We start from the raw sequence: 60,948 nt of genomic DNA, 5'->3' as shown, positions 1-60,948 counted from the left end.
TTATTCAGTACAGTATTGCAATTGATTTGGATATTTTGGCTTTAATATAATTTATGTGAGGTTTCCAAGTTAATTTGTTGTCAATTAATACTCCAAGAAATTTTATTTCAGATACTCTTTCTATTTCTGTGCCATTTATCATGAGCTTTTTTTCTGTGTTGGTTGATTGATTTCCAAATATTATGAATTTTGTTTTACTTAAATTCAATGTGAGTTTATTTTCGTCAAACCAGATCTTCATCCTGCTCAATTCCTTTTCCATACTATCCAGGAGCTGTTCCAAGTTGTCTCCACAGCAGAGTAAGTTAATATCATGGCTGATCATCCCCAATCAGTACCCCATTCCTGCCTTCTCCCCATATCCCCTGACTCCGATTTTTAAGAGCCCTTATTCTTATTTCGATTATGTGATTTCTCAAACAAGTCAAATAACAAATCACAGTAAAATATGTAACAATATGCATTTAAGTACCCAAATTTGTAAACAGAATTAAATATACAATGTTGCTGGCTAAAAAATACTATCAAAGGCTATTGAGCCGTAAACAGTTTATTACTTTCATCTTACTTTTTAAACGTTAATGATATTTTTTAATAACTGTATACAATTCCACATGCAATGCTTACATAATTTATTTCACAATAAAAGCAAATGTAGAAATGTTGACTTTTGCAGCAGTACTAAATGTTGTTCTCATTGGGGAAAAAAGGATCAGACATTGTTTGTAATCTGAATATTTAAAGTACAAGACGTTCTAAACTACATAATATTGAAACAATGCAAAGCATAAAGACAAAAGAATTGTAAATTACAATGATAGAAGGTAAAAAAAGGTAAAAATGTCATCAGACATTGCAATAAACTTTACACATCTTGGACATGGAACCCATATACAGTTGCTCAGCCAGACATTTAAGTAAAAGGTACAGCCACAAAACGGATGTAAACGTCTGAGCTATGAATAAAAGTTAGGGATGTGCAAGGTGTGACGGGAGGAATTGAAAAGTATGTGCGCATAAATAAAATGATCTCACTGTATACTCTGAATGCGGGACAAGGAGAAATGGATTTGTATTAATTTGAAGACCAATTTAAAACATAAAGCTCTGTATATGGTAAAGAGAATGACATATGGAATAGACTTTGACAATAGTGGAGGCAAAGATTGACATCAGAATAAAATTTGGATGCTACAATTCATTGGCTGCAGGAGCACCCTGAGTAATTCAATTATGTTGGAACAAATCATTCACCAAATTACAAACAATAATTGCATTCTTAACTGACATAGAAAAAAAAGTTTTAATTTAACCAAACATGGTCAGTGTGGTAGGGATGGGATAAAGAGGTAAGAAAATAATTTTCTAAATAACTGTACTGCTGTCAAATAGCTTTATTTATAAATATACACATGCAGTGTCTTTAGATATGTCAAAGTGTGCTTTGGTAAAGCACAGAAATGATTAATTTATTTTAAATCAAGACCACAAGGTGAAACATTTCTTTAAAGGAATCTTTTCTTCGTGATAATTCATCATATTGACTTAATCAAAAACATTTAAAACAATCTTTACGCATCTGGTCACTTTGTAATGGAGTGATTCTCTTTCCATTAACATTAGCAATGCAAGGTCCAAAACCACTGATAGGAAACCGCACTGAATTATGTTTACAGTTCATCGTGTTTATAAGTAAATTCTCTGGCAGAGATGTATCCATCTTCATCCTCATCTTCATTTTTAAAGATATCATTTACCATAATCTCCTGATGGGTTTCATTATGATCAATTCCATACTTATCAAATTCACTGCGTAGATATTCTTTCACCTGTAGCAAATATAGTCTAATTAATTGAACAGAAACTTTCAAAGGCATGCAATCTAAATTATAGAATGATCAAATATTAAAAAAGCCAATTTTTTGCAATTTTGGAAAGAGTGAAAAAAATATTTTACATATTTCAAACTGTTTTGTGGGTGAGAGTTTGCATACATTCCTGTGTCAGCTCAAGCTTAAATTAACATGATAGTATATAAAGGAATGCAATAATGGGCACCTGCTCATAAATGGAGACAATAGTGATGTGTCTGTCAGAACCAGAAAGATTAATTAAAAACTGTGGTGGTGATTGTAGTGTGGGGAGAGGGTGTGAATGGTGGCAAGCCTTGGGGCATGGTACAATTGGACCCTTCCTCCCAAGAAAATATAAATGTAATTATTTTTAAATGGTTTTTCTCCCCAAACTAAAAATCCTCTTGCAGAAACAAAAAACTGCAGATGCTGGTTTATACCAGATATACACAAAGTGCTGGAGTAAGTAACTCAGCAGGTCAGGCTGTATCTCTGGAGAAAAAGGATGGGTGACATTTCTCGTCAGGAGGCTTCTTCGAACCTTCAAGAGTCAAGAGAGTTTTATTGTCATTTGTCCCAGAGAGGACAATGAAATTCTTGCTTGCTGCAGCACAACAAAATATGTAAATGTAATATAGAACAGGAGATAAAAGTTCAGTGTGTCTATATACCATCGACCATCTATATATATACACACACACACACACACACACAATAAATAAACAGATAAAGTGCAATAGCAATAATAGACTGTTATTGTTCAGAGATTGTTTGATGTCATGTTTAATAGCCTGATGGCTGTGGGGATGAGGTGTTCCTGAACCTGGATGATCTAGATTTCAAGCTCCTGTACCTTCTTCCTGATGGCAACACAGAGATGAATGTGTGGCCAGGATGGTGTGGGTCTTTGATGATGTCGGCAGCCTTTTTGAGGCAGTGACTGCAATATATCCCTTCGATGGTGGGGAGGTCAAAGCCAATGATGGACTGGGCAGTGGTCACAACTTTCTGCATTTTTTCCCCCGCTCCTGGACGTTCGAGATGCCGAACCAAGCCACAATGCAACCGGTCAGCATGCTCTCTACTGTGGACCTGTAGAAATTTGCGAGAGTCCTCCTTGACATACCGACTCTCCTTAATTTTCTCAGGAAGTAGCGCTGATGTGCATTCTTTATAATTGCATCAGTGTGCTGAGACCAGAAAAGATCTTCGGAAATATGCACGCCCAGGAATGTGAAGGGGATATAAACGGGATTGTGGGTTCCTATCCTACCCCTTCCAAAGTCCACAATCAGTTCCATGGCTTTGCTGGTGTTGAGAGCCAGGTTGTTGTGCTGGCACCATTTGGTCAATTGGTCGATCTCACTTCCATACTGACTCATCACCATCAGTAATTTGTCCCACAACAGTAGTGTCATCGGCGAACTTGATGATGGAGTTCACACTATGTCCGGCTACACAGTCATGAGTATAGAGTGAGTACAGCAGGGGGCTGAGTACGCAGCCTTGAGGTGCCCCCGTGCTGATTGTAATCGAGGATGACACATTTCCATCAATAGGGACAGACTGTGGTCTGTGGATGAGGAAGTTGAGGATCTAGAAATCAATCAACTTCTGGACTCCCAGGATAGACACAGAAAGCCGGAGTAACTCAGCGGGACAGGCAGCACCTCTGGAGGGAAGGAATGGGCTACGTTTCGGGTTGAGACCCTTCTGCGGACTGGTTAAGGATAAGGGAAACATGAGATATAGACAGTGATGTGGAGAGATAAAGAACAATGAATGAAAGATAGGCAAAAAAGTAACAATGATAAAGGACACAGGCCATTGTAAGCTGTTTGTAGGGAGAGTAGGGTGAAAATGAGAAGCTAATGCAACGTATGGGGGAGTGATAGAGAGAGGGAATACCAGGGCTACCTGAAGTGAAATAAATCAATATTCATACCACTGGGCTGTAAGATAGGAGATGCTGTTCCTCCAATTTGCGTTTAGCCTCACTCTGGCAATGGAGGAGACCGAGGACAGAAAGGTCTGTGTGGGAATGGGAAGAAGAATTAAAGTGTCCAGCAACTGGGAGATCAGGTTGGCTCACTCGGGCTGAGCGAAGGTGTTCCGCGAAATGATCATTTGGTCTCGCCGATGTATAAGTGTCCACATCTTAAACAACAGATACAGTAGATGAGGTTGGAGGAGGTGCGAATGAACCTCTGCTTAACCTGAAAGGACTGTAGGGGCCCCTGGACATAGCGACCGGTGTTGCAACTTCTGCGTTTGCAGGGGAAGGTACCTGGAGAGGTGGTGGTTTGGGTCGGATGGGATGAGTTAACCAGGGAGTTGCCGAGGGAATGGTCTCTGCGGAAGGCGGAAAGGGGAAAATGTGGCTAGCGGTGGGATCCCGTTGGAGGTGGCAGAAATTTCGGAGGAGTATGTGTTGCATGCGATGGCTGATGGGGTGGAAGGTAAGGACTAGGGGGACTCTGTCTCTGTTGCGACTAGGGGGAGGTGGAGCTGCAGGGTACCGAGGAGACACGAGTGAGGGCCTCATCTATGATGGGAGAGGGGAACCCCCGTTCCCTAAAGAATGAGAACATCTCAGATGCATGGTTCCCCAGCATATCTTCCATTCATTATTCTTTATCTTTCCACATCACCGTCTATATCTCTTGTTTCCCTTGCCCCTAACCAGTCAGAAGAAGGGTCTCATCCTGAAACGTCACCCATTCCTTCTCTCCAGGGTTGCTACCTGTCCCGCTGAGTTACTCCAGCTTTTTGTGTCATTCTTCGGATTAATCCAGCGTTTGCAATACCTTCTTACACATTTCTGGACTCCCAACATTACTTACCTTTCATTGTTAGGTGGCCAGTTCAGAGAAACAGTGCAGAAACTGGTCCTTTTTTTCGTCTGGTGATGGTTGTTCCGTGAATCAGTTACACATTTAAGTTGTGCTTTGTAAATTTGTCAACGCCGTAGGTGGCTGCTATTTGTTTACATTGGGTATGCAGCAAAGGATTTCACTGTGCCTAGTCACATGTGACAATAAAGTATTCCATCCCAAGTTGATATTGTCCTTGTTCTGAACATGTAATCTGGAGCACAGCCATCTGATTCTAATGAAAATCCTTACTGTCATTCTGGCAGCCCCACTTCCCAAAAGTGCAGAAAGAATGCATAACAGAGTAAGTTTATTATCCCCACTTAACACGCTCCTGCAACATTGAAAGTATATTTATTTCTATTGGAACAGATGGAGTTTCTCTTCTAATTTGTTTAAATTTGACGGCTCCACAGGTCTGTGAAAATGTAAAATGGTATGGAGAGTTTAAGCAATCATATTTAAAAATCTTCCTTGAAGCATGCAAAGGAATTCTGAAGTGAAGGAGCATATTTAAATAATTGACAGGAATCAAAATACACGACAGAAATAAACAAACTGCAGATGCTAGAAATCTAATCTAAAAACAGAAAATGCTGCAAATACACAGCAGGTCAGGATGATTAGACCTGAAACGTTAAATCTCTTCCCACAGATGCTGATTGGCCTGCTAAGTATTCCTAGCATTTTCCGTTTATGAATTATATTAAAGATAAAAATTTACCTCTTGTCTCGATAATTTCCAATCATCATCAAGGTCCATATTTTGGAATGAATCATGAGACCGTGGGCCACTTTTGATCTCCAGAAGCTCAATTTCAAATATCAAAGTGCTTTCAGGTGGTATTTTACCTGTAAAATATAGTATATTTATTAAATTTACTTGTGTTCGGAATGTAATGACACAATTAACTGAAAAACATCATGAGGCATTGTATATTTGTTAATCATTATATAATATAATTGTCTGATGACATGACCACCAAGATATTTAGATAATTCTGCTTTAAAGTACTCATTGCTTTCCTAAGAAACTTTGTATTATAAAACAAAATTGCATTACAAGACAATTGTGTCACTGGGGAAAAGGGAATTGTGAACTAAAGTGTGCAAGGCTCACAATATAGTTATTTTTCCACTACCCATTTATTAAAAATAGAGGTTTCTACAACAGCCAATATATTTTTAGTACTGCAAGCTAAAAATATTGCTGTGAATCATTATTTAATAAGTCAAGTCAATTTTCACCACACACATACAAGATGTATAGTGAAATGAAAGTAGGAATGCTTGCCAGATTGTGCAAAACAACAGAACAGAAGTATTGTTGCACACACTGTCAATAGCAGTTGCTAGTCAATTTCAATGGCCACCTGTGGTGAAAATGGCAGCTATATTCTTAAGAGACAATGTTATCTTATTACTGCTGTGGGGTAAATGATGGAAACCTTTTTTTCACTATACTGTGTAAAAACAGCTTTTTTCAACTCGTCAATCTTCCAACTTTAAAAGGTTCTCTAGTTCCCAATTAAATTTGTGTTATTATCAATTTAGCCCATGCCGTGCAAATATTGCTCACCACTGGCAATATGTCCAACATGCATTATGGAAACACATGTTATAGCAGAATTACCTGTATATGGAATCAAGATTATAAAAAGGGGGATAAATCTTAATGGCAATTGTTTTATTTTAAACAATTGTTAAATCCTTAAATTTATAATATACCACACTTTCATCCAGATTTTGCAGGTTTCATATAAATACGAGGTTGAATCAGACTGAGAATTCAAATTAGGGCAACAACATCGCGTGCACAGTGGATCTTGTCAACATCACCACTTTGATTTCCAAGTATCATCCACTATTGAGATAGATGGCATTATTTTAGCTTATCTCCCTATTTTCTCATGCACTTGTAGCCAGCCTTACCATGAAGTAAAACAATCACAACTGCCAAAATCAGCATGCAAATGTCACTCTGTATGGAGGTTTCAATTCAAAGGCAATGAATATGCATGAGCATGTTAGCTGTTAACCAAACAAAAAGAATATTAAATTGTTAGTAATGTAATTGTCAACACTGTAACAACTGTATATGTTAGCAATCGTTGAGTACATTAGTAGACAAAGGCCACATGCAAGATACTTTGGTTAAAATACAAAATCTATTTGCTTTGATAATTACAGTGCTAGGTTTAGTAACAAATAGATAATCTGTTAAAAGAATGAGAGCTCGAGTAGTCTCAGAAAACATTCCTTTCATTATATTAAACCTGTTGCTGAAGTTTAGAATAGACTGATGTTATTGAACTTTATTCACTGTTCCTTGCATTATAAAGCTACCAAACTCTCATCTCTTGAACTTGCACCAGGTTACCAACTTGAAACTATGATATACTGGATCCAATACAAGACTGCTCAATAGGAAACAACTCTAAGTATAGTTATTGATGCTGTAATATTCACATGTTGAAAGTTTATTAAATAGAAAAATAATCCAAACATTACCATTTTGGTTATGTGAAACCACATTTATCATGTATGGTTATCCTCAAACTTCTGGAATCGTACAAAACATCTCACCTGATTTCACCCAGGCATCTCATGTACACAACATTTCATTATCTTGTAGTTTTGTGGATAGAAGATCAAAACTGCAGAAATAATACAAAATGTCTGGATCATACATAATAAATTCATATACCTCATCTAAACCTAATGCTGGGTACAATACCTCTTCCTTCTTTTCCGAAGGCTAAGGCAGGTGGGATGACAAGTTTCCTCTTCTCTCCAGAACACATTTCACCTAATCCTTTATCCCAACCTGTGAGCGATTCTTTAATCCCAAGTGTGAACCAAACTGGTTGGCCATCGTTGCTAGAATGACTGAAATAATATAAAATATACTTAGCAGCAAAGTGGGGACCACAGATGCAATAAGCAGATACAGTTTTGCTGCAAGAAAAGACAATGCAAAGCAAAGAGATACACAACAATGTAACCTTTTACAATTATGAAGTCATTATACCTTAGATATTAATAGAAAGATATTCCCATAAAGATACTTAATCGAAATGTCAGAACTGTGGAAAAACCAAAGATACTAGAGGAGCTCCTCTAGTATCTTTGGGAAAAACTGACTTCTTAAAACTGTGAAACATTTACAAATTCGGAAGAGTCAAGAACTGGAGCGCTTTTTTTCCAACGTCCCAAAGAACTTTACTGCAACTATGTAGTTTTGATGTGTAGCTCTGTTGTGATATATTGAATATCACAGATGATATTTGTGCACAGCAAGGTTCAATATCGATTAGAGTAATAAAAGCACATATTCAGCACTTTGTAACATTGGGTATAACTTTCCGTCTCTTCTGCAGAACAGTGATATAGGTCTGTGTCCAGCTGTGAGCGAAGACAGCACATAATATAGGCTGACTCAAACATGTACTCATCGGCCAACCTCTCACTGCAATGGTGTTGCCTGCATTTTGCATTTAAGCTGGAGTTTGTTTTGAAACCCACAACCTACTGACTCGTAGGCAAGATTACCACAAACTGAATCTTGACTGACACAGAAGCAGGAACAATTACGTTCATTGAAGAAACAAAAGAAACAACATGACCACATTGAAATCTGACCTTACTCCCATGGTTGAGCAGTTTGGTGACAATCACATCAACATGAACTACTCAAGCTCAAATGTTCCAATTGTCCAAGCATGTCAGTATTTTTGGACGATATTCTTTTGTGAAGTGGAAAAAAACATCTTTTCAATCCCTTTGATTTTAAACAATGTTCCTTTATCCTTGAAAATTTCTCATTTGCTTTTCATTTAGAAGGTCAGAAACTTTACAAAGAGTACAATTTATTGGCTATCATATCTGCCTTTTAGAAGACAAGCAGTGATGCTGGTGTTCTTCTAGCTATGGTACTTTCAGAGTGCAGTTGGAATGACAAGTTCCAGTACTTATGTACAGGGCCCTCCATAATGTCTGGGACAAAGACCCATCATTTATTTATTTGCCTCTGTACTCCACAATTTGAGATTTGTAATAGAAAACCAAAAGAAAAATCACATGTGGTTAAAGTGCACATTGTCAAATTTTAATAAAGGCCATTTTTGTACATTTTGGTTTCACCATGTAAAAATTACAGCAGTGTTTATACATAGTTCCCCCCCATTTCAGGGCACCATAGTGTTTGGGACACAGCAATGTCATGTAAATGAAAGTAGTCATGTTTAGTATTTTGTTGCATATCCTTTACATGCAATGACTGCTTGAAGTCTGCGATTCATGGACATCACCAGTTGTTGGGTGTCTTCTCTGGTGATGGCTGCCAGACCTGTATTGCAGCCATCTTTAGCTCATGCTTGTTTTGGGGGCTAGTCACCTTCAGTTTTCTCTTCAGCATATAAAAGGCATGCTCAATTGGGTTCAGATAGGGTTATTGATTTGCCCACTCAAGAATTGACCATTTTTTAGCTTGGAAAAACTCCTTTGTTGCTTTAGCAGTATGTTTGGGATCATTGTCTTGCTGTAGAGTGAACTGCTGGCCAATGAGTTTTTAAGCATTTGTTTGAACTTGAGCAGATGGGATGTATCTATACACTTCAGAATTCATTATGCTACTACCATCAGCAGTTGTATCATCAATAAAGATAATTGAGCCAGTACCTTCAGCAGCCATACATGCCCAGGCCATAACAGCCCACCATCATGTTTCACAGATGAGGTGGTATGCTATGGATCTTGGGCAGTTCATTCTCTCCTCCATATTTTCCTCTTGCCATCACTCTGATGGAAGTTAATCTTCACCTCATCTGTCCCACAAGACCTTTTTCCAGAACTGTGGTTGCTCTTTTAAGTATTTCTTAGCAAACTGTAACCTGGCCATCCTATTTTTGCAGCTAACCAGTGGTTTGCATCTTGCGATGTAGCCTCTGTATTTCTGTTCATGAAGTCTTCTGCGGACAGTGGTCATTGACAAATCCACACCCGACTCCTGAAGAGTGTTTTTCATCTGTCCATCAGGTGTTTGGGTTTTTTCTTTATTATAGAGAGAATTCTTCTGTCATCAGCGGTGGAGGTCTTCCTTGGCCTGTCAGTCCCTTTGCGATTAGTAAGCTCATTAGTGCTCTCTTTCTTCTTTATGATGTTCCAAACAATTGATTTTGGTAAGACTAAGGTTTGGCTGATGTCTCTCACAGTTTTATTCACGTTTCTCAGTGTCATAATGGCTTATTTTACTTTCATTGGCACAACTTTGGTCCTCATGTTGATAAACAGCAATAAAAGTTTTCAAAGGTGATGGAAGACTAGGGGAAAGTAGGTGCTGAGAGCTCTCTTATACCTGCATTAAGGAGCAATTACAAACACCTCTGAAGCCATGTGTCCCAAACATTATGGTGCCCTGAAATGGGGGGACTATGTATAAACAGCTATGTATAAACACACATGGTGAAACCAAAATGTATAAAAATACCCTTTATTAAAATCTGACAATGTGCACTTTAACCACATGTGATTTTTTTTTTCTATTACAAATCTCAAATTGTGGAGTACAGAGGCAAATAAATAAATGACGGCTCTTTGTCCCAAACATTATGGAGGGCACAGTAGGTAAAATAAACCAACGATTATATAATTTCAAGTCAGGGTAGTACAAGAAGTGGAGGGAAATGTGGTAGCTGTACTTTCTACCCTTGTTCCTTTACGAGGAAGACGCGTAACTGCAGAGAACGTATACATCTCAGACACAGTATAGTAGTGGTGACGAGTGTAACTATTTGGGGTGGTTGAGGCGATTCCAACAAACTTTAGAGAATCGGGATGTTTGTGGAGGAACTCGCCAGTATCCAGTCACTGATCAGCTTGTACAGCCATTTTATGTGTGTGACTCATCGAGTTGAGTTTCTGGTCAATATTAGCTCCAAGGATGTCATTTCCAAGATACGCAGTACTGGCAATATCATTGAACTTGGCTGATTGAATTCTTGATGATGTTCATTGCCATTTTTCAGTTTAGTGTTGATTGTCATCCAGCTCCTGCTGCACACAGACATAGGCTGGTTCATTTTTTGAGGAGCTGAAATGGAATTTAACTACAGAATCATCCGCAGACACCCTGGTCCACACTACATCTATGCATGATTCCCTTGTGAAATAGAAAGTGCCGTATTGAGTGTCATGCAATGGGATGGATGATGTGGCTGTTCAGATTGAATGTTATGAGATGTAGATGAAGATTACAAATTATGAGATGTATGCCTGAGATTTAAAGCGTGTTTGAAGTTTGATGTGGTATAGCGCCTTGAGTATTAGAAAGGCGCTATATAAATCCCATCCATTATTATTATTATATGTTACAGGCCCATACAAAGCTTTTCAAAAAGGGGGGTGGCATGACAGGATTACAAAAAACGTAATGTGAAATAATGTATGTGCTGCACATATCACAAGCATGAAGTCCCTTGATGCCGGGGTCCAGGGCCCACTTAAGGGCCCTGGAAGCTCAGGGGTTTTAGATGCTCTCTGATCCATTCTGAGCCTTAATTTGGAGTATTTTTGCACCAAATTTATGACCAATATTTCAGAAATTAACAGGAATCCGAGGTAGCTTTTTCACACAAAGGGTGCTGGGTGTATTTAACGAGCTGCCAGAAGAGGTAGTTAAGGCTGGGACTATCCTAATGTTTAAGAGACATTTGGACGTACACGGATAGGACAGATTTAGATGGATATGGGCCAAACGCGTTTGAGTGGGACTAGTGTAGATGGGACATGTCGGTCGGTGTGGGCAAGTTGGGCTGAAGGGCCTGTTTTCACACTGCATCATTCTATGACTAAAAAGTGAAGAAGAAAAATGCATGTAGATAAGTAGAGCAGATTTGAAAGAGGAGTGAAATTTAAAGGCAGAGAGAGGTTTATGGGTGGAAAGGAACATAGGAGAGGAGGGAGGAGAGTGGGCTTGGGCAGATGGGTGAAGGGAAAATAGTCACAAAGTGCTGGAGTAACTCAGCGGGTCAGGCAGCATCTGTGGAGAATATGAATAGGCGACGTTTCACAGAATGCTGGAGTAACTCAGCGAGTCAGGCAGCATCTGTGGAGAACATGGATAGGTGACATATCACAGAGTGCTGGAGTAACTCAGTGAGTCAGGCAGCATCTGTGGAGAACATGGATAGGTGACATGTCACAGAGTGCTGGAGTAACTCAGTGGGTCAGGCAGCATCTCTGGAGAAAAGGTATAGATTATAGTTCGGGTCAAGACCGTTCTTCAGTAATATTCATGATGTGCCATGCATAGACATTCCTGAATGTTACCCAAACCATCGTGAGCTACTTTGTTACGGTGCTTGCCCTCTCCTATAACGTCTCCGCTGCCTTGAGTGATGCAGAATAGGACACAAGCTTTGGGACGGTGTGAAACTGTTGCCGTCTGTCCCAGCCTGGTAAAAACCTGGATGGAGTGGATTTGGAGAGGATGTTTCCACTAGTGGGAGTCTAGGACCAATGGCCACAGCCTCAGAATTAAAAGATATTCCTTTAGGAAGGAGATGAGTAGGAATTTCTTAAGTCAGAGGGTGGCAACTGTGGAATTCATTGCCACAGCTAGCTGTAGAGGTCAAGTCACTGGACATTTTTCAGGAGGAGATTGATAGATTCTTGATTGATAGGGGTGTCAGAGGTAATGGGGAGAAGGCAGGAGAATGGGTTTGAGAGGGAAAGATAGAGTCATAGGGTGACAGTGTGGAAACAGGCCCTTCGGCCCAGCATGTCCCATCTGCACTAGTCCCACCTGCCCACGTTTGATCCATATCCCTCCAAACCTGTCCTATCCATGTACCTGTCTAACTGTTTCTTAAATGTTGCGATAGTCCCTGCCACAACTACCTCCTCTGGTAGCTTGTTCCATATACCTACCACCCTTTGTGTGAAAAACATACCCCTCAGATTCCTATTAAATCTTTTGCCCTTCACCTTAAACTTATGTCCTCTGCTCCTCGATTCACTTACTCTGGGCAAAAGACTCAACCATATCTATTCAAATTATGGTTTTATACACCTCTATTAGATCATCCCTCAGCCTCCTGGGCTCCACGAAATAGAGTCCCAGCCTACTCAACCTCTCCCTATAGCTCTGGCCCTCTAGTCCTGGCAACATCCTCATAAATCTTCACTATACCCTTTCCAGTTTGATGACATCTTTCCTATAACATGGTGCCCAGAACTGAACACAATACTCTGAATGCGGCCTCACCAACTTCTTATGCAACTGCAACATGACCTCCCAACTTCTATATTCACCCGACCCGCTGAGTTACTCCAGCACTCTGAAATGCCACAGGACAGGACAAGATTAGCAAGTTTGCTGATGATACAGAAGTGAGTGGTTTTGCAGATAGTGAAGATGGTTGTGAAAGATTGCAGCAGGATCTGGATCAATTAACCAGGTGGGCAGAGGAATGGTTGATGGTTGCATGGTTCCTTGAAGGTCATGTCGCAGGTATATCAAGTGGTCAAAAAGTATTTTGGTACTTTAGTCCTCATCAGTCAGAATATTGAGTATAGAAGTTGGGAGGTCATGTTGCAGTTGTATAAGACGTTGGTGAGACCGCCTTTAGAATATTGTGTTCAGTTCTGGGCACCATGTTATAGGAAATATATCAAACTGAAAAGAGCACAGAGATCCCCATCCTGGATCAGTCCAATCAGGGTTTTGTCATCCACAAACTTGAGAAGCTTGACAGAGGTGTCTGTGGAGGTGCAGTCATTGGGCGTGAAGTGGTGATTGGAGTGGGGTGGGTGTCGAAGGGCCCAGTCTTTGCAGACTGAGGTCAAGCTGTGAGTGCGTGTGATGTGGTTGGGTGGGGTGGAAAAGGTTCCATTCTTTTCATACTGGAGTCTTGCCTTAATAGGTGTGAAGTGGTGAATGGGAAGGAGAGGGTGCAGGGTCCATTCTTTGCAGACTGGGGTCTAGCTGTGTTTGTTGGCGACGGGGTTTCAGGGTTACGTTTCTGATTTTCAAGCCTGCAGTAATACTCATTCAGCTTGTTCATCAGCTGACGATTGTCCAAAGAGTGGGGGGCTTTCCTCTTATAGCTGGTGATTTCTTGCATGCCCTTCCAAACTGAAGAAGCATCACTAGCTCAGAACTTGCTCTTCAACTTCTCAGAGTATCTTTCCTTGGCAGCTCTGATTCCTCTTCTCAGCGCTTTATCGATTAGGCTATCTTTTAACTTTTTAACGATTAGGCTATCGGCTTGACGCATATTTGCCCCCCTCCCCCCGATCTCAAAATGGAAATGTTACATCTGTATATAATGATCCCATTAAAATGTGTATTTATGTCACAAACTATGGAATCATATTTTTCAGTATTGTTATCGAAAAGAAAGCAGTTCCAATTGTTTGATATTATTTGATATTGTTTAATATTATTCATATGGAGAAAATATAATAGCTCTAAAACCTACCTTAATTTTGCAATCTCACTTAAGATAATCCCCCTTTCCCTCTCCCCTCCCCATGACTCTCTCCTCTCCCTTCCCCTCTCTCTCTTCCCCCTCTCACATCTCCCCTCTTTCTTGCGGGGGGGGGCGAAGATGAAGGTGGCGCGGGCCCAGCGGACGGGGGGGGGATGAAGGTGGCGTGGGCCCCGTGGAGGTGGCGGGGACCCAGCGGGTGTCAGTGGGGGTGGCGTGGGCCCAGCGGGGGTGGCGTGAGCCCAGCGGGGATGGCGTAGACCCAGCAGGGGTCAGCGAGGGTGGCGTGGACCCAGCGGGGGTGTCGTGGGCCCAGCAGGGGTGGAGTGAGCCCAGCGGGGATGGCGTAGACCCAGCGGGGGTGGCATGGGCTCAGCGGGGGTGGCGTGGGCTCAGCGGGGATGGCGTGAGTCCAGCGGGGGTGGCATGGGCTCAGCGGGGGTGGCATGAGCTCAGCGGGGGTGGCGTGGGCCCAGCGGGGGTGGTGTGGGGGGTAAGATGGTTTGGGGCCCGGCGGCGGGGGGAGGCAAGGGGAGCGGGCTCCGCCGCAGCGGCGACTGGTGTTGGGGTTACAGCCGTTGGGTTCAGATTCAGCCACTCCCGCCCGGGGACGAGAGAACAGAGAACTGGCCGTTTCCAAAGTGGAAACTTTGATTTTTTATTTTATTTTCGATTTTTTTTTGGTGACATTTTTCTCAAGGAAAAAAAAGGAGGTGCGGTCGCACCCAACGCACCCCCCCTTCAGACGGCCATGTGTTAATGCCAGGTACCACCATAATCAATAGATTTTATTTTGTCTTTTGGACGGCAGTAGAGTGCCAGAGACCTGGATTTAATCCTAACTAGTGTGCTTTCTGTGCGGAGTTTGTACCTTCTCCCTGTGACCACGCAAGTTTTCTTCGGATGCTCCAGTTTCTTCTCGCACTCCAAAAACAGATAGGTTTGTAGGTTAATTGGCTTTGGTAAACATTTTAAACTGTTCCTGTGTGTAGCATAGAGCTATTGTACAGGGTAATCATTGGTCAGCGGGCCAGCATATTTCTGCGCTATATCTCTAAAGTCTGAAGTTAACTGGACAAATATAGTAGAAAGCAGTGTCAGTTACTTATTTGGTGGTATTGAAATCAGTTGATGTCTTCAACTGTGGTATTGTTCCCTTATTCTTGAACTGGACACCTCACTTTCACTTCAGGACAGCCTCCAATCACTGCCTTTTCAATGTACATTTGGAGGACCTAGTGAGGCCTCACCTCCTTGGTTACCCATCTAACCAGAGCAATACAAACAAATCTGTGAAGTTTCATGTTATGTTCTTCCATCTCTCCTTGAAGCTGTCAAGCCCCATGGAACTGCATACAACTCGTGCTTTTGCCACAATACACTCCTCGTTAAACATGTTCTGCCACAATACACTTCTCGTTAAACATGTACAGACTTGTTGTAATCTTCAGTTAACTTCAGATGAAGAGGCAATTTCCTCAGAGTTAGGCACTTTTATCTCTCAGGGATTGTTGATCATCTAAATCATTATCGAGAATGCCACATTAAGTCCAATAAAAAGGTTCATCGCACTTTAAGGGCACCAACGTTCGTGATCTTGTGCTTCACCAGATTTGAATTAATTCAATCATAGATTACTGGTTTATGGTATTCATATGCACCTCGGGTTCATTTATGACACAATTAATGACAAACGATCTAACTTTTTGCTCCTCAAGGACTTACCTGGAATGAAACATGGTCCCATTCTCAAAGTATCCAGAGTAATGTATCAGTAACTTGTCACCGATCTTGGTTTTTCTGTGACAGAGGAAAGGCTTTTGTAACACGTCGATTTTCACTTCAGCTTCTGGGATCAGAGCACTGCTGGCGTAATCCAGCATAAAGGTGAAAATGAGTGCGTGCAAAAGATTGATGCAATTGACCAGCAGAAGCCACATGCTGTCCGTTTAGAAGAATATTTGTTTCTCTTATTGCCTTCTCCTTGACCCAATGCGCGCAGACGTGGCACTGGCAACTTTTCTTCGCTCTGCAACTTTCGAGTGGGGACCGCGCGTTGACGTCACATGACGCCACGCCCCCTCAGCTCAGCTCTCCTCTCCTCCGGTCGACGTCACAAAGGAAAGCTCTTTCAGCCTCCGACGCCGTGACGCAACAAACACGCCGATGTGGCGAACGTCTCCCCAGCGTGAACGCCGATTGGTTCTTGTAACCGGAGGGCGGGCCTTGAGATGCAGATTTACCCCTCCTCTGTCCGCCGCTCTCTCATTGGCTGCGCACGGGAACGGACGCGCGCTGCTGGACGTTGTTCCCTTTGCCGAATGGCTGCTCGGCCCGTCAATCAGTGTGCGTCACGCGCTTCTTGCTTCTGATTCCGCCCGGCGTGTGAATTGTTACATTTGGCTGAAGTGGAACCTGAGCTAGACTGAGCTGCACTGCACTGAGCTGGGATGCGATGCGATGAATGGCAGGGATTGTATGCAGTGATCATGGAAGGGATGCTTTATAAATGGACCAATTATCTCAGTGGTAACTTACTGTTTCATTTCAAACGTGCGACGTGATTTCATCTTTCAATGGTTGGAGGCCAGCGCTCCTGTCATGTCATTTTATGTACTGTAAATTATTGCATTCTTGCACTCAAGGGATAATTTGCTTGTCCGATTGCTGGGCCTTTCAAATAATACACAGTGGAGACAGTTAAGTGGCAGGCCCATTGAAGCAATAACTTAAAATTGTGCGATTATGTAATTTGAATTTGATGTTCTTGAAAGCCCAACCATTATGTACTTAGTGTTTCAATGAGATACAAATAGACTGCTACATAAAACAAAAACAGCCTTTGACCTCCACGGTGACGTATCTGGATCAGTCGGCGAAAAGTAAATATGTCACTGTTGGGGATTTAATTCGGCAATATAAATTGTTGAAGGTACATTTAATTGCGATGTTTATCTCGTCTTTGGAGGTCAAGGAAGGAGCGTTCACGTCGCGGCCCTGTTTCAACCAATCTTTCCACCACCACGCACAAGGAGCACAAGAAGCGCAAGACAGACACCATTGTACAGATGCCGAGAAGTGTGTTCAGCTCTGGCTGAACAACTTCTAATCTTGTGTGTGGACTCGATAAGAAGAAGAAGATCTCGTCTTTATTTCCTGTTTCCTGAAAATGTTGTAGTTCATTTTCGTCAATTCGTCAAAACAAATCCTATTTAACTCGGTCCTTTACATTTCAGAACCAAACACTCATACTTCAAGACACAAAGTGCTGAAGTAACTTTGTACTTTTTTATGCAAACCAGCATCTGCAGTTTCTTGTGGCTTGGTCATTTGAATGATTCTGGAAAGCATCCTCTTATGGGCTGGTTAAGATGTTTTATTTAATGGATGAAATATTTAATGGATGAAACTGCTTCCTAAATTTAGATAATTGATAATTTAAATAAAATATATAGATTTTCACCTTCATTTTTCACCTGCATTTATTTGTGTGCAACTACCAGTCTGACGAAGGGTCTCTCCAGAGATGCTGCCTGTCCCACGGAGTTACTCCAGCTTTTTGTGTCTATCTACTAGTTTGAATAGTTGAACACTATCCAATTCTGGCAATGTTGCTTGTCAAGAGAGGATTCTGTGCAGTTTTGTGCATATGCAATTTCATTTCCAGCAACTACATTCAAATCTAGGTCGAAGGCCATCATTTTTTTAAACAATCAGCTGTAGTTGGCCCAAAAAGTTCCCTGCCATCTGTCTATTCCCTCCACAGATGCTGCCTGACCCACTGAGTTCCTCCATCACCTTATGTTTTGCTCAAGATTCCAGCATCTGTGGTTTCTTGTGATCCAGCAAAAAGTTTCTTGTGACCCCGTAAGGTGGCCGAAAGGAAGCACTGATTTGTTTTTACATTAAGGTTTTACATAACTGTATTTTCACTTTAAGTATCAATTTCAGGTAACCTGCTGACCCTTTCTTTCCCCTTTTGATCTCTCCGGGCCCTCTCATATGAATCATCTCTTCAATCCTTCCCCCTACCTCTTACCCCTGCCCTACCTATTCCATCTGTCAATCACACATGCATTCGTCCTTCCATTTGGTCTGTTTCCATCTGCCCACTGTATCGCCCTTATTTGGTTCCAACTTTCACCCTCCTTTCCTATCAGATTCCATCATCTGTATCTGTCTTCACCAATCACCACACCCCCTGTTGCTATGTCCTTCCCTCCCTTCCCCCACCTGCATCCATCAATCAACCTTTTCTAACCTAAATTGACCTGCATCTGCTGTTCCTTGTTACTTCAGTTTGCCTGTTGCTTCTCATTGACCCTTGCCTCATTACACTGGCTATATCCCCTCTGTCCTTGCAGTCCAGGTGACAGGTCCTAACCTGAAATGTGAATTATCCATCTCCCTCCAGAGATGCTGTCCGACTGGCTGAGTTCCTCCAGCTGACTGATTGTTGAACTCCATGTGATTTAATTGTAAAATAAAGAAAGACTTGCATTTGTACAACATCTTTAATTTCCCTTTCATGATATCCCAAAGTCCTTAATAGCCAAACATAGCTCCACTTCTCTTGAAATAGTCCCTTGGGACCCTTTCCTCTCACCCAGTAGCTTTGTGAAATCTATATGCTGGTCTTGCCAACCTCATTAAGATGCCACTGCATTTCGTTGTCTCTGTACTGTACACTGACAATGACAATTAAAGTTGAATCTGAATCTTTGTTGAATGTGATAGTCTTCAAGTAAACAAGATAACAGAACTTGCTTGTATTCTGAAAGTAGCGTGTTATTGTTTCAATGGATTGAAATCCGAAATTAACTGATCCAAAGTAGACGGTTAACAGCTGAATATTACCCACAATTTCATTTTGACAGAGCCTTGATTTTCAAATTCTTATTCTTGTCTTCAAATTCTGTAATGTCTTTGCCCTTCTCAACCCTGACCTCCTGTGGGCTTGGTCTTTGTTTTCCTCTATTTCTGCCCACGAGAATTCTCAAAAGGACACAAAATACTGGAGTAAGTCAGCAGGTGTGGGCTCTTATACATCAGCGAGACCCAAACTAGGCAATCGTTTCGCTGAACACCTCAGTCTACCTGGGCCTACCTGATCTCCCGGTTGCCAAATGCCTTAATTCGCTTTCCCGTTCCCACACTGACCATTCTGTCCTGGGCCTCTTCTATTGTCATAGTGAGGCCAAATGCAAATTGGAGGAACAGCACCTCGTATTTCGCTTGGGCAGCTTACAACCCAGTGGTATGAATATTGATTTCTCTAACTTCATTTAACCCATGCATCCCCCTCTCTCTCTTTCTCTCTCTCTCTCTCTCTCTCTTTTTTTTAATTGTAAAAGGGTCCATGGCATTATTGGCTAAACAGTCAGAATTTACCTTTGTAATCATGTGTTTATGTTATCGACTTAATATTTTGCTCCAAACATTTGTGCACAGGATGGCAGCCACGATGGTTTGTTCTTGCTGGTGGAATCTTGTCCTATTATGATTCTCAAGAGGACACGTGGAAAGGCTGCAAAGGCTGCATTAAGATGGCAGTGTGTGAAATACAAGGTGAGATGCATGTTGATCTTAATATCTTCAAATGTAATGTTTATTTGGAATAATGAGCATATCCAATGAAAATTAAATGTATATATTATGAGCAAAATTATTAAATAGCTTTCTGCCTGCAAATGGAGATAAAGCTGTTTACATGCATTGAGACAAATAGTTCAATTAATTTCTTCTACTCCTCACCAAAACGAATAAAAGGGAAAGAAGCAAGTGTGGCTTGGATCTAATGTTCTATACCATTCAATTAGTTTGAATTAGCTAATTAGCTAAACGTTTACCTAAAATGAGTTTGAGCTTTCTGATTCGGGTTTATGGGCTTTCAACAGCTTTAGACTATGATCTTTAAAAGTATTCTTGGTAACATTGCATAAGCCTTTAGTAATTAAGCTTAAAATATTTGACAGAATTTTGTTTTGTGGGACGAATCCCTTGAAATGCCATTCAGAATATATTCAGTATTTCATACACATGTAGAGCCATCCTTGTACAACTTTTAAGCAAAGGATGTGTGAAATGTTCATATCTAGTTACACTTTGTACATGAATGCAATTCCAGAAATACTAGAAGCTTGATACTCTCCGGGCAACATCAGGTATATGTTCATAATAATATATATTCAAGAATGTTCTGGTGGGGGGGATGAGCCTGAGGTTATTTTCTATCTCGTTGTTCTTGTGAAGTTAGTGTTGAGCCATATTTTGAGCCACTGCAATCCTATGTATATAAAAATATATATATTTTCCCCACAATTAGTTGGATTGGGGAGTTATAGAGTCATTGTGTTATACAGAATGGAAATGGGCTTTTAGGTCAAAATTGTCCATGCTGACCAAAATGCCTAACCAAAATAGTCCGACTTGCCCATATCCCTACAACCCTTTCCTATCCAAGTCTATTTTAAAAGTCACAATTCTGTCAACCCGACCACATCCTCTGCCAGCTTGTTCCATAAACGCACTGTCATCTGTGTGGAGAAAGTTCATTAACCCTTGGTAGCTTTCGACTCTCCTATCATGTGGTTATTAACCTTATCCACGACCCTCGTTATTTTGTAAACCTTTAAAGGACCACGCATCTGCCTCCTATACTCCAAGGAAAAAGTCCTAGCCTCTCCAGCAGCTCCTAACTTAAACTTTCCAGACCTGCTAATATCGTTGTAAATCTTATTTTGCATTCCAGATTAATGATGTTCTTTTTATAGCAGAGCAACTAGACTGGTAAACAGTACTCCAAATGTGGCCTTATCAATGTCTTGTCACAACCCCTGTACTCAATACCCTGACTGATCAGGGCAAGCATGCCAATAGTCTTCTTCACCACCGTCTCTATTTATATCTGTGGTCCAGTTGAGTTTTTGTCAATGATGACTACAAGAATGTTGATGTGGAGGAGTGTTGATGGCAAAGGCATTGAATGTCAAGGATAGGGGGCTTGACATGGTCATCACCTGACACTTACCAACTAGGAGCGCCGCATTGATGGCAGTCTCTGCCTACAGTCTGCCTGTTTTTCTGTCTTTTATTCAATTTTTAGTCAGTTTTAAAAGTTTGTTTGGGAGATTTCTTTAGCTTTTCTATGTGGGGGAGGGGGGCAGGGTAAGGGGGAAACCGTTTCCCAGTCACTTCCTGGCCAGGACACGACTATTTTCCGAGTCGCGTCCTCGCCCCCCTCCTCGGGGCCTACCATCTGGATTGGAGAGGCCTTTCCTGCCGGGGACCTGGACCAGAGCTTCAGCAGCGGCGGTGCAGCGCTGGATTCATCGCAGAGCGGGCGATTGCTTACCTGGATCGCCGTTGAAGCTCCGCAGTGCTGGGCCTGCTGCTTTAACATCGGAGACGTGGTTCGTAGAGCTTCCAGCGCGTCTGTTGCTGACTTCAACATTGCGTAATCCTGGGGCCCTTTGCCGCGGGCCGCCAGCGTTGAATCTCCGACCAGCGCAGCCTGTGGACTTTGAAAGCCGCGGATTCCGATAGGAGGAGGCCGATTCGGATGTCCAAGCCGCTGAGGATGCTCCAGTCCTGACGTCGGACTTCCATCACCCCGGCGAGCGGGCCTGAAAATCAGTCTGCCCGTAGCGGCGACAGTGGGGGGCTCGGAGCCCCTCCATTACGGGAGGACAACAGAGGAGGATGACTGAATTTTGGAGCCTTCCCTCACAGTGGGAAACTTTGATCCCGCTGTGTGGGGATATCTGTGTTAAAGACTATCGTGTTTTGTGCTCTTTATTATTTGTATGGCTGTGTGGCGACCACACATTTCAACTGTACCGATTGGTAATGTGACAAATAAATGTATCTTGAATCTTCATGAGAAATTGTGAAAAGAGATGCAAGTTATCTTTCGATCGGTGAGAAGGCACCAATGAATCTGTAGAACTAAAACGGTCAAAATTGCTTAATGATCTAAGTTATTAGCACATTACACAAAACAAGAAGTAAAATGTGGTGATTACTGCAATTATTAAGCTATTTTGATCTGCCCTATCAGACTTCCATTTAGTTCCACATGGTAATGGTCAGCTTGTTGTAATGAGGATATTTCCACTAGTGGAAGAGTCTAGGACCATGGGGCACATCCTCAGAATAATAGAATGTACCTTTAGAAAGACGATGAGGAGGAATTAGTTTTGTCAGAGGGTGGTAAATCGCTGGAATTCATTGCCTCAGATGGCTGTGGAGACCATCATCAGGTATTTCTAAGACTGATTCTTGATTAGTAGGGGTGTCTAGGATTATGGGGAGAAGACACGAGAATGGGGTTGAAAAGGAAAGATAGATCACTCATGATTGAATGATGGGGTAGACTTGATGGGCTTAATGGCCTAATTCTGCTCCTATGATTTATGAACATGAAGTTATGACATGCCCAGCAGGCCAAACTACACAGAAAAAACAGCAGCCAGAAGTGGTTCTTGTATTGATGGAAAGAAAGGTTATTTTTTTAAAGTTGGAGAGTTCAATATAAATTTCAGAAAATGTCAATATTTATTTAACTGTTGAAGAGCTTTAACTTTTATTATTTAGAAAATTACAATTACATAATAAATATAATGGTTTTGACATGCTTGTGAATGTCAGAGACATTCAGACATATTTAATAGTTTGGACTGCTGGACACCCAGCTGCCAAACATATTTCTTCAGCATGTAGACACAAAATGCTGGAGTAACTCAGCAGGACAGGCAGCATCTCTGGAGAGAAGGAATGGGTGACATTTCGGGTCTGATGAAGGGTCTCGACCCGAAACGTCACCCATTCCTTCTCCAGAGATGCTGCCTGTCCCGCAGAGTTACTCCAGCGTTTTGTATCTACCTTCGATTTAAACCAGCATCTGCAGTTCTTTACTCCACATTTCTTCAGCATGTTTTTGGGTGGGACTGTCCTGCCACATGATGGGGTTTGATTGCTGAAGTCCTGCTTTTGTGTAAGGCTGATGACGATTCTTGCAAAGAAATATTTCATGGGCAATACAGTTACGATGATTGTGGACTTAGCAAGTAGGTGAGAGAGTGGAGAACTTGAACAGCTTACCATTGTTGGGAAATGTGGGTAAGATGAGACATTCCCTCCATCTGCTGACTAAATCGCTTGTCTGTTTTTTTCTTTCCAAAAGAAAACCTTTTTGAATACATGCATGCATTTACTTTGTAGAAGTATATGTAAAAAGTAACTTGAAGTAAATGTTTTTGAGTTTTCTCTGATATGTTTTTTTGAAAACAATACACTGTTTAATTATTTCTTCCGCTGGTGAGCATTGCGATTATATATCTGTCAACATTTTTTTTGCCCCAGCTCCTTGTGTGGAGGAACAATAATCATCATTACCTTTTGCTTTCAGTGCATTCTGGTGACAGTACAAGAGTCGAGTTGATAATACCAGGAGAGCAACACTTTTATCTGAAGGCAGAGAATGTTGCTGAAAGGCAGAGATGGCTGGTTGCCTTGGGGTCATCCAAGGCGTGCCTAACAGATAGCAGGACCAGGAAAGAGAAAGGTATGTTTATCTCTTCATTTTTAAGATAACAGTATTAACATTGTAAAAATATTACAAGGATACTTTGTATCAAAGCAATTTTCAATGAAGTGTTCTCCGATATGAAGTGCAAGGTAATGCATAAGTCCTAGTCCCCATAGTCCTTACCTTCTACCCCATCAACCGTTGCATGCAACAAATAATCCTCAATAATCCTCCAACGGGATCCCACCACTAGCCACATTTTCCCATCTCCCCCCTTTCCGCCTTCCGCGGAGATCGTTCCCTCTGCAACTCGCTGGTTGATTCATCCCTTCCCACCCTTCCCACCCCCATCCCAGGTACCTTCCCTTCACTCAGCCCACATGAACCAACCTGATCTCCTGGTTGCTGGACACTTTAATTCTCCTTCTCATTCCTACACTGACCTTTCTGTCCTTGGTCTCCTCCATTGTCAGAGTGAGGCTAAACACAAATTGTAGGAGCAGCATCTCATATTTCGCTTGGGCAGCTTACAGCCCAGTGGTATGAATATTGATTTCTCTTACTTCAGGCAATTGATTCCCTATCTCTCTATCACTCCCCCACCCAAGTCACACTAGCTTCTCAGTTTCACCCCACAAACAGCTTACAATGGCCTGGTTCCTTTATCATCGTTACTTTTTTGCATATCTTTCATTCATTGTCCTATATCTCTCCACATCACTGTCTATATCTCTCGTTTCTCTTATCCCTAACCAGTCTGAAGGAGGGTCTCGAGCTGAAACATCATCCCTTCCTTCTCTCCAGAGATGCTGTCTGTCCCGCTGAGTTACTCCAGCTTTTTGTATCTATATTTGGTTTAACCTGTCATCTGCAGTTACTTCTTATACATAATGTATAAGACCTGCTTCCTCTCAAATACTCCTTTGATCCTTGCTGATCAGATGTCCAGCACAGAGCTCCATCTTGTTGTTCTTGTGAAGTTGACTGTGAGGCATTTTTTGAGCCACTGCAATCCTATGTATATAAAAAATGTATTCCCACAATTAGTTGGATTGGAGAGTTATATCGTCATTGAGTTATACACCATGGAAACAGGCCTTTTGGCCCAACTTGTCAATGTTGATCTCATTGAAACCTACCGAATAGTGAAAAGCCTACATAGAGTGGATGTAATAGGATGGATGTTTTAGGTCAGTGACACTTCATCAGGACTAGAGGTGTGAAAGTTCCCTTACGTAGGGTGGGACAGTGGTGCAGTGGTAGTGTTGGTGCTTTACAGCACCAGAGACCTGGATTCATTCCTAACATTTGCCGCTTTTATATGGAGTTTGTACATTCTCCTGTTTCTCTGGGAGCTCCGGTTTCCTCCCATGGTCCAAACACGTGCAGCTTTTTAGGTTAATTAGCTTCTGTAAATTGTCCCTAATGTCTACATTAGAACTAGTGTACGGGTGATTGTGGTTGGTGCGGACTCGGTGGGCCAAAGGACCTGTTTCCATGGTGTACCTCGGAACTGAACTATTCAATATTTGAAGCTAAATTGTGTTTTTTGTAACATTCTCTGTAATCTACTTTACATTTGGCTTATGTATTCTGTTTGAAATGAGCGTTTATTTTGAGTGTTTTGTGGAAAGTTGTGTGGAAAGCAACATTTTTTCCTTCTCTTAAAGAAATCAACGAAAACACAGAATGCCTGAAACAGAAGGTGTCCGAACTGAGATTGTTTTGTGATCTTCTTCTCCACCAAGTAAATAACCTCAAAGAGAGCACACAATTTGATCAGCCTGGCTCCACTAATTTTGAGGTATATGTTTACGGTGTCCCATTATATTGTTTACATCTCTTTAGATGTGCTTCGTACTCTTTAATCCATTTCTACAAAGTGCTCCACCAGTGATGGAGGATAAAGTCATGTTCAGCCTTGACAATTTTCCAGAAAATCACTAAAGGAAAAGTCTTTAATATCAATTCATCACCTGGACAAACTGTCTAGGAGAGAATATAGTAGGAGAACTTGATTAACTGCATTTTATTTTAATATGAAGCCACTAGTTATTTTGACCTTCCAAGAAAGGCCACTGTTTATCATAGACGATGGAAATGGGCAGAATTTACAGAAGGTCCTCCTATTTGCGATCATCAAGAACATAAAACAGTACAGCACAGGAACAGGCCCTTCAACCCAAAATGCCTATGCCAAACATGATGGCCAGATCAACTTATCTGCACATAATCCATTTCCCTCCTTTCACGCAGATAATAGTGTTGAACTCTCTTACGTTCACACCACCCCCACCCACATTACTTTCCATCTAATTTGGTGTTAAGAATGTATCAACTTTCTGTTATTTGCCATTTTTAACATTAATGGAATATGCCAAAATGTTTCACAACCAGGGAATATTTTCAAGTATAATACCCATTGTATATTGGAGAAATGTAGCAGCCATTTTATGTAAATGTCAATTCATCCTTTTTGTGAAAAGATTAATTTGTACAATTTGCTGCAGATTATTTATTTTTAATTGAATAATGCTGTCTAATCTTTTATTTCTGCTTCTCAGGAAGGCATTTTAACGTTCATTTGATAGCTCAATGTGTTGCACTATCATGTCAGCAGTATATGGAGGAGTAGGAGAATGTCTGAACATTAACATAGTCTTTGTCTCAACAATCCTGTGAATACAATTCGTAGTTATATAAACACATTTATCTTGTCATCATTTCTAATTAGAAAGTAAAACCTTTTGTCCAAGAGAAATTGATAATTTGTTGCTGTGTCGCCTGGCTAGCAGGGCTTTAGCCAATGACTTGCTGATACAAACTGTAGTTAAGCCCAAGCTACCAAGTGCTACTGAACTGCTGTTGTCCATGTCCCTTCATGTGCTGTTGAGGGCAAGAGAGAATCGACAGATGGCGCAGGAGTGGTGATGGATTTGGTGTATTTTCAGGGCCAGTGAAGGATGGGGGGGGGGGGGGGGGAGATCCTGAAGGTTGTGGTAGAGGGAGGGGGTTTGAGGTAGAAGGAGGAAGTACAGAGGTGAAGGTTGAAGGAGGGGATTGAGAGAGGGAGATGGGTGAGCAGAGGGAAACTGAGTGGAGGGGTGAGGGAGTGAACATTAAATACTGAAATAGACTTTTACTTTCCAACAACAAACAAAAATGATAAGTGTTTATCTGCAGCAAAGAACGCATTTACATGGCACCTCATACTCCTATTGGAGGTACATTTAAATTTATTTAAAGATGGACACATCAACTGGGTTGGGTCCTATCACTGAGGGGCAGTCTAAAAGTGCACAGAAATGTGAGCTACAGTTACACCAAAACCTCTTTGGGGGAAAAAAGAGGCCATGACAATAGGCAGAGCTTAATGAATAGGACAGTTTGGATTTCCACACAATGGACAATGAAAGCTAAGTTACTTGAGTTTGCATTTCAGACATGAAAGAGACCATTGATGCTTTGATTTTCTGGCATGTGATATTGACCTTGAGGTTTCAATGACCAGGATTCATATATTTACCTTTTATCCGGCAATGAAAAACATTGTTTTGCTTCGCTATGTTCCAACTACTGAGAAATAACATCCAACTTTGAGGGGAAATAAACATTTTATCATAGTGCTGGACACTTTGTTACAAAGGGCAATTCCTGATCATGTGATATTATGGAAATTCCCAATAATAAAGGCAATAAGGGGAAAAAAGATAAAACATGAAGGTAAGCTGGACAATAATATCAAAGAGAATACCAACAGTTTCTTTAGATATACAAAGACCGCTAAAAAATGACGCTGATGAAGTAGACGTAATATGGAATTAAAAAAAGTAAATGAATTGAACACTTTTTGACGTCAGACTTCATAGTTTCATCCTAGCTCATTCAAGTACCTGTCCAGATAGATAGTACATGTTTATTATTCCTCTCTCCATTATGTCATCTGACAGCTCATTCCAGATACCAGCAACTCTTTGTATGGAAACATTTACCCCTCAGATTCCATTTAAACTTTCTTTCAATGTAATCCTATTCCCTCTAGTTTTAGACAATCCTACCATGGGGAAACAGACATTGGCTATGTTTATAGCTGTGATTCTCAAAGCTAAATATGCCTCTCTCATTTTGCCTCTCACCCTTCTTTGTTCCAAGAAAAGAAGACCTACCATATCCAATTTCTCCTTGTAATTCAATTTCTCCAATCTAGAAAACATCTTTCACCCTTTTCTAGATCCTCTCTAACTTAATCATGTCCTTGTTATGTTGTGCAACCTAGAACAGCAGAGTGCAACTTGAAAAATGTACATTTTTGTAACCTGTTATGACTTCCTAACTCTTGTATTCAATGCCTTGGCTGATGAAGGCGAGCACTACATGGGCCTTCCTCACCACCCTGTCTGCTTGTGTTCCCTGCCTGTTTTCAGGAACGATATACTTGTACCCCAATATCTCTTTGTTCAACAACACTCTGTAGGGTCCACTCATCCATGTTTGCCTTGCCAAGGTTCAACTTCTCAAAATTGCATAATTCTGCACTTGTCTTAGTTAAATTCCATCTATAATTCCCTTGTCCACTTTCCCAGTGGGTCTAATCCTGTTGTGAACGTAGGGGGCCTTCTTCATCATCCACAATACCAACAATTTTGGTTTAATCTGCAAATTAACTAATCATATCACCTATATTCTCATCCAAATCACTAATGTGTATGACATGTAATAAACAAAAAGCATTAGTTTTATTTAAAAATGGGTGTGCTTGCTGTAACTCCATAGAGGAGCTGCAGTGAAGATTCACTGGACTGAATAGATTGGAACTGTATTCTCCAGACTTTGGAGGAATGAGTGAAGATTCTGAAAAAACTCAACAGGACATGGTTTCAGAATAAGGAGTAAGCTGTTTAAGACTGAAATTAGGAGAAATGTCTTCATTTACAGTTTCGTGAACCTTTGGGATTTTCTACCCTGGATGGCTGGAGCTTCAGTAATGTTCATTCAAAACATTCATCAATAAGTGCTACGAGATAATGCTATGCTGGTAAATTAGCCACGACCTTGACGAATGGCAGAGTAGGACTGAAGAGCCAGGTAGCCTCTTGCTCCTATTTCTATGTGGGCCCGATTGAGGCACAGGCCAAACTTTATTTGAGAATAGTGTCTGTTTTATTAGTTTGATGCCTTTTCCGAATGGTTTTGGAATTAATAGTCTATTAGAATTTTTCTTTAGGTCGAATTTTCTGGTCCACTTAGTTTGCCTGGTAAATGTGCTGCAAGGTCACTGAATGGCTACTCTGTGAATTTTATCAAAACAATATCACATCTTGTTTCATTAGTTACTGTAAAATGTCAGGATTGTGGTTTATCAGTTCCCCTGCCTGATAATGTTGAAGAGATATGAGGGGGGCCTTTTCTATCCAGAGAGTGGTGAGCTCCTGGAATACACTGCCTGATAGAGTGGTGGGAGCTGAGACACTGATAGCATATAAGAAGTGCCTGGATGAGCATATGACTAAAGTGGGCAAAGTAGACTGTCGGCTAAGTGATGGAAGGTGGGATTAATACAGACGAGGGTCCACGAATCAACATGGATGTGGTGCGCTGAATGCATGCAGACTCTAACTATGAAAATATCGTCCATCTAAACTGATGTACGTGCTATTATTTGATATGATATGATTTTCTAGGGGGATTGACATTGATTGAAGAGGCAAGGAAGCTGAATGCTTTATATGATTTTTCTGCAGTTCTGTTTTTGACATGAGAAGAAATCCTATAATATCATTAATCATGGTTGGTAGACACATCTGGCCTGCTAACCCAACAGTTTGTCATCCATGTCAATCCCTCCTTCAATATCTGGGCCATCTATTACAAAACTCTGTAACGTTGTACTTTTTATTTCTGTTAATTGCATTCTTTTTGAAGATCGACATGGCAACAGTTCTAAGATCTACATGCAATACCTTTATGAAGACACTGGAAGAATGCATGCAAATTGCAAATGCTTCGTTCAGGCCTGAACTATTGCAGCCTACACCACCAGATTCCCCGCATGTGGCTATCATAAAACTAAACAGGGTATGTTTGTTTATAGCAAACAATTTTGTTAAATTGCTATGATGATTTCAGCATACAGTTGGACCTTTCTCAAATGAACAGATGGTCTATATATCTGTCTCCCTTGTTTTGCCAGGTTCAGATGAAGTACATGTCATATTGCACAAATAGTGAACAATTTATTAATTCAATCACAATGTGTTAGGTAATTGGTATTCATTTTTCTCAAAGTTGTGTGTGAATCAATGTATTTCTATTACCTCATTTCTTTATATTAATTTATTGCCTATATACTACTAGTGAGGCAGAAAAAGACAAACATAAAAGAGAAACCTAATAATCCAGAGAGAGAGGAAACAATGAGCCATCTTACAATTTAATGGCCTCTGGTTTCTCAATGGGAGGTTTGCAACATCAAATGTTCTTCTTGGCACTAGTAAGGGAATCCTGCTCGCCTTCTTAACGCCCAGGAAACCTTAACACATCTTCTTTTGACGTTTATTATAAAGTTATGTGTATACAGAATTTAAGTGTATACAGAAATTATGAAGTAAACACTTCCTATAATATAATTCTTCACTTGCCTCTCATAAATCAAGCTGCAATTTTCAAAAAATTAAAGGAGCAAAAAAGATAATTATATTGTTACAACCTCAGCATAGGAGCACCGCAAGCCTGTGTACTCTCCCCTCTCCTTTACTCTCTCTACACCAAAGACTACACCTCCACAGACTCCTCTGTCAAGCTACTCAAGTTTGCGGACAACACAACCCTGATTGGACTGATCCAGGATGGGGAGGAATCTACCTACATACAGGAAGTGATACAGCTGGTGTCCTGGTGCCATCGCAACAACATGGAGCTCAATGGTCTTAAGACAGTGGAATTGATTGTAGACTTTAGGAGAGCTCCCCCTTCCCTCCCCCTACTGACCATCAACAACACCACAGTCATATCTAGTTCCTTGGAACCATCATCTCCAGGGACCTTAAATGTGAGGCCACCATCGCTCTAGAGTCAAAAAGGCCCATCAGAGGATGTACTTCCTGCGGCAGCTGAGAAAACACAATCTACCACAGGCAATGATGGTTCAGTTTTATACTGCCATCATAGTCTGTCCTCAACATCTCCATCATGGTCTTGTTTGGCTCAGCCCCCCCCCCCCCCCCCCCCCCCCCCATTGACGATCTACACTGCAAGGGCCAGGAAGTAACAAGCCAGGAAGCGAGCGGGTAAGATCTCTGACTCCTCTCATCCTGGCCACAAACTCTTTGAAGCACTTCCCTCTGTCAAAGCTGCCACAGCCAGACATAAAAACAGATTTATTTTTTTCCATGAGCGGTAGCTCTACTCATCAGCCAAAAACCTGTAGCCTCCTGTGCTCTGCTATTTTATTTAATTCTTCACATGTTTAAATTATAATGCTTTATTTTTAATTGTCTACTGTATATCGTGTTGGTACTTGTGAGCAAAGCACCAAGGCAAATTCCTTGTATGTATACATACTTGGCAAATAAAATCTATTGCATTGAATTCAATTCAATTCAATTATGGCAGGAGTTGAAAAATTGATCAGAATTAATATTTATCGGCCCCATCTTTGGTATAGAAATCTGTCACATATTTGTTGGACTTTTATCATTTAACCAATGTGGAAATTTCAAGCATAAAAAAGTTATTACTGATGTACTTAAATTTGGGTTGAATCAATAATGTTGATAATATACAGGTTGAACAATTGTATTTTGGCACCCTCGCTTCCAGAGCCTTTCTGGATTATCTATTTTTCCTGTGTATCTAAAGCACTATGGAGTGCCAGCAACTTAAATAAAACACATATGAAATGTGAACTGAATGTGAATGGAATGACCTGCCGACCCATCCCTGGCTCGCAGTGTACAGTTCCAGCTGCTGACCCCACTCCTGACTCGCAAGGTGCGCCAACGAGCTCTTCACCCATCGCATGGTCCGGTGACACGGCAGTTGTTGCAGCTCATGTTGTTGCCGCTGGGGACAGTGCTTTCTCACCGTGGGGCTCTCTCACCTCTCACCTGCTGCTGTTTCCTGCAGTTAGCGGTGGCTTTGTCCACTCCACAGGCTTATTTCTCCCGTCGCATTGTCCAATCGGCCTCTTCCTCATCCCACCACACTCCTCCCATCATTGTCATCGTCTCCTATTTCTCCCCCAAAGTCGCCGACATACTCCACCTTGGAAGCAACAAGGTGAGGGGAGGGAGCTGCTTGGTGACCGAGCGCATCTTGCCGTTGACAGCAGCAGAAGAAAGCGCTGTCTGCAGAGGCTACAACGTGAACCACAACAACAGCTATGTCACCGGAATGTGCGGTGGGTGAAGAAGGGCTCGGTGGTGCACCTTGCAAGCCGGGAGTGAGGTGGGAAGCCAGGGCTCTAAGTGGCCAGGGAGATGGTGCGAGCTGGGGATGGATGGCAGGTCTATTCGCTATATCCGACATTGGTTATCAGTGGAATTGTTAAAACGAGGGTTTACTATTTTGCCTTTGCAAACAGTTAGGGGAGATTGAGGGCATATTTGACATGGGATTTTGGGAAGCAGCCTTTTAAAGGTGCCCAGTAAATTAGACAAAACTTGACAGGAAGTTCGGAGTTCCAGAGGGTAAAAGTAAAATCGAACAGTGGACAGACGAGGGGTTGGGGTGATGCGTGGGGGACAGGCAAAGTTGAAACACAAAAAATGTAAAAATTGAGACTGCACAGATAGAATTAGACAAGTTCAAGCAGGAATTTCAGTTTTTGATGTAAACAAATAACAGAAGGACACCACTCAAGCAAACACTCCAGCAATGCCGCCTGTGGCAGCTCACGGAATTCCTCATAATTTTGTCTGTATTATAGAGCTGGGTGGCCATTGGTTGCTGGATGGCCATCGGTTCAACCTGTATCAATAAAGGAAACCTTTAAAACTTTGGGTTCAAAAAGTTAGTTGCTGTAAAACTCATAATCAACACTTGGTCTTTTGTGATTTGGAGGACTTGAGAATGTTGCTACTTTATAATTTGTGTTCTTTATCCATTTTTTATAGGTTAAACAGCGTTCATCCAGTTACAATTACAGAGAAAGGTAATAATTTATAGGGCATAGCACCATTGAAAATTAGTTCCATGAATCGGTCACAAATGTTATGTAATAATGGTCTTGCAGTTTTTTTAAATCTGGTTAAATTGCAATAAAATTTGGTAAATCTGTATTAACACAAGAACTTCATAAAGCAAATTATTTCTGTGACTCATCTCTTGGCCTGTTTTGTTTTAAATAATTCAAGAAAGATGATTTTGGAAAGACCCCTGCCAATTCCTAATCCACCCACTGTTACTGCAATTTTTGACTATTTCTGCTCAGATGGCACTCAGTTAAACTCGGGCATTGAAATATTTTTTTGTTAATTTAAATATGTTTACCACAGGAATGAACTGAAAATCCGTCAGAATGGATTAATGATAAAAGAAAACAAGATTAAGTCTTGGAAGAGGTCACAATTGGAAAGTGATGATCAGCATCAACAAAATCCAAGAAGGGGAAGTATTGAAAATGCAGAGGGTAAGATGGAAATATAAATGTGAATTTGGAACATATCTATGTCACCAAAGCCTTTGGAGGTGATAATGATGTGCAATTACTGTAGATCCTCATGGTAGGGGATGGAAGTAACTACAAACTTCTGTTTCATTTGACTATGTTGCTGACCATCAGTGAATATGCCAACTAGCTTTATTTTTTTTTCCCATTTCAACACAAATTAATTAAAAAAAAGTATTGCAGTGAAGTTTAAAAAAACATTGGTAGTATTTCTCCAAAGCACCCTGTATATTCACGTATTAGATCAGTGCTTGGGTAATTGTTACATCATGCGCACAGTGATGAAAAGAGGCAATGGCTGCTGTGGGGAGTCTAAAGTGGTCTAGTAGTTTGTAAATGAATCCATATTTTGGGTGCAAATTGCATCGGAATCAAGTACACATGGCACATTTTACATATTGTTGTCCGGTATCTATGTCTTAACAACCAGAATGTTTTTTTAGAGAGTAATTTACAGTTCAATTTACCAAAATAATGAGCATCCCTAATGATTTAAACCGTGGTAAGATTTCAACATTTTTTCAGTAATCCAACAAATGGGATACTGGCACATCTAAGTAATCTGTTCTTCTAAACAATTGTATTCTCTTTTCCCATTATCTATTGTTGCCAGTGAGTAATTTTTAAGAATGAGAGCACTGTACTTCATATCACAACAGTATGCAAATTCACAAGCCGAGCATGGTGCAACTCAGCAGCATAGTGCACTCTTTGAACAGCTCCTGCTTCCATTATGAATGATGGCCTTTGTTTTCAACAATTGCACCAAGTTAAATTTTAACAGCGTATCTTGTAGCTGAGTTTTTTTTTATTGAGGGCTTACCAGTTGCCATGAGGTTATAAAGGCCATCCCTAAGAATAGTAGCTTTGCATTTGCAAGGAAAGCTTGGTCCTATCAAGAATCCCACTGCTGCTCTTTACAAGTATGTTAAAAGCTGTCACCTACACGATGGTAGAGAAAATTACTAAATTATTTTGTATTATTTTTGGACAAATTGCCATTTCTGCTTGGTGCCAAATGAATTGTGTGTTTTGTATATTTCCCAATACAAATTTATCTTGATTTTTAAATGAAAGTTATATTGGGAAGTCTTCCTAATGCTGTACTTTGTTTTTTTGCTGTTCCCTCTTTGAATAATCAGTGATGATGGATAACTCTGAGTTAACAAATGTAACTGCAGAGGACTCTGGTGTGAATATTGAACTTCAGCCTTCTGCAGCTGAGGATGAGACTGGCAAGGACACCGAGGAACCAGGTGGCCCAACCCCTGATGCAGAGAAGGAGGAGATACAGACATTTTTCAGTGTGATGGATCAAAGGTATGGATATTCTGGTTGAGAGGCACCTTATGTCACAAGGAGTGTAATCAGTTTTTTTTGTATTACCCTGTCACTTTACAAGTCTGAACTTTAGCATATTTTTCCTGTCCATTCATTAACTAAGAGGCAACTAAGTGATTAGAAATGATTTCTTACTGGAGCCTAAAAATCTTCAACTGTAGTTATTACATTGAAGCCAAAGATTTGCTAGACCTAGATCTTGTATTGCAGATTGCTTTTTCAATTCTTTATATTGTCACCAGGCTTTTGAGCGAATAGAACTAAAATTATAATTATAAGTTAGAAATAAAACTATAACTCTAATTAGCTGCAGACTAAAAATTGACAAAACTATCTGCTCAAAAGTTAACCTCTACCAGCCAAATATTACCAGACAATGATTACATGCTTTATTTAATTGGAACTTCCATCTTTCATGTGTAGACATATTTAATGGATGCAAGCTAGTACTAGTTTTTTTTGCTTTTTGATGCATTTTAGTGTTTTTGGTGCATTTTTATTTAGTGCTTATTTAAAATCTTATTAAAAGCTTATTTTAAAACAAATAAAAAATCTGGTTGCGTTGATCGGAGCTCGTATGAGACTCTTTTTACCAAATACATTTGACATGATTCAAAATCTGATAAGATGCTATTCAATCATGATCCATGGAATTTCTGTGCTACAACTCTGGTGCTTGCCCTAAATGTGACTCCACTGTAGAGCAAATTTCTAGTCTAATGTCTCTTCTGTGTAAGGCGGGTTATTGGTATTGGTTTATTATTTCACATCCTGAGATACAGTGAAAAGCTCTTGTATGCTATCCAGTCAGATTAAATCACACTATACATGAGTACAATCAAGCTATACATAATGGGCAGTGAAAAAAGAAAAATACCAGAATGCAAAAAGGAAGTGTTACAGCATTTTAGTACTTGAGGAATAAAAAATCCAATGTTCACAATAAGGTGGGCTGGAACATTGGGGGCTACATGCTGGTCTATGGGAGGACCACTCAGTAGTCTGATAACAGCAAGGGAGAAGCTGTTCCTGAATTTGGTGGTACTTGCTTTCAAGTATCTTTTGTATCTTTTGTCTGGCAGGAGAGGGAGCAGAGGGGATGAAAAAGGGCTTTATTTATGTTGGCTTCTTTGCCGAGGTCGAGAGAAGTGTAGATGGAGTCAATAGTGAGGAGGCTGATGTGTGTGATGAACTGGGCTACATCCACAACTCTCTGCAATTTCTTGTGGTCTAAATTCTAATTATAAAACCATGGTGTTAAGGGGGAGTTGACCATTTGAGTTCTCAACAGATCTTTTAAAAATATGTAGGAAGGAATTGCAGATGCTGGTTTACACCGAAGATAGACACAGCATGATGGAGTAACTTAGCAGGGCAGGCAGCATCTCTAGAGTGAAGGAATGAGTGACGTTTCAGGCCGAGACCCTTCTTCATATTTCAGACTCCCTCTCCTCTGACCCTCGGTCTGAAGAAGGGTCTCGTCCGGAAACGTCATCTATTTCTTCTCTCCAGAGATGCTGCGTGTCCCGCTGCGTTCTTTTAAAAATATGTTCCATATTCTCAAAATCAAAACACTGCTGTGGAATGATCAATTCAAAAGTCAACTTCAACAAAGCTTTAAATTGAATCTTTTCTATAAACTCATTATACATTATAAAATGTAGCATTAAGATGGAATTGTTTCATTAGATTTTTGGTTTATTATTTCACATCCTGAGATACAGTGAAAAGCTCTTGTATGCTATCCACTCAGATTAAATCACACTACATGAGTACAATCAAGCTATACATAATGGGCAGTGAAAAAAGAAAAATACCAGAATGCAAAAAGGAAGTGTTACAGCAAATGGTTAACAAATGGGATTTCCAGCTGGCCCAGGCTGAGGGAGTGCAAGTGTTCGGTGAAACGGTTGCCTTGTCTATGCTTTGTCTTGTCGATGTAGAGGCTACATCAAGAAAACTGAAGGGAGTAAATTGGATTGGAGGATGTGCCTGGAACCCTTTGTCTCAATAGGTTGCAAGGGATCCTGAATGGATGCAAGGAAGGAGGTGTAGGGATAGGCATAGCACCTCCTGTGGTGAAGGGGAGGGGGACGAGAAATGATCAAAGCAGTGCCATGGAGAGAGTCATCTCTGTGGAAAGCAGAAATGTGTGAGAAGAAAGGCTGTTAATATTCAGCTGAGGATTTTTTTTTTTGGAGTCACAATAATTGCAAAGGAGGTGATCCTATTTCAAGGTCAGTTTATTGTCACGTGTACCAATTAAGGTACAATGAAATTTGAGTTACCATACAGCCATACTAAGTGAAAAGCAACAAGACATACAGCCACATAAAAGTTAACATAAACATCCATCTCAGTGGATTCCACATTCCTCACTGTGATGGAAGGCAGTAAAGTTCAAACTTCTTCCTCTTTGTTCTCCTGCGGTCGGGGCAGTCAAACCAACTACATTTGGGGCGATCATAGACCCCGCAGCCGACGATCGAAGCTCCCGTCGGGGTGATTGAAACTTCTGCTTCGGGGCGGTTGAAATTCTCCCCGCGGCATGGAGCTCGTGTTACAAGAGACTGCGGGCTTCACGATGTTAAAGTCCTCAGGCCCTGCGGTTGGAGCTTCGATCCCTGGCAAAGGGATCACAAGCTGCGCGATGTTAAAGTCCCGCAGACTCCTGAGGCTTGGAGCGCCGGGTTGGTCTCCAGGAAACGCCGTCAACTCCACGATGTTCGGCCGCAGTGGGGACGGAGATACGATACGGGGAAAAATCGCATCTCCGTCGAGGTAAGAGATTGAAAAAAAAGTTCCCCCCGCCCCACATAAAACAAACCAAGGAACATTTACTATTGAAGAACCAACACATGGTGAAATTCTAAAATAGTCCAGATATACTGAAAGGAATGAGTTTGAGAACCACAATAGGGTTTTGACAGTTTGTCAACCCTTGTCCTCCTGTTAAAATAAAATAGATAGACTTTTGTTTGACACTTATTCTGCAGGCTAATGTGCGATTACTGCTTTAGCATTTAGATAATACAACAGTAGGTGACCATCAATCTAATCTGTGCATCTCAATTAAGGTTTTTTTGCCAATCCCAAGGAACAAATTCAGAGAATTAACTGGAAAACCAAGAATTAAACGTATTCTTTGGAAGCTTGGCTATTACCAGGAAGTAATCTTTACTGCCTTTCTCTGAAGTGTTAAAATCCCAATGCTGGTTAGGTTGGTTTCAGAGACATTGTTAACCCATTAATTGAGTAAATTCATGGGGAGGAGGGGTAAGCAGGGATTACGAATGTACTCATGTACAAAACAAAGTAAACTTTTGCCTTCCAATACTAGTGTGCATTTTGTTAAATATTATATAGAATATGTTTTATAAGTAAAATGATTAGAGCTATTTTTGGTATCAAGTGGGCCATCAACGAACAAGAAAGTAAAGTTATTATCTATTCTTGATTTTCTTTTCTGACCACAGTGTGTTTAGAAGTTCCTGTTCCTCTACAATTCGGGGAAAATATGGCAGTATTTGGAAGTAAATGCAGGCTTTTGTGAGCTCTTGCCAAACAGATGATGAAAGGTGTTTGAAGTACATCCAGATTAGTATTTGTTCTCAAAGATGTCATCTACATTTGTATTCCAGTTTCCTTTTGGATACAATGTTTCTAACATTTCCAATCGTTTTATATTTTCCAACAGTACATATGCAAAACTATTTTCTCTTTCAGATTTAATGATATTGAATTTGAAGAAGACAGTGGGATTCCTACTTTGCCATTTCTGGAATCTTGCTATGCTATCGTTCCAGTTTTAGGTAGGAAATTACATTATCTGTTTATTAGTATATGTTTGAAATAATAATCCAAGTGTTCTGTACTTCAAATGTCCAGGTACTTACAAGCAAACCATTCTGATCATCCTTGAATTTGGATTTTGTTTATTTTTGCTCGGAAAAATACGTGTCTCAGTGTAAAATATTGCTATCATGTTTATATTTATGGCGATTTTTTTTTTTGCGTTAGGGTTAGCCTTTATTTGTAAGTAAAGATTTGTTCTGCATTAGTTCATTGTTTAGCCCTCTTCCAAGTTCCACAGCGATGTATGGCTCTGGTAACACTGAAATGTTCATTTAACATTCGATTTCTCTTGAAGAAAGACATCTTTTTTTTTTTTGCAACAAATTTGAACAGGTCAGCACATACATGTTTCCACCAGAGTGTTTTTCAATATTAATTCGATCATTTGTTTAAAATTTAAGAACTGTTCTGTGTTTATGAATATTAATTAGGCTGCAGTTGCTGCATATGTTGGAAAATACATTTAAGCTTTATCTTAAAGTCTATATTCTGCAGAAATTGAGGATATTTTAGAATGGACACTTCTACATGTTAGTTGCCGTGAAGGCCATTGTTGAGACAAGGCTTTTCAAAACGAGAACAATGTAAGCAATCATTAGATGAATCTCTGGGCCTTGGAAGTTTCCAATATAGCAGTTTTGCTACTTTCAATATGGATCCTTAGAAAAATAACTTATTGTGAATAATTATATCACAGTAAGTTCTTCAACCTTATATAAAGAAGATTAATTGTTAATTAATGGAGTAATGTTGCTTAAAGTCTTAAAAGTGTTGAATTCGTGAAATCAGCCGTCAAACGATATAGTTGACCTTGGCAGCCAGAGGCCATCATTTATGCTGTGTAATGACTGCAGTTTGGGCATTACCTGGAGCCAAATTTGGCAGGTGGTATATGCATGCACTGTTGTGGCACAAACCTCCCTTCCCACTGGTTGGATTGGGCATTAAGATCTGCGATAGTTGGTGTGTTGGGAGCTTACACATGATACGGGTTGTGACATTAGTGTGCAAAGCCAACAACGCCAGCCCATTTAAGTTGGATTTCAAGGATGAGGAATATCATAAATTTTACCATAGGAAGGAAATACCTAACCTCTTCAATTTAAATGGAACATCACTTTAAGATGTATCTCTTTCAACCACCATCTGGTAAAGAAAGGGTAAGACTGGCAGTTTAATGTTCCAGGGTACATATGCTCCAGGAGTGACAGAGGTGCGGCAAAAGAGGAGAGGATGTAGCTTTATTGATTAAGGAGAATATCATGTCACTAGTTTGAGATGACATTATTGATGGTTTGTCCAGTAAGGCGACGTGGGTGGAGCTGCTAAATGAAACCTTGTTGGGAGTGGCCCCAAAATATTTAATGGGAATTAGAAGAGTAAAAATGCCAAGATTGCAGGCAGTTTGGGACTAATAAGGATGTCATAGTAGGGGATTTTAAATTGGCCAATATAGGCAGTCATTGTTCAAAACGTTTGGATGTGCAAATGTCAAATGTGCTCAGGAAATTGAGGCGGGTAAATGGATGAAGTGTTCGTGGACGAGTCTTTTTTTGACCAACTGTTCCATTAGGTTTAAGATAGTTATGGATAAAGACAGGTCGGGCCCACGATTTAAAATTCTAAACTGGGGCAAAGCCAACTGCTATTAGACAGGAACTTGTTCAAGTTGATTGGAGCAGGTTGTTTGCAGGAAAGGGAACGTCTGGAAAGTGGGTGATGAGAATTCAGGGCATGCATGTTCCTGTTAGAGTGAAGGGCAAGGAAGTGGGCATAAGGAAGCTTGGATGACTAGAGCCTCAACGGCTCTGGTCAAGCAAAAGTAGGAAGCATACAACAGGTATAGGCAACTGGGATCAAGATGGAAATCATGGTTCAAAGGTTCATGGTTCAAGGTCAGTTTATTGTCACATGTACCAGTTAGTGTACAGTGACATTTGAGTTACCATACAGCCATACTAAGTGAAAAGCAACAAGACACACAATCACATAAATGATAACATAAACATCCACCACAGTGCATTCCACATTCCTCACTGTGAAGGAAGGCAATAAAGTTCAAATTCTCTTCCTCTTTGTTCTCCCGCGGTCGGGGCTGTCAAACCATCCGCAGTCGGGGCGATCAAAGCCCCCCGTAGTCGACAATTGAAGCTCCCGAATCGGCCTTATCTTACCAGAGACCGCACTCACGATGTTAAAGTCTACAGTTCCTGTGTTTGGAGCTCCGATCCCCGGCAAAGGGATCGCAAGCTCCGCGATGTTAAAGTCCCGCAGACTCCCGCGGCTTAGAGCGCCGGGTCGGTTTCTGAGAAAGACCGCCAATTCTACAATGTTAGGCCTCGGTGGGGAGGGAGATACCATACGGAAAAAAATAGCATCTCCGCTGAGGTAAGTGATAAAAAAAAAAAATTGCCCCCAACTCCCCCCCACCCCCCACCCCCCACATAAAACAAACCAAGAAACAAACCAAGGAACAATAAAACATACTTTTAACACATACTTAAAAATAACAAAAAAGAAGAAAGGACAGACAGACTGTTGTCGAGGCAGCCACTGCTCAGGGGGACAAGAAGTGGGCCAGGAGATAGCTCTGGTAGATAATATTAAGGAAAATCTAAAGAGATTTTATTTTAGGGAAAAAAGGGGAACTAGAGATAGAATCAGTGGTCCTCTCTGTGAAGCCACATGAGATGGGCAAGGTCCTCAATGAGTATGTCTCCTCTGTTTCTACAGTGGAGAGACACAAGGACTGGGGAACTTGGACTAGTCAATGGAAGTCTCTTGGGGGGACAGTCAGTATTATAGTCGAGGAGGTGATGAAGGTCCTAACACTGGACAAGGTAGATGGCCTTGGCTTGATCAGATACATTTGAGGACACTGGGAAGCTAGAGAAGCAACTGCAGGTGCCCTGGCTGAGATATAGGAGTCATCATTAAATATGGGTGTGATGCTGGAAGACTGGAGGGTAGCAAATATTACGTGACTGTTTAAGAAGAGCTACAAGGAAAAGCCTGGAAACTACAGCCAGTGAGCCTAACATCTGTAGTTGGAAAGTTACTACAGAGTATTCTGAGGGATAAGGTAAACATGCATTTAGATAGATACGAGCTGTTTAGGGATAGTCAGCACAGGGTTGTATGTGGGAGATTGTGTTTCACAAATTATATTGAATTTTTTGAAGATTGTAACTAAAAGGTTGATGAGAGCTGAGCTGTAGAACTAGCTGTATGGATTTCAGCAAGACATTTGACAAGGTTCCTCATGGTAGGCTACTTTAGAAGGTTAGATCGCATGGGATCCAAAGAGCGATAGCTGAATGGATAGAAAAGTGGCTTCATGGAAGGCCGCAAAGGGAATTGGTGGAAGGTTGTTTTTTGGATTGGAGGTCTGTGACTAGTGGTGTGCCTCAAGGATTGGTGCTGTGTACATTGCTGTTGTTTGTATCAATGATTTGGATGAGAATGTAAAAGGTGGGAAAGTTAGCAGATGACACTGAAGTGGGTGGTATCGTAGATAGTGAAGATGATTATCCAAGGTTACAGCAGGATCTTGATCAGTTGGACAAGTGGGCAGAGGAATGGCTAATGGATTGTGAGGTGTTGCATTTTGGGAAGTCTAACCAGGGCAGGACCTTTACAGTAAATGGCAGGGCTCTAGCGAGTGTTTAGTGTTTAGCAACTAGGAGATCAGATAGGTCCAGGTGGACTGAGTGAAGTTGTTTAGCGAAACGATCGCCCAGTCTACGTTTGGTCTCGCCGATGTACGAGTCCACATCTTGAAAAACTGATACAGTAGATGAGGTTGGAGGAGGAGCAAATGAACCTCTGCCTGACCTGAAAGGACTGTTGGGGTCCCTAGACAGAGTCGAGGGAGGAGGAGGTGTAGGAGTAGCAGGTGTAGGAGTAGTAGGTGTTGCAAGTCCTGCGGTTGCAGGAGAAAGTACCTGGTGAAAGGGTGGTTTGGGTGGGAAGGGATGAGTTAACCAGGGATTTGCAGAGGGAACGGTCTCTGCGGAAGGCTGTAAGGAGGTGGAGATGGGAAGACGCGACTCGTGGTGGGATCCCGTTGGAGGTGGCGAAAATGTCGGGGGATGCTGCTGTAAAAATCTAGCAACATATATAATTTTTCTATGATTGTAACACTTGGCAGTGTATTTGTTCAAATATTTCTGTACTAGCTTCTATCATGTTTCCCTTTGCAGATAAACTTGGTCCAACAGTCTTTGCTCCTGTTAAATTAGACTTTGTGGGTAATATTAAGGTAAGTATTTAATTACTTGACTACACAGACTTATCGTCTGCCTCGGGTTACTTGTTACGTTGGACATTTTGGTCTTCTTATGCTTAATCCTTAACTTAAGATGCTTGATGGTTTCCACTTTCAGAAAATAAATCAGAAATACATCACTGATACTACAAAGTTCACTACCCTTCAGAAGATAGTGCTGCATGAATTGGAAAATGAAGTCGCAACAGTGAGAAATTCTGCCACGGAGGCTCTCCTTTGGTTGAAGAGGTATGTACCAGTGGGTTTTAATTCCCTTTTCCAAAACGTTCTTTCCTGGCCAGACATCTGATAACATTAGCTCATGCTGGATTGTGAATCCAATGGTGTCTGCACAGTTTCTGGAACTTAACCTAGGGCAGCATGGTGGTTCAGCGGTAGAGTTGCTGCCTAACAGCGCCAGATACCTGGGTTCGATCTTAATTACGGGTGCTGTCTGTAAGGTGTTTTTACATTCTCCCTGTGACCACGTGTGTTTTCTGTGAGATGTTTGGTTTCCATCGCACTCCAAAGGGTTGTAGGTTAATTGGCTTGGTATAAATGTTAAAATTGTCCCAAGTGTTGGTGTGTGGGGATCGCTGGTCATTGTGGGCTGAAGGGCCTGTTTCTGCGCTGTACCTCTAAACTAAAAAGGTATAAGAGAAAGGAAGTCATGATGCAACTGTATTGGACTTTGGATATGTCTTGTCACCCCGTTACAGGAAGGATGTGGGGGCTTTGGCGAATGGTGCAGAGGAGGTTTACTAGAATGATGCCTGGATTTTAGCTACAGGTGGAGGTGGGACAGATTTGGATCGTTTTTCTGTGGAACACCTGAGTTTGCAGGGAAACCTGATAGAAGTATATAAAATTATGAGAGGCATAGATAGGGTAAATAATCAGAACCTTTTTATTTTCCCAGGATGGGAGGGACAAAGTTTAAAATAGATATACAGGGCAACTTTTTTACACACAGAATGGTGAGTGCCTAGAATGTGCTGCTGGAGTTGGCGGATGAGGCAGGTAATATAGTGGCATTTAGGATATGCAGGGAATGGAGGGATATGGGTTATGTGCAGCAAGATAAAAGATGAACTTTGCATCATGTTCGGCACAGACATTGTGGGCCTAAGGGTCAGTTCTTGTTCTTTACTGTTTCATGTTCTATATATCACTATTTGTACAGGCAATCCTTGGTTAAAGTAAGGGTTCTGTTCCTGAGAGGATAAGGATATTCAGTCCCACCAACTTCAGTCGACCATTGTCTCCAAGTGAAACTATTTTGCTTTACACGCCATCCAAGGAAAATGTCTATCTCCTGTATAGTTCTTTTACGATACGATAGAACTTTATTCCAGGAGGGAAATTGGTCTGCCAACAGTCATAAAACACAACAAGATACATGAAACATGAAATTAAAGTGACGTGAAAAGTCCAGGATTTGGGATGTGCAAAGATTGGGGGGTGGGTCAGGGGGAAGGGAGTCAGTCTACCCCACGCCAGAAGAGGGAGGGGTTGTACAGTTTGATAGCCACTGGGAAAATGGATCTCCTGTGGCGTTCGCTGCTGCATCTTGGTGGAACCAGTCTGTTGCGGAAGGTGCTCCTCAGGTTAACCATTGTCATGGAGGGGGTGAGCTGTAGTGTCCAAGCTGTTCCGCAGTTTGAGGAGCAAGACCTCTCCTCCAAGTCCATCTCCAGTGAATCCAACTTCACCCCCCAGGATGGAGCCCGCCTTCCTGATGAGCTTGTTAATTCTGCTGGTGTCTGTGGCCTTCACCGTGCTGCCCCTGCACACGACAGCGAAGAAGATGGCACTGGCCACCACCAGTTTCGTAGAACATTTGCAGCATCTTACTGCAGACGTTGAAAGAGCGGAGCCTCCTCAGAAAGTACAGACGGCTCTGTCCCTTCTTATACAGTACCTCAGCGTTCCTGGACCAGTTCAGTTTACTTTCTAGTCTACTGTTTTCTTAGATACTTGGTTTGAATCAGGCGGTGTATGATTGTAGACTTCAAAATATCCACTGAACAATGAGACTGAAAGTTTATTTAATTTAGTGAATATTTAAAACATAGAACAGTACAGCACAGGAACAGGTCCTTTGATCTACAATCTGTGCCGAGCATGATGCTAAGATAAACCAATGTCACCTGTTAATGTGAATCTAATCCTTCCATTCATTGCATATCTCAGTTCAGTTAGTTTAGTTTACTGTCATGCTAACCAGCCAGTGGAAAGACGATGCATGATTACAATCAAGCCTCTTAAATAACACCATTGAATCTACTTCCACCACTACCCCGCAGGTCGACGGCATTAAAACTATGCCCTCTTGTCTTTGATATTTCCACCCTGGGGAAATAGGTTTTGACTGTCTGCCCTATCAATGCTTCACATTTTTAATACTATCAGATTTCTCCTTAATCTGTGACATTCCAGAGCAAACAATCCCAGTCTGTCCCACTTCTTATAACTAATACCATCTAATCCAGGCATCGTTGTATTAAACCTTACATTGAAAAAATCACTTTAATAGACTCCCAGTGAAAGAAAAAAACAAACTGCTGGAGGAATTCAGCCTTATTAAGTAGTATTTGTGGAGGGAATTGGACAAATGACATTTTGAGCTGGGATTGCCTTCCACAGATTATGCCTGCCCTACGGAATACTTCCAGCAGTTTATATTTTTGCTCAAGATTCCAGCATCTGCAATCTCTTGTATTTTCCAGCAAAATAAATGAGTTACTTTTTATCCAATTCTGCCCTCTAGTGGTTGTATAGATTGCAAGACAGGATCTTGCAAAAATGTCAAAACGCACTATAACCTATTTCCTTCTAAATGTAGAAGAGCTATAATTATTGAGATCCATTTTCACACTGTGCATTTAATGTTGTCATTCAACATTTAGAATATTTTGTTTACCCTGACTACATCGGACTGATATCCCCAGATTCTGTAAACTTCATCTTCTTCCAAACCTGTCCCTCCCCCACCCCTTTGGTAATCCTCCCACATTTGGTGACTAATGCATTGCATAAACCCATTTATGTTGCCTCCATTTAATACTGCTGGTCCAAACTATTACCCCTAGAAAGGAGGCAGAAACCAAATCCATCCTAGAAGAAAGTATTGACGTTGAACTTGAGAGGAAGTGGCAGGTGTGAGGAGAAATATCAAATTTTAAATGAAATGGGGAAGTACACAGATGGGAATTTGAAGATGGAATGTGAGAGACAGGGGGACAGATTACATAGCAAATAGGGTGAGTGTGTGTGTGTGTGTGGAGGTGGGGGGGGGGGGGGGGGGTTGAAGCAGATAGTTTTGAAAGGAGGGTGATATTGGGTATTGAGAAATTGAAGAGATCAAATCAATAACTAATACCTGACAGGACATTTCACAGCCAAGGCATGATATGGCACATCTTGTGGACATCAAACTGTTGGTGGACAGATTCAACTCACGACCTAATGTCTCTTCCTCTCTTTGGTGGTGCCAATTTCATTTCACCTTTAAACGGTGTTGCTAAACAAGGACATTGTGAAAATACACATTTTGCAAGTGGCATTTTATACCAAATGAATAACGTCACAACGTTCTTCCCATAGACATGACGACACTGTTATCTCCCTCCTAGCACAATTAGCTTTGCACACATGTGTTCCGCCTATTGGCAACTTTCGGTATTACCTTGAGCAACAGAATGTAAAGCAATGATTTTTGAGTGTTAAAGGAAAACAATGTTTAATTCAAATACCAATAACCAATCTACAAAATTATATTTTTTTCCCCTTGTAATGTTGGTGTCAGAGGACTAAAATTCCTGAGAGGATTTCTGGAAGAAGTGAATAATGGAGAAAAGGATATTCAGAAAGCGCTCAGTAAGTCTTGACCTAACCAACCACTTTATGGGATTGCCTTTTTTTATTGCTCTTTGCTGTGTCTATATTGTGTTGGGGAGTGAGAGAGAAAAAAGCGATTAACACAAAGGAACAAAATATTTGTATTCATATTAACATTCATAGAATGGCAAGTGTTATTGTTTGAAGTATCCTCTGTGTACTAATTAAAACAAACAGAGCAACCAATTTATTTTGATCCCATCGCACAAACACCAATGAGATAAGTGACCAGTTCATGTGGTGAAGTTCTACTGGGATTAGAGTTGGCCAGAAATGTCTGCATTTTGAATAGTTCCTTTCTGCCTGCATGGAACTATGTTGAAACATTATCAAACTGCTACCTATAACTTGTCAGGCTAGGTCCTGCCCTTCTCTTCCAGCTTTCGTGAAGAGCTGAATTAGTAAATCCTATTAGAAATCTTCGATCAAGCAAATTGATCCAAAATTAATGTGATGGGTTGGTCTAGTTGGACAGAGTATCCATTCCACACCCTGACTAGCAGGTCATATAAAATATAGATGCTATAAAATAATATACATTTCTAAGATGTAATTGATATGCTTCATTCCATCTCTTAAATAGTGTTGCTGCATTCCATATAATTTACATGTGGTGAAATACACACATACATTCCATTTTTAACAGGAATACTAGTGCTGACCAGCGATCACCCGTACGCTAGTTCTATCCTATGCACAATCCTACAGACAATTTACAGAAGCCAATTAACCTACAAACCTTGTGACTGTGGGAACCCCTGTGGCCATGTGGGTTTTCTCTGGGTGCTCTGGTTTTCTACCACATTCCAAAGATGTGCAGTTTTGTAGGTTAATTGGCTTAGTCTTTTGGAAGGGAAAAATCTGTTTATATACCCTTGCTCTATTATGAAGTCAGGGATGGTCTGTTTTCATCGGCCTCTGTAAGACTCAGATAAATCCATGTTTGCGCAGAAAAGTGGCACCGAATATTCATGTCCCATGAGCGCAGACATGATAATGCTTGAGACATTGCACAACCATCACTAAGCTCTCACAAGGCCTCTGTGGATCAGAAATGTAACTAGGACAACTATAACAATGCTAAGCTCAGTCGCTGAAAGGTGTGGGTCTCACCTTGTAGCATCTTAATAATTTTCTCTTAATTCCCATAATAATTCAGCGACCATAGTGTTCACCAAATTTGAATAACACTCAGATATATTGAATTTGGTAGTATAAACTTGGCAAAAAGAATACAACAGTCAAAGGATTAAATCTTTTGGCTGAAGCCTGGTTGCATAGACCATGTTTGTATTATTTTCAGTACAGAATGCCCACATGGTTGAACTAAAGTGATTTACACCCTCTGGAAGGGTAATATCAAAAGCAAGCTCCACTTGATACAGTAGCATTATGATTATGTTATTGGACGACTAACCCCAAAGCTAATTTAATGATAGAGACGAGAGTTCAAATCTCATTACAGTAGCTGTGGAATTTGAATAAGTTAATTAAATCTGTAATGAAAAACTAATATGTGTAATGAAACTAGCAAGATGGAGTAAAAACCCATCCGTTCCATTTTGAGGAAGGAAAACTGTCATCCTTCAAGTCTATCCTATTTGTGACTCCAGACCCACAACAATGTGGTTAATTCCAAACTGAACAGGTCTGATACGCTCTACAGTTGCGTCAGAGTTACAGTAAACATTAGGAACAAAGTCAAAAGAATACTGCAGATTCTTGCTTGCGAACATTTGGAGCCTGCATTTTGGCTATACAATGGCCTGATAGAAATAGTGTCTTTCAGCCATTATCTTAATCTCCTCTCTCATGATGGCCTATTCCTAATCTGACATCCCCGAGAAGCTTGACATCAATTAGGATGGAGGAGTTTTCTTGGTCAACACCTAGATGCGTCACCAATACATTGTGGCAACAGTGCATACAATTGTAAGGATGCACTGCAACAAATTTCAATTGAAACTGCAACAGGAGTTCCTCCCTTTTGCAAACTCTACCCTTCATATATCCAAGACATCTTGGGAATGCTACCACCTGCAAGTTCCTTCCAAATCAAACAACATCATGCTGGACATAAGGTTTCTTTGCTTCTGCCTTCACTGGACTAATATGCATAAATTCTATATGTAGTACCAGTATGGAATAACAGGCAACACCAATGACTGAATTAGTGCAAGGGAAAGAACGGCACACTAGAAGCGCGATATATGCATTGTGCGGTCATTCTAATGTTACTTACATCCGATTAACTTTTTATAGGAGCTAAGGTCTCCATATCCATACTGCAAGGTATAATTTTGCCATTACACAAGCAATAAGTTGAACCCAATTTAAAAAGCTGGGCCTAAACTGAAATAAATCAATTTACCGATATTCTCTACTGCTGCTCATTTTATTTTGTAGTTGAGGAATGACTTGTTGTTTCCTCCTTGTGCTTTGTATGGCTGGAGGATATTGTTTTTCAGTCAGAAATAGATAACTGTCATTTACATTGACATGACTAAAAAAAGGTTATGGCTATCTTTATGTTAATGAAGTTGCACGGACATTTTAACATCTCTCTTCAAATCTAAGCAATGCATAAGACATTTTGGCATGTAGAAAATATATTTTTTCTTTGGAAAAGCCCCAACCATTAAACAAGCACAAGAAGAATAGAGCTGAATTTGTTTGACTGAAGACTCTGTAGATTCATTCAGATCCACCTAAATTCCTTAAATAGTTGCAGTTGATGATTTTTTTATATAGCTTGGCTCATTGGCATAGCTTAGCTCATTTCTGATCAATCACCCCAAAATTTGCAGTGCAAATGAGAGAGTATTCATGAATTTATAATTTTTCTGTCTGTTTGCCAAAGTGTGTCATTTGAAAGATGTAATGTTTTCTGTTTTTATGTAATGTTTTTATGAACAGCTGGTATATGTTATGAATTTTCACTCCTTTCACAATTTTTTGTTCCTCTTTGGCAGATACGTCATATGGCAGAACTTTGCGGCAATACCACGGGTGGGTTGTTAGAGGTGTCTTTGCAGTAAGTTTATTTTGAATATGTATCTATTGCCTTTAAATTTACACTAAAAAATGATAATTAATGCAATTAATTTACTTTCAAACTTTCAGTTGGCTCTGAGAGCTGCTCCATTTTATGAAGCATTTATGGCAGCTCTTGCTATAAATGAAGGAGATGAAATGAAGGAAGCATTCCATGAAAAGATGCAGAGTGATTTGAACCAATATCTTCCGGCCATGGGAAAGCAAATCGAGATCTTGGATGCTTTGTATGAAGAATACAATTTGGAATCTGATGAAGTAGTATAACAGCAAATCAATGGAAAAGGAAGAAATCTGACCATTCTGAAATACTCTAATACCACCAATGAAAAGTGCCGATAAACATTTGTTCATATGTTCCAATCCATTGAACTATACTGTGGAATTTCAAAAATTGGAGATGTGTTATGTGCAAATGGACAGCAGAGGGACATTTCTACAAATAGCAGTGCTACATAATTCAAAACAATTGTAAGAGCATAGTGACATATGGGATTTTGTTTGAGTTGAAACATGTCCTTATTCAGCAAAATAATGACTACCAAAATACTCATCAAGTCTTTAAATTATTTAAAATTGAAGCCCAAGGGATTTGAAACACTAATCACTGTTTATAATGGATGTCATTAAATTTGTCTTCAAAATAATTGTATTATATTATCTTTCTGTAAATTTGTGAACTGAAATGTGCAAAAATTACTTGGCTATTTAAAAAAAAAATCAATGTGAAATACAGTTGATTTTGACACTTTTTTAAAAGTAATATGTGGATATTCATAAGGACTTGCCTACATGTAGCTCAATTCAGCACAAGCCATTCATTGATCAACCTGATTTATGTTGAGTAAAATGAGGGGAAACTCTTAATCCACTCCATGACATCTACACAGCCATCATGTAAGTGTTTGATTTATGGAGTGTTCTACCAAACTTTATTTAGGATGGGAGAGGAAAAAAATTGAAATGTTCCAGCAGAGCACCTGTGATGTTTAAAGAGAGCATTAAACAGAGGATTTGTTTCGTCCTAGTTATTACATACTAACCCATGCAGCCATTAATTGTATTTGCCTGTTTTAGTTATTCCAGTTAGGATGGCCCTGCAGTGTTTCTGGAATGAAGTGTTCACAGCTGAAAGCAGTGTGGCATCTCATTAAACAAAGGGCACAAGCCATACTCTGGGGGGGGGGGGGGGGGAATTGGTTGTAAAGAAATGGCAGAGGATGCTGGTGTGTACATTCTAAAATAATTGCCAATGCTGAATAGTTGTCAGTGCTATTTATGGCTAATTTGTTACTGTACCCTAGTTGCCCACTGGATGACTGAGCTAATCTAACTAGATAGTGTTTAGAACTGTTTCTAGAATACAGTAAATGGACATTGTACTTGCTGTGCAATTATAGCCACTAGCATTTAACTGGGAAATGCACTGTGTACATATATAGATATATTTTATACTTATTTAATAAAACATTGCACTTTTAATAAATGTCTGGTGCAGTTGCCATTGTTCGAAAGCTCATTTCTCAGTTTTCATCAAGTTTAAGATTTGTTGGGAAATTCCCAATCAGAATGAAATAATAGAATTGCTAAAAACAAAAAAACTAGTTGCCTTTGTGGCATAATTTATGCCACTTTCAGCATATCGGAAATAACCCACTTAAGGGTTTTCATTGCAGTCACCGTTGTAACATAGGATAAGGAGCAGGCAACATTCACATACTCAATGTTAACTGAAATATATAAATTTCGGCATGAATATTGCCCTGGTCTTGATCAGCGAATAAATAAACTAATTAGCCAAATTTTGATCTTCTAATATGTTATTTTTTAGTGATACAATGGCCGAATGCTGATCTATGAGTACAGGTAATGCTGCTATAATGTGATTGTTGCATTACTGAAATACTTAGTGTTATAGAAAAGCATGATATAAAACTAATTGTGTCAATGGAGAAAGGGTGTGAGCCACTAGACTTTCTGACTCAATAAAAAAGTAACTTTTTTCTCTGCAGGTTTCCAGATAGTCATTTAGTCTTCCTAGTCATTTAGCGTGGAAACAGGCACTTCTGCACAACTTGACCATGTTGACCAGCATGCTCCATCTACACAAGTCCAACTTCCGACATTTGGTCCATATCCCTCTCAACCTATCCTATCCTATATCTGTCTAATTGTCTCTTAAATGTTGTTGATAGCACCTGCCTCAACTACCCCCTCTAGGGCTCCATCCATACACCTACCACCCTTTATGTAAAATAAAAAGTTACCTCTCGGGTTCCTATTAAATTTTACCCCCCATCACTTTAAACCTGGTTCTCGATTTCCCCTACTCTGGGCAAAAGACTGTGCCGTTCTATTCTATTCTATTCCTCATGATTTTGTACACCTCTATAAGATCACCTCTCATCTTCCTGTGCTCCAAGGAATAGAGTCTTAGCCTGCTCAACCTCTCCCTATTGTTCACACCCTTGAGTCCTGGCAACATCCTCGTAAACCTTCTATGCACTCTTTCCAGCTAGACAGGATCTTTCCTATAACATGGTGCACAAAACTGAACACAATACTCAAAATGTGGCCTCACCAACATCCTACATAACTACAACATGACCTCTCAACTTCTATACTGACTGATGAAGGCCAATGTGCCGAAAGCCTTTTTGACCACCCTATCTACCTGTGACACAACTTTCAAGGAACTATGTACCTGCACTCCTAGATCCTTCTGCTCCTCACCACACCCCAGAGCCTTCCTATTCATTGTGTAGTTCCTGTCCATGTTAGACTTTCCACAATGCAACACCTCACATTTATCTGTGGTAAATTCAATCAACCATTCCTCAGCCCACCTGTCCAACCGATCAAGATTCTGCTTCATTTTTTTACATCCATTTCCACCGTCTACAATACCAGCCACTTTTGCCTCATCTGCAAACTTGCTAACCACTTTTTAATAACTTAAGTTTATTTTTGTTAGTGAGCTGAAAAGTACTACAGGCTGTATATTACACTAGACTAAGTGGCATCACACAGGAGGGCTGGTTCCCCAATGCAATATTCCACCTCTCCACCAATTCCAATATTGGTGGCCAGTGGGGAGGGGGCTTTCTGGAGCACTAGTATGGGTCTTGTGGGCTGAAGGGGCTGGTTTCCAGAGGGCTAGTATGGACATTGTGGGCCGAATGGATTATTGGGCTCGCAGCTCAGTCACTCAAGCCTGTTGTGCTGGCAGCTCACTCACGGCTGGTGGGATGGCATATAACTCACGGCTATTCCTTGAAATTCCATTTGAAGCAGGGTGCAAGGCCACCAAATTCAAGTGCAGTTTCTTATCATTTCAAGCAAGGTGCAAGGCCACTAAAGACAGTGAGTCGTGACCTCTCCCTCCTCCATCTTGCAGACTGAGCCACGCCCACACTTCTGGGTTTTATAGTCCTTCCCCCCCCCTCTCACCAGAAGGGACGTGCCCTTCATGGCGTGATTGACAGGAGAGAGAATCTCAACATTTTTATAATACTGATAACTTATTTTTCACCGATGGGAAAAATTCTCGACACCTGATGAGCGAGGGGGACTCTGAGTAAGATGGCCATAAATCACAGCCGTACGTGGTAGCGTTTTTTCTAAAATCAATATAAAGCGCAAATAGGAAGTGGTCAAGATAAGACTTTTAATTATATAGACGGCAAGGCAACTTTAATTAGGCAAGGCAACTATAATTAGGCAACACAGCAACACAGTGGTGAATCTTTGCTGCACATTTTCCAACATTGACATCCTTCCTATATCTGGGCAATCAGAACTGCACACAGTACTCTTCGTGTGATCTCACCAACGATGTCCCAGCCTTTGCACTCTATATCCTTCCCAATGAAGATGAGCATGCCAAATACCATCTTTATCACCCTGTTGACTTGACACCATTTTCAGGGAACCAACACTCCTGGGCTTTCTAATTTTCCGTGTAAGTCCTGCCCCAGTGTAACATGCTACAGTGTAACATATCAGAGCTAAATTCCATTTGCCAATCCTTGGCCCAACATCCCAATTGATCTGTGTCCTGGTTAGAAACAAACCAGCTCAGTTCAGCAGTAAGTATATTTCTTTGCCCAAACCTTTAATTGCACATTTTTTGCACAGTGAATATTTTTCCTTTTCCCTGGTGTGAAGATTTTTTTAATGGAAAAATGAAATTTTCTCCAGGAAAAATTGCCGAATTCATAAAACCTTTTTGCATTTCAGGATTCATACAAAAAGCACTGCAGTCATTGCTATGGAAAAAAACCCAAAGCCTGGCCTAGATTTTTGGGACTAACCTGAGTCTTTGATGTGTTGTAAATATATAGCCATGTAAATCCTAATATACAAATTCTACTTTCCATCTGAAGTACTTGGCCTTTGGAATTCAGGTGATTTACTGATTCTGTGGATTTTGGTTTCATTTATCCATTAGTCCTATTATTTGTACATAAGTAATGTCCTATAACCGTGGGGCCTTGCCCACATTTGCCAATGCTGGTCATATACCTCCTTGGAAACGTAATCATGTTCTCCTGCTCCCAAATACATCATCCCCAATCTTCTGTGTTAACTATCTAATACAGTATGTTTGTCTTTGCAATGTGCTGATATACTCCACCCATTGGGAAGCAATTAAACTTAAAAAAATTGCAGACACTGGAAACCTGAACTAAAGCACATAATATACTGTGCAATCAGGGACTGTTGTCCATCAACAATGACAGAATATAGAAATGAGACCAAGAATCCTGTGTCGCAGCTTCAGAACAACAAGTTGGCCTTAATGTTAGTAAGACAAAATAATTGGGTAGTTGAATTTAGGAAGCGGGGTGTTAACACAAATTTGGCCTTGTCAGAGGAGCTGCTGTAGAGATGGGTGATAGCTTCAAGTTCCTGGGCATCAGCGGCAACCTAACCTGGTCCCTTCACGCCAATGCAAAGATCAAGAATCTACGTATTTAGTTTTCTTAGGCATCTGGGAATATTTGGCAAGTCCATGAAGTTTTACAGATGAACTAAAAAAGTATACTGACAGGATGCATCTCAGCCTGGTAGGGCAACTACTCTGCTCTTAGCTGCCTGAACCTGCAGAGAGTGGAGAACACAGTCCACCACAGCTTGTCTTCCTTCCATCCAGTCCCTCTTCACGGTGCTTTAGGTCAGGAAGAGTGGAAGTATCATCAAGGATGCCTGACACCCTGGCCATTGCATTTTCTCTCTTTTACCTTATAGAAGAAAATACAGTTGTTTAGTTAATTCAGTTTAATTTATTGTCATGTTTACAGTGAAAAGCTTTTTTGTTGCATGTTATCCAGTCAGTGGAAAGACTATACATGATTACAATCTAGTTGTCCACAGTGTACAGATACAGGATAACAGGAATAACCTTTAGTGCAATGAAGTCCGGTAAAGTCCGATTAAAGCTAGTTCATGGGTCTCTAATGAGGTAGACGATAGGTCAGGACTGTATTTAGCATTACAGTACATATGGCATTTAAACAGTGAGCTTACTGTGAACTAGGAATTTCATTACGGTATCCGGACGGGACACCGAAGGATGAGAAGCCGAAGCCAAGAAGCCGAAGCCAAGATGCCGAACGGACATCACGTCGAAAAGCCATGACGCCAAAAGGACACGAATGGAAATGACGTCGAACGGATGTGGTCGAAAATTTATGACGCCAAATGGACATGAAGCCTAAATGATAAATAGGTATGAAACACTTTTTAAAAAATCTATATTTTCTGCAAGAATTATTGTACCTTGTCACATTTTTAACTAGTTAAATTGTTGTACCTTGTTACATTATTAAATTGTTGTACCTTGTACGTCGCCGGGGACGCGATTGGTCCGACACCTTGTCAGCCATCGACAAAGGTAAGCGATTGGTCCAGACCCCCGTGTCCATCACATCGTTGCGTCGGTGGCAATCTCAGCAGATTGGAGTCAGTGCCACCATTTTACAAATACAAGCTCAAGCTCCCCCCCCCCCCCCCCCCCCCCCCCCCCACTCTCCCCCTGGCCAGTGATGTGATGGACGTGGACCAATCGCTGGCCTTTGTCGATGACTGACAAGGTGTCAGACCAATCCAGTCACCGAAGAAGGGTTTCGGCCCGAAACGTCGCCTATTTCCTTCGCTCCATAGATGCTGCTGCACCCGCTGAGTTTCTCCAGCAATTTTGTGTACCTTCGATATTCCAGCATCTGCAGTTCACTTTTGTCTACTCCACTGCGATATCTCCTCAAGGTATGCCTACTTTGAAGAAGTTCTCCTCCTCTCTCCGGAGACAGTTTCACAACCTCCTCTCTAACTGCACACCCTCTGTGATCCCCCCTGCCCTCCAACTGTACGACCATACCCTTACCCAGACTCGATACCACAGCCACATTTGCTTCCTCGGGGCCTGCCTGCTCGCCTCCATCTCATACCCCATGGCTTCCAGCTCCAGTTCCCTACCTCCCAGTTCGATTTATTAAGGAGTCTGAAGAAGGGTTTCGGCCCGAAACGTCGCCTATTTCCTTCGCTCCATAGATGCTGCTGCACCCGCTGAGTTTCCCCAGCAATTTTGTGTACCACCGAAGACATCATGTCTGTTCGGCATCATGGCTTTTCGACGTCATGTCCGTTCGGTGGTTTTTCGACATTATGTCTGTTCGGTGTCTTGTTCGTTTGGCGTCAAGTCCGTTCGGCATCTTGGCTTTTCGACGTGATGTCCATTTGGCATCTTGGCTTCAGCTTCTTGTCTTCGGCTTCTCGTCCTTCGGCGTCCTATCCGCACACGTTTCATTACACCCTGGTGTATATGACACTAATTTAATCTGATCTGAGCATTTTTGGAGAGAGAACAGGATTAACACTGCAGCTCAATGACCTTACATTGGAAAGCATTACCAGATGGACGATTCTCGTCTATTAATCATACTTTCCCATGTTCAATACTTTGAGAACTGATAAATTAATTAAAGAAAATAAAAACTAAATCTGGAGCATAACATTAGAAAAAGCATGAGGTAGCCTCTTAGCTCCTCAAGCCTGCTTTGTGTTTCAATTGGATCAGTCGTGATTTTTTTACCTCCATCACTTTCCTGCTCGTCAACTATTTCCCTTGACTCCATTAATATCCAGAAATCTATTTATCTTAATCTCGAATGTACTCAACAACTAAACCTTCAGAGCTCTTTTGTGTCGATAATTCCAAAGATTTGCTGCCATTACAGTAAAAATATATTCTCAATGCTTTGAATTTTTTTCCTTGTGTTACTTGGGCTATGTAAATTGTCTTTATTTTCTGAAATACTCCAAGATTATGCTGGAAAGTGGCAGCCCTAGTTTAATAACAACTAATTCTATTCTTGTTTCTCCTCAAGGGCACATTTAAACAGGGGTGGCTGGATACTGAAACTAATCACAGAGCTCCCACTACTGTCCAAACCTGGAACAGCTGTCCTGCGTAGCTTTTCTTGCACCCTTGCCTATGAGGCTTAACTGTGCAGTAGCTTTAAATAGCTCCAATGGTTTTAATTTAAATGTTCCTTTCCATTTCCTAAGGAACTGGAAATTTAAGACTTCTTGGAATGTTGAAGGCATCGATTTCATTAACGAAGAAGGGCTTAGTAATAATGCCTTCATCCAGATTGATTTCTCTACCAAGTAATGATTTTTTTTTTAACCTTTATTTAATATTATTTGTTTTGTAATGGATGCTGTTCCCACTCCCAGCATAGGATCACCATTTCCAAGGTGATGTAGAAGGGCATTTGTCTATGCTTGGAAAATAATTAATACATGTTGCTTTGGTAATCCAATTAAAAAAAAGATGTAAGTCACTTTAAATGTTCTTTCTTTCATAGATTTTTTTTTGAATTGCTTACTGAATTGCTGGTGTCACTTGCTTCTCTTGAACGGGTCTGATTGGAAAGATTAATCCTTCTGGCATCGAGCATTTTTGTTACTGCAAATTAGTCCAGCCTATTAATCTACAATAAAATGCATTTGATGCTGTAAACCAGTAAAATCCTGAGGTCCTGTATAGGTGCACAATTAATCAAAACTGGCAGTGAGCCAAATGCAATGACATTAGGACTGATAACCAAAGCCATGTTCAAGGAGGCAGGAGTTAAGCAGCATTGTTAACGAAGAAAATGATGTCTGAGGAGGCAACTTCAGAGCGTGTCAGGATGTGGGCTAGGTGTAGAGGCAGGTGTTTGTTGAAGAAAGCTGGGGGTGTACAAAGTGCCAAATCAACAGGAATGCAGAGATCTTGTTGGTTTGCAGAAGATTGACTACCCGTAATGGCTGCCTCGCCAACAGTCTGTCTCGTCCCTTCTCAGTTTTTAATATTTTAAGTATGTCGTAATTGTATGTTTCAATGTTTCTTGGTATGTTTTATGTGGGGGGTGGGGGAGGGGGGGATCGGGGAAAACTTTTTCCAGTCACGTACCTCGATGGAGATGCGATTTCCATCTCGCATCTCTGTCTCTCCTGTGCACTAACAACGTGCAGTTAACGGCCTTTCCTGGAGACCGGCCCAGTGCTTCAAGCCGCAGGTGCGGCGCGGACTTTAACATTGGGAGCTGCGATCCTTTGCTGAGGATTGTGGAGAGTGGACTTGCTGAGGATTGTGGCGGGGCCTGTGGACTTTAACACCGTGAAGCCCGCGGTCTCCAGTAAGAAGAAGCCGACTCGGGAGCTCAATGCCGTGGAGTGTTCCATTCCGTCCCTACGCCGGCGTTTCCATCATACCGACGAGAGGGCTTCGGACAGCGGACCATCGGCAGCGACAAACTGCGGAGGGTTCATAAGCCCCGACCATGGGTGAACAAAGAAGGAAGATGATTGAACTTTATTACCTTCCATCACAGTGAGGAATGTGGATTCCGCTGTGGTGGATGTTTATGTTAAATTTTATTTTATGCGGCTGTGTGTCTTGTTGCTTTTTATTTAGTATGGCTCTATGGTAACTCAAATTTCACTGTACCTTAATTGGTACATGTGACAATTAAAATGAATCTTGAATCTTGATTGCAGAGCATGGGAGGAAGGGTGACATGTTGGGATTGCAGATAGTACCTGAGATACTAGGTACTGTGGATAGTACGAGCAATGGGTTTGAAGTATTTGTTTAAACATAAGTGCTAATGTGAATTATTTTACTGCTGGCCAGGAAAAATATGGCTCACTGCTAGGAGATGCTAAAATATTCATCTTTTAACAATTATAGGAATAGGATTGTTGTCTAACTCCATGTACACTAGGTGAAGCCTGTCACAGGACAAGATAACATTATAAAAAAAACTTCACTGGCATGTCAGCTGTCAGTCAATATAATTTGTAAATGTAAATGATAAATTCTATGCATTCCATTATAGTTAAAAGGAGTATCATTTATTTGATCAAAGTTCTAAATCCAACAATCTGAGTATGGAGTGCAGTTGTTTCAATGATTAAGGCGCTATTTTATCCTCCCCCCATCCCGCACTCCCCTTCTCCCCCTCCCTCAATGTATTCCAAAGGTTCATCACCCTTCGAATGAATAAATGTAGCCTAATTTCTGCCCAAAACAATCTACCCCTTATTCTGAAACTATAACCCTGGTCCCAGACTCCTCGACCAGGTGATAAATCTTTTCTACATCTAGCCTGTCAAGCTTTTCAAATGTTGTATGTTTCAATGAGATCTCCTCTCATTCTTCTAAACATGAGAGAACACAGCCCGAGTCCACTCAATTTCTCCTCATACAGCAAACTTGTCATCCCTGTTTCCAATCTAATACATATTAAATACACTCCTTCATCCTTTCTTTGATAAAGGGACCTAAACTACAGTTGTAGTCACATCAAAGGCTTTATTCAATAAGACCTCCTCACCGTCCGGTTTTCAAATCCTTTTCTAATAAAGGCTGGCATATATTTTCTCCTCTTAATTGCTTGCTGCAGCTGTTTGTTGGGTCCCTCTGATTTATGTATAAGGACACCTAATTTTCTTTCACAATCAACACCATTATTTCACTAATATTTTAAGTTTTTTTTTAATATGGCAAAGTGGATAATCTCCCATTCTTCTCTTCGTACCGCAATCTAAACTCAATAAACTAAACTCAACAAACCTTTAGCACCCAACAACTCCAAGGAAAATGCAGGGAGTAGTGTCAGCAACTATACATAGATTTTCTCGGCCACATTAAAGCCTTTAACTTAATCAGCTGGGAGGACAGTCAAGCACCCTTCTCACCTTCTGCAGAAATTCATCTCCATCTTAGATTTGTTTCAAAAGGAATACAAAGCAGGATACTAACTAATCAAGCCAATCTCAGCGAAGTTTGGTGCTGTAACTTTGCCTAATACTTTTCATAATATTTACTACTGTAAGATTGTTAATATTGACCAAAATAAAGACATCATAAAATGGAGGATCCCTGCATTTGTCAGAATTGCTTAGCCTTTGGCATTGGAAATTTACAGGCTGTGGATGGCGCCGACCAGTCTGGGCATCAGATTGATATGTAAGGCTGAAGGATCCAGGTGTACTACTCATTCCCCCTTAATTGATAAAATGTATATAATCTATGCAAACAAACTTAAGTGCATAAAATTGATTGGATCTCTGCAAGAGCCTTGTAAATATTGTAAATAATGTTGCGAGACAGTTACCTTGTTAAGTGCTGATTGGTTGAAATGTTAAGCTCTGTCTGGTTTGTTTGAATCCCAGAGTAAATGTTGCATTATTCAAGATTCTGTTAGCCTCTTCTGGAAGCTTCATCATCAACAATATAAGAAGATTCTGTAATTGGCCTGTGTACCTATCAGTAATGTATTATTGTAATTTTTCATACTTGATTGGATTGTAAATGTACCACTCCTCTGTAGTTCGGCCTCTCAAGGTTCGGGGACCTATAAAAGGCAGCCCCCATGTGGTCCTTTGTTGATCTTCTGGAAGAGCGCTTGGGACTGCGTGACCTTTTGGAGTGTCTCTGCTTGCACGAGGCTTAAGGGCTTGGCCAGGCAGATACAAGGATCGAACCTGCAAAGGTTTAGGTATCATATAGGGTAATTTGTTGTGCTTTCCAAAAATAAAGATTAGTTGTTCCAATGCTTGAAT

At 40.8% G+C, this 60,948-nt stretch overlaps 2 protein-coding genes across 2 annotated transcripts; one reads left to right on the top strand and one right to left on the bottom strand.

The window, feature by feature from the left end:
* Nucleotides 1–447: 447 nt before the first annotated feature.
* On the bottom strand, nt 448–16,297 carry fkbp14 (FKBP prolyl isomerase 14). The gene is made up of 4 exons (XM_033047336.1): nt 15,943–16,297; nt 7,464–7,615; nt 5,451–5,578; nt 448–1,829 (listed from the first exon to the last, which is right to left on the bottom strand). The coding sequence occupies exons 1-4, from the start codon at nt 16,155–16,157 to the stop codon at nt 1,671–1,673; spliced, it is 654 nt and encodes a 217-aa protein (XP_032903227.1). The 5' UTR covers nt 16,158–16,297; the 3' UTR covers nt 448–1,670.
* A 290-nt stretch (nt 16,298–16,587) lies between these two features.
* Nucleotides 16,588–51,405, top strand: plekha8 (pleckstrin homology domain containing A8). The gene is made up of 14 exons (XM_033047328.1): nt 16,588–16,746; nt 19,669–19,785; nt 23,627–23,782; nt 25,417–25,550; nt 29,669–29,821; nt 32,860–32,897; nt 33,241–33,374; nt 34,556–34,733; nt 38,481–38,566; nt 42,812–42,870; nt 42,995–43,125; nt 46,685–46,755; nt 49,749–49,810; nt 49,900–51,405. The coding sequence occupies exons 1-14, from the start codon at nt 16,668–16,670 to the stop codon at nt 50,095–50,097; spliced, it is 1,596 nt and encodes a 531-aa protein (XP_032903219.1). The 5' UTR covers nt 16,588–16,667; the 3' UTR covers nt 50,098–51,405.
* Nucleotides 51,406–60,948: the final 9,543 nt, after the last annotated feature.

The sequence above is a fragment of the Amblyraja radiata genome, chromosome 2 (genome assembly GCF_010909765.2).
Source record: "Amblyraja radiata isolate CabotCenter1 chromosome 2, sAmbRad1.1.pri, whole genome shotgun sequence".
Classification (NCBI taxonomy): Eukaryota; Metazoa; Chordata; class Chondrichthyes; order Rajiformes; family Rajidae; genus Amblyraja; species Amblyraja radiata.
Note: the sequence above shows the minus strand (reverse complement) of the source record. Positions and strands in the feature narration are given on the sequence as shown.

Excerpts from the sequence above, each read along its gene's own strand:
- fkbp14 (XM_033047336.1), bottom strand. The coding sequence starts at position 16,157 with ATGTGGCTTCTGCTGGTCAATTGCATCAATCTTTTGCACGCACTCATT. Across the intron at positions 5,579-7,463 it reads CTTCGGAAAAGAAGGAAGAG|GTAAAATACCACCTGAAAGC; the intron begins GTATTGTACCCA and ends TATATTTTACAG. Across the intron at positions 1,830-5,450 it reads GGAAATTATCGAGACAAGAG|GTGAAAGAATATCTACGCAG; the intron begins GTAAATTTTTAT and ends TATTTGCTACAG.
- plekha8 (XM_033047328.1), top strand. The coding sequence starts at position 16,668 with ATGCGATGCGATGAATGGCAGGGATTGTATGCAGTGATCATGGAAGGG. Across the intron at positions 29,822-32,859 it reads CTATCATAAAACTAAACAGG|GTTAAACAGCGTTCATCCAG; the intron begins GTATGTTTGTTT and ends CATTTTTTATAG. Across the intron at positions 33,375-34,555 it reads AAGTATTGAAAATGCAGAGG|TGATGATGGATAACTCTGAG; the intron begins GTAAGATGGAAA and ends TTGAATAATCAG.